This window comes from Acanthisitta chloris, unplaced genomic scaffold, assembly GCF_000695815.1.
Source record: "Acanthisitta chloris isolate BGI_N310 unplaced genomic scaffold, ASM69581v1 scaffold5187, whole genome shotgun sequence".
NCBI classification, from domain to species: domain Eukaryota; kingdom Metazoa; phylum Chordata; class Aves; order Passeriformes; family Acanthisittidae; genus Acanthisitta; species Acanthisitta chloris.
This window is the reverse complement of record NW_008680793.1, coordinates 1-51,090: the sequence shown is the minus strand read 5'-3', so window position 1 is coordinate 51,090 and position 51,090 is coordinate 1. Positions and strand designations below refer to the sequence as shown.

At 45.1% G+C, this 51,090-nt stretch overlaps 2 protein-coding genes across 2 annotated transcripts in view; one reads left to right on the top strand and one right to left on the bottom strand.

Moving 5' to 3' along the window:
• LOC103805185 (palmitoyltransferase ZDHHC3) overlaps window positions 1-9,424 on the top strand; it is a 13,524-nt gene extending 4,100 nt beyond the window's left edge. Inside the window, exons 3-6 of the mRNA XM_009077820.1 lie at window positions 2,202-2,298; window positions 4,014-4,095; window positions 5,842-5,972; window positions 8,651-9,424. Of these exons, the coding sequence (XP_009076068.1) occupies window positions 2,202-2,298; window positions 4,014-4,095; window positions 5,842-5,972; window positions 8,651-8,809 (469 nt within the window). The 3' untranslated portion in view covers window positions 8,810-9,424. The remainder of the gene's footprint in view (window positions 1-2,201; window positions 2,299-4,013; window positions 4,096-5,841; window positions 5,973-8,650) is intronic.
• Window positions 9,425-19,403: 9,979 nt separating this feature from the next.
• On the bottom strand, window positions 19,404-45,304 carry TGM4 (transglutaminase 4). The gene is made up of 14 exons (XM_009077822.1): window positions 45,289-45,304; window positions 28,776-28,955; window positions 28,536-28,642; window positions 28,087-28,216; window positions 27,318-27,436; window positions 25,872-25,979; window positions 25,138-25,312; window positions 24,472-24,610; window positions 24,111-24,214; window positions 23,120-23,371; window positions 22,123-22,467; window positions 20,648-20,817; window positions 20,031-20,167; window positions 19,404-19,545 (listed from the first exon to the last, which is right to left on the bottom strand). Exons 1-14 carry the CDS (start codon window positions 45,302-45,304, stop codon window positions 19,404-19,406), a joined length of 2,124 nt encoding a protein of 707 aa, XP_009076070.1.
• Window positions 45,305-51,090: the final 5,786 nt, after the last annotated feature.

The following is a 51,090-nucleotide window of genomic DNA, read 5'->3' as shown; positions in this document are numbered from 1 at the left end:
CAATGTGATCATGCCTATCACTTATTAATGCTACTGTAAAATCCCCTCTGACAGTTCTTCAATTATGAATGAAACTTCACATTTAAAATGCTGTCTTGCTGATGACTCACAGGGTAGGTAAATGAAAAAGACTCTGGCTAAACACAAAACCTCATCTCCATGGTCCTTTTGTCTATGCTTTAACATAAGTTTTTAGGCATTAAGATTAGGGAAATGATCCACTGAGCACTGATGCTGTTGAGAATCTTCAGTCAAACTTTTTTTTTTTTGTGGGTTAGGGAGAATTATTAGATTTTTCAAATATGAAGCTTGTGTATATGCATCAGCAGGAGATACTGCTAGCTGTATGCCAGAGGGACCAGGATGCTTTTTGATTGATATGCTATTTAGTGAGTCCCTCATGCCCAGCAAACGAGTCCTGCTAGCATCTGGAAGCTGGATGGTTGAGCAATCCTTACTTCTTATAGTTTTCAGTTACAATTTTTGTGTTTCCTTTTCTACCAGCTAGTTTCTTGTTCTGCCTGTCATCCAACTGATTTTGGTATGTGTACATGAAATAAAACCTCTCCTTTTAGCCTTAGCTAACCCTTTCACATCTGTGGCTTGGCTACTTCAGGTTGTCCCTCTGGGGAACTAGGACCTAAGAGCAGTTGAAGGGTTTGCTTGGGTACTCATCTGTTTCAGAGCCCAAGGGAAGTGTGTTTATATCTGCACACAGGCAGGCATTTTCCTCCTTTACACCACCTGCCCCACCTTTGCCCCCTCATTTTTTTTTTAAACGCAGTGATTGATACTTGCCATACGAAGTACATTATCTGACAGATAAATTGTTTTTACTGTGCCAGCAGATTTTAGTCCCCATGTAGCTCAAAAATAATTTCAAGCTGCTTATTCTAAGAAAAGAAGGCTTCTCCTGTTTGCACCTGGGGCTGGCAGGTAGTAGGGTACCTGGGCTTGCCTGGGAAGAATCATCTCCTGATCTGGCCCCATGCTGGGAGGAGAGGGCCTGCCTGCCTGGCCTTTCATTTAGATCCGGGCTATAGTGACCCATCTGTTCTTCAGGCATGACACATATCCTTGGGGATTACCCCACCATCAGGTAGAGTGTGTGAAAGGCCGTTCTGACAGAGAGCTTTTCTATTATTTATTCATACATGCTGATAAGAACATGCTTATGTTTTCGTTTGAGTTTCCCTTAAGCGTTTGGGTGTTGAAGTTTATTGTTTATATTTAAGGTCAAAATAGTTTTTGTTATAAGAAGAAGAATAAAATTAGCAGAGCACTCAGTCCTTTCTGTTTCAGTGCTGCCAGAATTGTTCTGTTTCCTTTCTGGTTCTATTGTTTGTTTGCTTTGGGGTTTTGTGGTTTTTTTCATATTTGATTTCTGTGCTTGTTTGTGCAATGTGGTATCAGGAGGCTGCCTATCGTCTCCTATCATATGAGAAAGCAGCAGAGAAAAAGACTTCCTTTATTATGTGAGTTGAAGCAGTTACTGACTAAGCAAAAGAATGATGTTCAGACAAAGTAATAATGTTTTAATTATTTGACTTCTAGCCACAATGTGCACACTGGCAAGAATTTGAATTTTGATTTTATTAGTCTGGTTCATGAAGTGCTTTAACATCTAACTGTACCTGGAACGTGTATTGTGGTACAGTACTCCTGAGTGACTGCCACAACTATTTTATACTAGTGTGGCTTACCTTGATGTCAAGAATCTTTGCTAATGCCTTATTTATGTTGCTTCTGTGCAAGTTCATGCTACAAGGAAATGTTGGTAAATAAACCTTAGTCTAATATTAGCAATTCTGAAAAATATCTTTGTTAACTACTCTTTTTTATATCTTTCTGGTTTCTGTTTGTTTGTAATCTGTGGACATTTTCACAGACCAAATATGTTAAAACTAAACAAAATCACAGATTTTTTCCATCTTCCCGAGTGTATAGCTCAAACCATATTTTTGGCAGAACCACTGATGTGTGTGACATTGATTTTTGCAATGGTCATTTGGTATTGTAGGGTTCATTTTGAACGGACTTAGTCAAGTAAGCAAACCACAAATATAAATATGGTGACAAGTGTTTTAGGTTCAGATTTCACCTCTGATTGGTTTCTTTAATTTCTTTGTGCCCCAAACCTCTGTGAAATCTCGTGTTCCTGGAATGAAAAGTGCTGTTAATAAAGACCTGTATTCTTTCAGTGTTTGCAAGAGGTGTATTCGGAAAATGGATCATCACTGCCCGTGGGTCAATAACTGTGTAGGAGAGAATAACCAGAAGTACTTTGTACTGTTTACAGTAAGTATTTTGCAAGTGATGCTTGAGGTTGTCCAGTGGGATGTGTGTGTAGTCTGCGATGCAGCTCCCAAGGCTGGCTTTCTCTTCTTTTCTGTTTTGGAGGAACTTCATGGGGAGCTGTTGCAGACTTCTGTTTCACTAGTTAGGGAACATACCCCCACACACACCCACACACCCACAGCAATGGGAAAAGGCATGACAGGAAGCATTTGCCAGGGTTTTGTAAGGATTGTGTTGATGGTTGTTCAGCATCTATTTTTTAATGCGAGTAGTTTATTGCAGCATTGAGCTCTTTGAGGCATGGGCCATCTTATTACACCATACTGTGGCTGGTTGGGTCCCAGGCCATATATAGAGTTCCTAAACATTAGAGTTGTATGAGTACCTGTGTGGGATCACATAATAAGAGCTGTTGCCACATCTTAAGCAAGGAGTGGGAAGTCTGCATCCCCTTTGGCAAGAATTATCCACCTTTTAATTGCAAGTGGTATATTTTTGTACTTGAAAACCAAGGAGGTGTTTGACTTTTTGTACTATATCTGTAGCATCATGAGTAAGAAAACAGGAGTGCAGACTTGAATACTGCATATTTCTGGAAGGGTTGAAATGTGTTCCATCAAAGCAAGCTGCAAATATCCCGTGGGAGTAGTGTGAACATTACAAGGCTGAGTTCCAGTGATGCTCTGTTTTATTAATAAATCTTTTGAGACATCTGTAGGTTTGAGGAAGAATGTTCTCATATTACCAAGTAACAAGGGGGAGATTTTCAGTTAAATGGGAAGGCTTAGTGTTCTGTGGTGTGGTTTGCTAGGATGTGGATTACAGAACAAAACAAATCCTGTTTCTTTTCTTTGAGCAAGGGTTTTTTCACCTTGAGGAGTGAGCTAGGTGGTTTAGTCCTATCAAAAGGATTTCAGTTGCTATTAAAGCTTGACATTACTTTCAAGCAGACTGTATTAAACACTTCATGTAGTTGAGAGAAAATCTCTCTACTTCTAGTGTTTGTTGACCCTTGTCAGAGCCTGTAGGTTCAGGAGAGTCATCTTTTTAGCCCTGTCTTAATAAATTGTAACATATATGTAGCATTGCATATAGTTTAGCACTTTTTGTTACAAAGCTAAGGCCTAGATTAAAACAAAAAGGATTAAGTACAAAGTGGCAAGGTGGAGAGAAACTTTCTGTGGCAGTGTCTGCCTCAGGGAAAAGTATTACAAAAATACCTAATTTCTGTGAAAACAGGTGAAGTGCATTTTCTGGTTAAAACAAATTAACTGTTGTTTCTCTGGGAAAGCATAGTGCTCTCAAGAGCAAGGATGTAAGCTGTGGCAACATGTTACCTTGATGTGAGTGTGTCACTGTTCTCTGAAAGTTGTGCAGTACTCAGTGGAGATGATGAGGACAGTAAGCTGCGTGGAAGGCCATGCTGAGGCACAGGAGGCTGAGTGTTGTATCCAGTGGCTTTGACTTCAGCAGTCTCCCTTGTGTTCACTCAGAGCTGTTAGTATGGCCAGAGTGAGTCTGAAATCTTGGCATTTGCCAGCTTCAGGGTGCTTGTTTGGGGGTGGTGGTGGGAGAGCTTGATGGTTTTTGGAGTTGTTTGTGGTTTGGTTTTATTTTGAAGTCTTAGCACTTTGCTTTATTTAAAGTGTTGGGAAGATTTTGCATTTTGGTCTTTAAACTCACCTGGTACCTCTATTACATCCTTTATTTTTCAGATGTATATAGCACTGATTTCCCTGCATGCTCTAATCATGGTGGGATTTCACTTCTTGTATTGCTTTGAGGAAGACTGGACAAGTGAGTACTAACAAAATTCCTCCTTAAAATACCAGATTGCCCTTTGAATAAGAACTTATAATGTAGTTCACTTGTTTCAGTAGAATGCTATCAGGGCTCTGCTATGCTGTCTCTATTTTTTTTTTTTTTTAATGGCCAATCCTAGAACTTCATATTTCTTTTTCACCTGCTGGGATCCTTGGCCTGAAAAGTCCTGTTTAAACTTACACCTGATACTACCTAGGAAAAAGCTGAGATGTAAAGACACCTAATGAGTGTGTGTGCAATAACCCACTGCTGATATGGGCACAGCGCTAATTTCCTGAATGCCAACACAAGATAAGAAGAATGCTTATGCTTTTTTTTTTAAAAGGGCAGCGTGAATCATTCTTTCAGACTGCCAGGAAAACATGCTAACCCAGATCCAAAAATCCACCCTCACAAGAACAAACAATTCCTTTCCACAAAAAAAAAAAAAAAAGCCAAACCAAAACCAGAACCCAAGCAGCTCAAAAAAACCCAAACAAAAAAACCCCCCGTGCTCACTCTGAAGCAGCCAGTGAATAAATTTTCACAAAGCCAGTCTACATATGTTTTTTAAAGCACAAGTGGATATAGGAAATCCTCCAAGTAATGCTTAGTCAAACAGCAAACTGTCAAAGAATGTGTGTGCTGATGTATGTGCTGCTCGTGGATATTTTTGGAGAAGGATTTAGGTATGGGGTCTTTTTGCCATGTCAGTTGTGTTATTCTCTATAATGTCTGGTTTTAATTCATAATACTGCAGAAGATACATATATGAACTGAATTTGACAAGGTTGCTCTGCAGTTCAAAACTTTGTGAAACAGCTCCCAGCTGTCACTGAACATCTGCATTTGACTACAGTGGCCTGGGCCATAGGGGGATGATACATCAACAGGTAGTTTCCTTTTTCCCCCTTTCTCAGAGCCTGTGGCTGTGGAGAAAGCATTTTCCCACCTGTTGCAGGTTTAGGTGGCAGAACAGAACCATTATGAGAGATGGCTATGTTGTTCCATAGCTGCCTTGGATTTGTGCAGATTGTGTTAGCCCCTGATTATAGTGTATCTGTTAAAGCTTAACATCTCATGGGAAACATACAGGCTTTTGGTGATAGTCTCGGATTTCAGAAAATTCCAGAGAGGTTCTGACATTTACAGCACTCAACACTATGAGTTTTGCCCTATAATGTTTTTCTTCCTTTCTTCTGCTCCTCTCTTGTATTGGATCTTTTTGTCTGCTCTTGCTTGAGTTTGCCCTATAGAGTGTGTGGAAAAATAAGAATTTGTCTTAATCTGACCATCTTTAGGTCAGGGCAGCTATGAAAGGAAGCGTAATCTGACTTCGTGTTGGTGATACACATCCTCATGTTCTGACTGCCAACTTGAGATTTCTAATGGACTGTGGAAAATCTGTTAAGATTAAAGTTTAAGAGAGAAGCTACAGATGAAACAGAGTAGAATGGTGTCCTAGCCAGTGTGCTTTGGAAACACCCAAGTGGAAGAGAAAGTTACATTCTTGAAGTGTTCCAGAGTTTGGGTATTTGTTTTTTGAACTTGTGGGAATGATCATTTTATGGTTGAATATGCTCAAGAGTGCCAGAGCTTCGCTGTGTACCTTTCTGGGAATGGTTGTCATATAATTTATTTGCTAGTTTGAGTATGGAGAACTCACGGCTTAGCAGGTGTTTTGCAGTTGCTGCGTTACTTGATGTCTACCCTTCCAACTCTGTTGTTTTGTGTTCACAGAGTGCAGTTCCTTCTCTCCACCAACAACAGTGATTCTTCTCATCCTCTTGTGTTTTGAGGCTCTCCTATTTCTCATCTTCACTTCAGTTATGTTTGGGACCCAAGTACACTCCATCTGCACTGATGAAACGGTGGGTGTCTCACTCTCTCTCCTTTACCCTGTCTCTCACCATTTGCATAAACAACAAAGGGCTGCAGGGTTTTACCTTACTGCACAGGGAGTTCATGTATGTGTACCCTCTGAGGAAAGATCCAGTGTAATGAACTGAACTAGCACAGTGCTGGATTGTGCTCTCTGAAGGTTACTGTGAGAAGTAGTGTACACCTATGTATTGTCTGGGATGCTGTGTTGACAGTACCTCCAGTACGGTAGGCATAGGTAACTGGGGTTACTCTGTGGAGAGTATTTGTCCCTGTGGATTTGAGAAGCTTTTTCCTTTAATGAAGTGCTTTTACATTGGTATTGTCTGAAATTCAGCTGTGTCTCCCCTGGTTGTCACTATTTACAGGTTTGTATGCTGGAAAGCCCAGATGAGTAGGTGAGGGAGGGATATATGTATACACATACACAGACTTAGCCTTAAATATTTTCCAGTTTTAGCTACTTTTTAAACAAAAAACTCTTGCCAGAGGGGAAAAAGAAAAGGGAATGGAGTGGGCTCATGGAAGCCTGCTGGGTATGGTCTGCTGCAAAGCCACCAAGTCATCCCCAATTCAAAGGTGGCATAGCAGAGTTTGCACAGCAGTGTTGCAGTCTCTCCTATATCCCTGCATTTGTCCACTTCTGTAAAGATGGAGCTGGTGACTCCTGGGGGTGTTCCCACATTTGTGAATACTTCCAGCCTTCACCAAGCATGCTCAGACCAGTGAATTAACTGGAGCAGTTGAAGAGAAGTGATAGTCTTTAAAGTATGACAACTCTTCTTTCTTCCCCTGCCTCCTTTAGGTTTCTTTCCCCTTGTTTGCCCATGGCCAGTTGAAGCTAGAATAGATAACTTTGCTGCTGTTGGAGAGCTGTGACTGGCATTTTATGCTGTAAGGGCCCATTGCTCCTGGGTTGTTTTTTGCAGTGTTTTTTTTAATGCTTGGCTTCTGCAAGAGGCTAATGTTCCACCTGTGGCTCTTCTGTGTTCAGAGAAAGACTTCATTGTTTTTTCTGATGGGGAGAGCCCAGGAAGAAGTACAGTGTTGTACAGATCCTGCTGAGCTTGAGTTTATCAATAAGTGTGTAAATTAGCAATGCTGCCTGTGAAATCATCATTTGGATTTCTATATTTTTGAAACCTGTCAAGAATTTTTAGAATCTGCTTCCTACAACCGGGCATAAGTCCTCAGATTTTCCCTTCCCCTCTGATTCTGGGGACTCAGATGTTAAAGGAACAATACCACCATCTAAAATAAAAAAAATGACATGTGGTCTGCCCCCTGTTGGGTTGTGGGTTTTCATTTTTGGGGTTTTTATTTTAGTACATACCAGTAAGGATTTTGCTTTGTGGAATGTCTCATTGTTGATTTGCTGGCATTGAGCTAGCTGTGTCTGGCAAGCAATCTATTTTAAGCAGAGGAATATTTCCAGGTGAGATTCTTCTTGGTCTGCTCTCTTGCCAGTGTTTTACTTCACATTTTAGAGACAAGGCTGTGTCTTACCCTTTGTTCACCTTTCTTTTCCAATCACTGGGAGACATCACTCTTCATGATGAGTATGTTATCCCACCAAGATGGTTCCTTTCTGCCCAAAGGGACCCAGAGCCCTGGGATTTTGCTGTTGTCTCTAGAGGTGACGTTTACCAGGAATCAGCACAACTCTTGCAGTTGAACTGTGTTGTGTGCTCCAGAGCTCCCAGAATCAGTAATTTGAGACACTCAGATGTATTGCAGTGCATTAATCCGTCGCACGGGACAGACATGTAGATCAGGAGAAACTTACCTTGCAAAAGATGTGTAGTTAAAGAACAGAGGGATCTGCCTCCTGCTGCTGCTGCTACCTGTGGAAGAGTAATGCTCTCCAATGACTTCACTTGTTCATTTTGCTTCTGTGGCAGCCAGGCATAGCTTTCCTGAAAGGCCAAACTCACTTTGTGGGTTTTAGATGCAATGTGGATTTTATGTCTTATTTTAAAAAATGTTTAACTAGTGACTGTTTCAGATGATTGCTTGATGGCTTATTTTTGTTCTGCCTCTAACCTGTACTAAACAATGCCAATGATTTCTGAAAATCAGTATCTCATTTAACCCTTTCTCCCTGCTGTCAGCCCATGCATGTTTTAGCAGTGTTTCTAATGACACATGAAGAGGCACCAGGTAGACTCAGCTACACTGAGCCATGGGCACTTCCTGAACTTGCTTGGTGAATCTGGGAGCATTACAGAGATTATCTTTGGGTTTGTGGGTTTTTTGATTCTCCCTTTTAATTTATTTTTTTTTTAAATTTTGTCTGCAAGCTTATAATGGTTTCCTCTAAAACTTTTCCATCTGGTTAGCACATAATGCGTTCAGCCATTAAAGCACATCCTTTTTGTTTGGTCTTAAGTGGTGAGTTTTTTTAATTGACATCAGAGGCAATTGGATGGCAGGTCTTAAAATGTTTCCGAAGTACCTAGGTCTCAACAAAATGCAAGTAATTTTATTTCCAATGAACACTTTTTAGCCTTAATATATTTTAATGTAAAAGAGTGAGAAGAAAAGGAAAGGCAGGATAGATGCATTTGTGTGTCCTTCGGATAAGGGGTAATGAGAGTAGAACCTTTCCCCGAATCCAGAACTACAAAATCTGAGTATTTGACTGAAAATGTGATATTTCTGTTTTCAGGGAATAGAACAGTTGAAAAAGGAAGAGAGAAGATGGGCTAAAAAAACAAAATGGATGAACATGAAAGCAGTATTTGGCCATCCGTTCTCTATAGCATGGCTTAGCCCATTCGCAACACCAGACCAAGGAAAAGCAGACCCGTACCAGTATGTGGTCTGAGGAATTCTTGACCAGCATTTCCACTAAAATAGAAACATATTACAGCACTACTGTTACAAATTTTCCATGAATGTTTAAAACAAAAAGCAAAACAAACTTTTTTTTATGTCTATTAAATGGCTGATAATTGCAGAGAAAAAAAAAAAGCCCTGTATTCCACCATTTTAGATAATTCTATATCTCTGGCTGAAACTGCTGCTGCTTTTCTTTTCTTTTTTTTCTTCTTTTCCTTTTTTCTTCTTTTTTTTTTTTTTGGTCACATTAACTTTACTGGCATTTGTTTCTCTCTGCTTTCTGTATGGCATAACTAATGTGAAGGGGATCCTCTCTGTTATGAGCCACCTCTTCTGAGTAGATTCTCATGCTGTCTCCTGACTGTGATGAGCTCTGTGGATGACATGTGAGTGCCAACAGCCCTACAGAGACACCTTTGGACTTCCTGAAGGAGCACATTGCTCTTTCCTAAGTGAACTTGAACGGGGAAGCAGATACTTCACGTACCAAAAGGTGCAAGACAAGAAGGCAGCGCAGCAACAGAGCCAGTTGACCTGGTGATCACATACAGTTAAACTACTTAAACGTTGCCAACACCAATTCCCACCCCACCCTCCTTTTCCTTTCCAGCCACAGAACTGATTCCATCTTTCTGGCATTATTTTGTCTGTTCCCTCCCTTGTGTGCAGGAAATTGTTGCCCTTTTAGGATAACTGTGGCAGATTTAGAAGACTCTTTGGATTATTAAATGCCTTACACTTGCAGGAAAGAAAGAAAGCTAATTTTCAAGTGTTTAGAATAGCAGAAACATGTTCTTTGTGTGTGTTTGTCTTGGTAAGTTGACTTGTTAGAGCAATGCCTGCTAAACAGTGTTAACGTGGAAAAACTGACCTGAATGCCCAGATTACTCTAAAGACTAATGTTGACAGGATGTGTAGGTGTGCCAGGGTGATTGATTCTATATTCTTAGCATTGCCCTGGTTTAGAGCTTTGTAAATCTTTTCTCATATTTATGCATACATGTGTATGTGTGTAAAGGCACACACATATATGTGTAAATGTTTTAAATTGGGAAATATGTATGGTAAGGAGCATGCATACTGTTATGAACTGTGTGGTGATGAAAGTGGGAGGGACAGAAGGCATTCCAAAAACGGGTAGAGCTAAACCATTCATAACTACAACTGACATCTTGTGTTCAGGCAGGAATTTTATTATGTTTTTGGTTCATGATTCCCATGGGCTCATCAAATGAATTGTAAACAAAGGAAATATACAAATCAGCTGTGTCCATGACTTCCAAGGAATTTTTTCTTTCCTTGGTTTAAAATAAAATGGTATTTTTTTGGAAACTGACCTGTTTAGACTGCTTCAAAGCCACGGGAAAAAGGAGGGAAATCAGGGAAGGAGAAATTTAGTGGATGTCTCATTTTGGAAGTAATGGGAATGCTGCATCTTTTCAGTCTGTCAATGCTTCCATATGGAAAACAAATGCAATAAAATTTTTCCAAAAACTTGTTTGCTGTTCTTACTTTCTTTCTTTGCTTCAAAATGTTGGGGAAAATCGGTGATGGTTTTCTGAACTTTCACTTCTGTATGCAAAAGGACAGGAGCATATAAAGGTTAATTAACTGAGCGTTCAACCTTTACGTTTCAAAGTGAGTTAATTGGTAATGTACTGATCTATTAGTCAGTGGTTTTATTTCACCACTTGGGAGAGGTTGTAACTCTGGTTTTAGTGTGCAATGGTGTTTCTCAGTAAACCCTCCCAGCTTAATAGTTAAGGGCTGGATCTTTGGCCAGGGTCAGTTCAGCCAATGAAATACATACAGGTGGTAACTGGAACTGGTAATGAATCCAGCCCTAAAGCTGCCTTGATACTAAACCAGATGTATTGAAGGGGGAGAGGCTTTAGTCACCTAGGCAATTAAGTAATGAATGCATCTCTGTACAGTTCCCTGCTTCAAAAATGATTTAGATTAGAAATTCCACATTCCAGTTTGGGTTTATATTAATTACCCTTATTAGTGATGCATTCTGGAGGAAGATTGGTGATGTTGTTCTGGTATTTTGACCATTGTGAAAAAATGTGTAATTACTGAGTTTTTCTTATTTCAGACAAGGGCAGATTGTTAAACAGCATTATATAGTTTTGATATTTTCAGTCAAACTGTTTTCATTTGAAATGAGGCATCATCACAGAAATGCCACCTGTCGTGGCTGTGCAGCAGTAACTGGGGCCCTCAGTTTTACTTGCACTGTACAACTTGGTGGTGCAGTTTGATGCAATTTGAATGCTACTGAATGTGGGTCAGTAGTAATATGAAAAGGGCAAACTCACTGATTTGCTGATGGAAAGTATTTTCTTGGGTAGAACTACCTGATTCCAGGTGCTGGTTTAGGTTTAGCATGGCCAAGAGAAACTGAAGAACAAACTCAATCAGAGTTTTTTGATTTTGGAAAGCTAAGTGGTGCACCAAGCAGAAATCAGTGCAAAAAACTGCTGTAAGGGAAGTCTGCCTTAGTCATGATTTCTCATGGCAATGCTTCCTGTGCCTTCTCCTTAACCATCAAACTGTCACAATGCTTGTCTTTTCTGTTCGCTCTGTCATATTTTACAAGTGCATTAAAAGACATTAATGCATTTCTTCTAACATGCAAGAGCTGCTCTGCAGATTGCTTCTGGGTCTGGCCTCATAGCCCACCATCCTCTGGCACTGGGCAGGAGCAGATGTGGAGGGCAGTAGTTGGAGAAATGGGGTATATTCTACAGCACTGCAGTGGTTGCAGGTCAACCTTGTCTAACCGTCCCCATGTTTGCAATGTTGTACCTCTTACTGAAATGAGTGTGTCCAGTATTTTATATTTCTCAGTGTATATCTTCTCTTTTCAGTATTGGTTCAAAATTATGTCACTTGGACTACTGAAAGATGCTGCTTTCTGAGCACTTTTTTTAGGAAAAGGCTCTTCACCCAGAGGGTGGTTGGGCACTGGAACGACTCCCCGGGGAAGTGGTCACAGCACCAAGCCTGACAGAGTTAAAGAAGCATTTGGACAATGCTCTCAGGCACATGGTGTGATTTTGGGGCTGTCCTGTGCAGGGCCAAGTATTAGCCTTTGATGATCCTAGTGGGTCCCTTCCAATTTGGAATATTCTGTGATTCACTTTTATTTCTTTTTTTAAAAATGAAATAGCTACATGATGAGAAAGAGAAAGAGGTGTTGGTTTATTTTGATGCACAAAATTCTCACTTTCTAAAATAATGGTGAGAGATTTAATGTAAATATATATTTTTTTTACAAAAAGTTTCATTAAACAGCAATGAAATGTCTTCAGCAGCTGTGCGTTACTTCCACACACTCCCCCCTTAAATTCTTTTTAAAGGCAAAACCTCATGCCCTACTGACTGTGGGACAGGCAGCCAAAATTAGATTAAAGAAACAATTATAAAACTTCTGCTCATTTTGAATACGTGCTGTGAGGGGATTAGTGAGGTCAGGCTGGGAGAGAGAAAGTATGTCCCTGCCTGCTTCCTAATTGGCATTAGCACAACCTCAGCCTGACCTTGCTTGTCGCCTTGGTTAGCTGATGCTGTTTGGAGCAGGTGAGCAATGGTTTTGGAGGGAAGAAAGGAGGAGTTGCTGCCCAGAATTGTTCAGAGTGTGTATTCCCAATCTGGATGGCAGCATGGATCAAAACAAATTACGCACATGACTGAGGGCAGGGTTAAAGCTTGTTCTGCCAGGGAAGGGTTTAAATGCTTGGTGTCTGTTTCTCCTCCTGCTCTGTGCTACTTGTTTTCCTTCTCTCTAGATACTCACACAGTAAGTGCTCCAGCCGTGGTGCCAGTTTGTTACTAACACATGGGAAACCTCTGCAGTTTGCTGAGGAATGGCCGACAAACAAAGGTGGTCTTCTGCTTTAAGCTGCCAAAGCCTCTGCCTCCTGCTTGCACAGCCGCTGGCTGCTGGAAATGGAGTATCCTGGAGGAAAAGCACATGGTAGTGCTAAAACGCTTTGCCAAGGCTCTGGCTCTGCTGTGCCTGAACACTGCTCCTCTCCCAGCTTGCCCAGCAGGGAGGTAAGGATGGGCCCTGGCTGCAGCAGCACCCAGTGTGGCATCCCAAGGGACTGTGAGGGATTTCCCCTGAAGCACTCAGAATGGTGCGTTTGCAAGCCTGGGAGCGGAGAGGGGACACAGGCCTGTGCTTAGCCTTGCAAGTCCTTCAGGGCTTGAATTTTTCCTGAAATTGCAGCCCTGAAGAATTCTGTTTTGGTATTGCATCATTCCTTTCTGCACATTCACTGCTGGGTTTCTCCTAAGTCAGCATGAGAAACGGGGCATGAATGAAGCTCAGAAAAGCTTTGCACGCAGTACTTGGGTTTATGGTGTGTGTTCTCCTGGGTCTGCTCGTGCTGACTCAATGTTATGGCAGAACTGAGCTGCTGCTGTCGTGGTATTTGGAAGGCTGTGAGTGCAGCTGTGGTGCTGCTGAGCTGCTGCGTGTAGTCATTCCCCTCCCCCCGCAAAGCTTTCGATGTTTTGTGTGCCGTTAAAGAAAATATGTAGAATTACAACATGACGAGCGTGTTGTTCATTCAGCTTTTCTAAAACTGTTCTGTCATATAGTTTTAACTGAATTTGCTCATTTTTTCCATTCCTTGAGTTTCCCAAAACTTGGATCCAGAATTCTTGCTTCTCTAAGAACCATTTCTGTGTGATCACTTGTATATCATCATTAGTGTTGTCATATGCAGCTGCAGATCTGACTCCTCTCTTACATGATACAAAAGCTGGGTCGAAAAATATTGTGCCCTGTTTCATATAGAGTAGCTTTTAGAAATAATTTATTCAGAAAATAAATGTCAGTTCTCTATTTCTACATGGAGAAGACTACCAGAAAAAAAAAGTCACTGCCAAATTTGATGGATCTGTTCTTTAAATGCAATCAAAATGTTTGCTTTACTAGAAGTGATGTTTTTGGAGAGAGAATTAACCAGAATATTGACTGACCCAGACTCCAGTCCCATTTTGAAGCCTCCACTTCTACCTGTACAGATTTTCTTACCTCCCAGCGGGTGTTCTTGCTTGCATTGTGATTTGTCTTTGACAATTTCATAAAGGAAATTGTGTTCTTAAATATTTGCTCTTAACTGGCACAGGGCAAGCTTCTAGTGCCAAGCCTAGGTGTGACAGTGGTAAATTCCTGATCACTGGGAAATGATAGATACAGGCAGTATTTTGCCTATATCTGAACTGTTGCAAAAATGGCCAAAGAAGGTGAAACTCTGAGTTCTATTTTGTTACGCCTTGGAGGTGTTCAAAAAGCCACATGGGAAGAGGTCCATATTTCCAAAAAGGCTGCCTTTTCAGAAGCTATCTCTGTACCATAAAAATCTATAGTAACTGATGCCAAAATGCACCAGCAAGATTCAGATTGTCCATGAATTTGATCTTGTTTGAGGGTTTTGTTGTTAAATTTGGAGATGAAATTCTCAGTCACGCAGAATTTTCTGTCTTCTTTGTTAACTCAAACTAGAGTAGCATCAACCTGGCTATAGATAGGCAGTTCTGCCCGTGCTACAGTGGCTGGTGCCCAAATACCTGCTATAAACATGAGACGACCCTAAATTCTTCTCTTCTTGCAGGGTATTGAGCGACTTAAAAATCAGAAGCCAACGTGGGAGAAGATCAGTGGCTGGGAAGGAATGAAACTGGCATTTGGTGGTGCCTTCTCCTTGGGTTGGTTCAACCCTTTCTCAAACCTGAACTGTGAGAGCCCAGCACCAGCTGAAGCAGTGACAGAAGCTCCTGCATCCGAGATAATGACCCAAGAAGAAATCGAGCAGTTTCTTGCTCGAGATGTTGCCATCCAAATGTTACATGAATAAGCAAAGCAACGTCCACAATACCAGGAGAAGCTTTCAGGTGTATTTTAAATAACTACTTGTGCTGGAGATTCAAGGAGTTGTTTTTTAACATACTTTTGGTGCATTAAAAAAATTCAGGAGTATTTGTCTGGAAGCCAGGTATGGCCCTAGCAGAAGCAATGCAAATCTCCAGAGAGAACTTTATAAATGACAGGGTTCATCAGCTCCTTTTCAGACCTGTGTCAACTGTTTTATTAAGTTTTTCTTACATGGCCTTTAAAGAGAGTTTATAATTGTCAGATAGATTGGTCCCAGATATGTGCCATCCTGAGGAGTCTGGTTAATCTTTTGTTATAGCCTTTTGGAGGGCTATATGTGCAATGGCCAGATTAACTCAGCTCTGAAGGTTTTTGTGAAAAAGGCATCCTCTTTAGCCAGTCTCATTCCATGGATGCTGCCTTTGGGTTATGAAAGTTTCTGGTGCTCAGGTAGAGGGGTGGGATACAGGGCTATGGATGCAGCAGATGGACGAGCTCACCCTGGGTGTAATTTCTTTGGGCTCTGAAATATCTCCAGAGGTAAATTGTTGCCCTCTGAACTCCTGGGACTGCCCAAGACTGGTGGTGCTTGTTGGAACTGATGGGCTTGTGGTGGTGCCAGGCTGGTAGGAGCATTTGCCTGTGGCCAGCACAGCTGAGCGTGGACAAATATTGGCCAGGTTGTCAAGCTGCTGGTGGGGGAAGCTTTTGCCCCAGGACTGTGGTTCATTTGCATGTAGGATGTGTGGAGCAGGAGCTGCCTGGCTGAACTCTGCAGCCCAGAAAGCAGGGAGCTGGTCTAGGCCAGGCACCAGGGCTACTTCTGCGGTCAGAGAAGAGAGGGAGATGTGAGCACCCTGCTGATGGAGGTACTGCCTCTCTCCATTTGACTTGTCTAATTTAGATGTCCCTGGGTTTTCTTTTCTTGGTAGCTAGAGAATGAACAGTACCTCTTAATCTTCCTGGGGTTTAACATTGTCCTAATAGTACATGACATTATGCAGCATTTCCTTACACTAATTTTGCAGCCAGCTCCTGGAGAACCTGTTGAAGGAACTGTTGGAGAACCTGTAGAAGGAGCATGCATCACTCAAAGAAGGCATCACTGCAAGTGGCATTAGTTGCAGCAAAGTCATGCAGAGGTGTTGTTAGTCGCTGCGTTCAGATGTGCTGCAAACAGCTGGCATGCTCCAGATGTCAGGGGAGGTTTAATTTAGACTGGTTTTCAATTGTTTGGGGTTTTTTTTTCTTCTGTCAGATCCCTTAGCTTAATTGTTGTTAAATTTGCAGGATATTAGAAATGTGCTAGTGGTTTTCCCCTCACAGAACATGCTTGACTTTATCTCCCCCTCCCCTCTAACATGGGCCAAAGATAACTGCTTCCTTTCAAGAGAAAGATTTTGGGGTGAAAATGTGGTTTATCTCCCCCTCCCCTCTAACATGGACCAAAGATAACTGCTTCCTCTCAAGAGAAAGATTTTTGGGTGAAAATGTGTTATGAAAGACTTATATGAAGTTTTTATTATTTATAGGAGTAGTATCAAATGGAATTCATGCAAGATTTTTTTTTTATTTGTTTTTCCCCTCAGAAAGCACCTTACTATGTATTAATGGTGTGACATTCAGGGCTACTGTGGAGGGATGAGATTCTCTCCTGGACTTGCCCTCTGCCACAGCAGTCCCTTTTTCTGGCAAAGGTAGGGAGAACAAATGGAGTGCCTTGACTGTTAGGAACACAGCTTGGCTAAAATGCAGGGGGGTATTTCCAAACAGCTGTCCCATCCCCTGTTACCTCTGGATATCTCTCCTCTTTGTCAATGAAAAGTAGATTTAGAAAAATCATTAGGAACTGTGTATTTATAGCCTTTTGGGTAAAGGGAAACACACTGCATTTGGAGGGAAATGAGGTATCACCTCATGTCATTTAGGCATGAGGTCTTGGATGTCTTTGCCCTGTGCAGCAGTGTGATATTGAGGGAAGAAGTGTTCCTATATAGGCACCAGCCTACATTTCTCTCTGTCAGCATCCCACAGGAAAGGGATGTCAGGGACATACACAGGTCTATAAGGGATTTCCTGTAGGGGGTAATGGGGATGTTTAAGGAGGAAGAATTTGAGTACCCTTTTTAGCTCATGTTCTCTAATGTTGGCTTGTGGCTCTGCCTCTGCATCCAGTTAACATCCTGCCTCTGGTGCCATGTCTGCAGTGGGAGCCGTGCTACAGGGAGAAACTACTTAATGGTTGAAAATCACTTTGTGGCAGGTGTATGGGGATGTCAGTGTGGGAGAGACCTTCATGTGCTGCATTTCAGAGATGCTTCTCAGGACATAGACCCCACTGACATGGCTTTGGGTAGGCATGGATGGAGGCAGTGTATTTCCTTTTCCACTCTCAAGCCTGATTCACCTCATCATGAGAACAAGTGTCCTTTGCTTCTGTTTCCCAAATTGTATTTTTCCTCAGGTGCTGGCATTTCTGGGTTTGGGGTTTTTTAATAGGTGAAACAGAAAAGCAGTGTGAAGAGGAGGGTGAGAGCTGGAGCAGACATCTCCCCTCCTCCAGTTAATGGTCCGAGTGAGACATAGGGACGTGTCCCTGTACCTTACACAGAACGAGGACCACCAGCCCAGACCCAGTTCTGGTGCACTCAACACCTGACAGGGTGACCTCCTATGTCCAGTTCTTCTGGTGTTTCTTGAGACTCCCTTGTCCTGCTCTTTGATCTCCCCCTACCTCAAAGTCCCAGTACCCCTTGGTTTCTCTCCTTTCTGTCTCAGTGTAGTGTGGCAACGGTTGGAAATCGCAAAAGTCTTCACAAGTTGGAAAAATCTGGTGTGGAAAAACCACAGCTGTAGTAGAAACTTCCTTTAATGATTACGTGGTAGCTTGAGACCAAACATGATTTTAATGAAATTGAAATCAAACCCACTGTTTTCCTTCCCTCCACGTACTTCTTGCCGGTTGTTAAATCATGCCTTCATCTTCAAGCCATGCTGCTATGCTCCTGGCTGGCTTGTGGGTCCCAGGGAAGGCTCTCCAGGAGAGCATGCTTGTGGTGCCCTAAATGTGGGGGGCTGGGGAGGATGCTCCCCCTTACACTGCTCAGTGGGACATGGTCCACTGAAGATCCCATCACTGCTCTCATGTGAGGTGTTAATACATGTTGGACAGGGTCATGGCAGAGGTGGAAGGTGTTCTTGTACTTTTTACCTGGTGTCTTCTACAACAGGTTTTCTATGCAAGTAAAGAATTTACATCTCTTGAAAAAATATGTATTTTTTTCTGTTCGTAACTCCTTTTTGTGCCTTTGGTTGCCATTGTACTTATTAAAGAACTATTGCTTCATCTGCCAAGGTCCACCTGCTCCTCCCTACTCCATGGACATGATGCACATGGACCCTGCACCTGCTCTATCTGGGGAGAGGAGCTCCTGCTCCCTGCTGTGCCAGCACAGGAGGTGGCCTTTCAGGGACTCAGTACTGCTGTGGGACACTGGAACACTGAGCAGAGGTGCAGCAGGGGGCAGGGAAGCCTGACCCCCTTCTGTGGCCCAGCAGTCACCTGCTCACTCCTCTGGGGGTTCCCCAAATCTTTGAAACACAAGAGAGTGGACAAAATCTTAAATTTTTTGCCTTTTTTTATCCTCCCTATTTTTTCGTCTCTTCCCTTTCATGGGCTGGCACATAACCAGATGTAGTCTCCATTTCTGTTTTCCACTCTACGGCCTTAATGCTTGAGCATTTGCCTTTTAAATAAACAAATAAATAACCCCCTTTACAACTGTGTGACTTGATTTCCTCTTCACTCACAGAAACACTGGAAACCCCAGTGCCAGACTGCTCCTGGCCATGCTGCAGTTATGCTATGGGGCAGAATGATCCCATGCTAAAGGTGGGCTCAGGAGTTGCTGAGATGTGCAGTGCAGTGGTGGGCTCCAGCTGTTGCACAGCTGTGGTCTTCTTTGATGTGACTATGGCTGGAAGAGCTCCAAGTGTACACTGCCATCAAGGTTCTACCTGTATTCTAACACTGTTCAGGGTGGAAAGGGTTGTACGTTTCTAGGGAAGCACTGGTAATGGTGCTGGAGATGGTACTTCTAAAAATGCCTGAAAACCCCTAAAAGAGGTGGGATAGGAAGAAGATGTATGAAAAATGGTGTTTGGAGAGACTGTGCCAAGTTTGCTCTTTTTATTGTCTAAAGACAAGAAAAGACACATGCCAGTACATTCTCCGGATGAATAGCTGGAAGGGAGAAGGAATCTCCCAGGAGGGACTTGCTTGAAATGTTCCTTAAGCTGTGCAGCAGCTTGTGGTGCAGAGGTTCCCTTGGTGTCCTCCCATGTAGGACCACAGCACTGCTGCCCCCACCCAGGCTCATACCCATTGCTGGCTGAAGCTGGCACCATCCCAAGCTCTGATACCTAGCCTGAGGTGGAATGTTCCCTTGTGGTTTTGGAGCCATCTTGATCGGGCAGTATCATACAACCCACTCACACAGTTAATTTTAAAAATTTTTATTGAATCACAGTTAACTGCAATCAATGCAACTGTGCCCTGTAAGTCAGTTTAATTCCCTTAGCTTAATGGCATTTTTGCTTTTTACTACAAAAGTACTATCCAGCAATCAAGGAGGCAAGAAGTTTATGAGCGATGAGACGCATTTAGCGAGGCTCTGCCAAGGCACCAATCCTACTCAGTGATCGTGATGGCCTTCTCTGTAGAGATCCCTTTGATCTGGTTTGAAATCAGCTTGGCTACCATTTTCTTCTCTCCTAGTCTTGTCGGAGTGCATATTATTTCAGACTTCATGATCCTGCCAGGCATGATATCCCTAAGAAGAAAGATAAAAAGTAGTCCCAGCATGAGTTGAGGTTCTTATTTGCTATTTTGACTATGTTTTTCACTTAAAGAAATGGCTGCTGTATGTTCCCCTTCTCCTATGGCCAACATGCAGCAAGTGGGGTCTTGCACAGTGGCACTGGCTGGTGGTCCCAGTAATCCTGAGGACCTTCCTCAGAGTTCCCCATACTGCCAAGGCACTACATCCAGCTCAGAAGGAAGCAGTTGTGTTCACACTGGCCTGGCAGCTTCATGGGATCACAGCAGGAGTGCAGGGGGAGCCCTGTCATGCTTGAATGCCCTGAGCCTGAGGTGTGGATCTTTCTGCTGTGTGGACTGTGCCCAAATGTGGCACAGTTTCGAACACAGCTGACAAAGATGGAAGATCTTACTCCAAATCCCCTAACTGCTTCTTCAACGGAAATTCAAATGAAAGAAATAGAACATGGTCATTTCTTACTGGGCTTATCTCCTTACCCCTGATCAAATGTTGTCATCTTAAATATGCCCAAGCCCTCCACCATCAGCTTGCAGTTTTCCAGGGTCACATTCAGCTTGTTCTTGAAGATGAAGGCACAGGTGAAGTCATTGTTCAGTTTGGCTGTTTCTGGCATCTGGCAGAGGAGGAATGAGAGAAACAAACCCAAAGTCAGGGGATCAGACGAGTAATAAAGATGCCAGAGCTGCTGTGAGTTTGCTCCTCACCACTAGCATATCCTTTCCACCCTCCCATGGCACCATGTGTTCTGCCCTGCCAGCTGTTTTCTCTCTGGTTTCTCAACTCGTTTGTCCTTCAGCAGGGAGAGCTGTGGGATTGGGGCTGGGACATGTACAAACTGTCCTCTTCCATCCCCTTCACTCCAGCAGCCCCTGCCTTCCCATTTTAGATGGGGCAATAAAATTTTCATTTCCTGGCTCCTTTCAACCTTCGAATAAAGGTTGAATAGCCAAGTAAAACGCCAAGGGCTGAGCATCCCAGGAGGCAGCTGTTTGGGAGATCCCTCTGGGAATGCTAACACCACCACGGTGTTACAGTGGGCAGGGCTTTAACCCTCATCCCCACCCCCCCGGTGTTGGGCTGGTTGCTCCCTCACCTGGATGGTGATGGGGGGGTACTCGAATCTCATTGACGTCTCCTTGGTGAGTTTGTCATTCGTTTCCTTGACCTCAGCAATGGCAGTGACAAGGATGAGCACTTCATCTTCCACTGAGGCCAACGTCTTCATGTACATGTCAGGTGCTATTTTCAGAGGGATCTGCATCTCTGCAGGAAAGAAAACACAACTCAATGCTTCATCACATGCCCAGGAATTGGGTGGCAAAGTTAGCTCTGGTGGCTGGTGTCCCATGGTGTGGGATGAGCTGTATTTCCTGAGACCATCCTGCTTTCTTTTCAGGGCCTAGTCCCTGTCAGGGGGAAGCCTTGGCAGGGTGAGTGGTACCTGGCACATGCAGCCTGTGGGAAGGGTGGCTGAGCCCACACCATCTCTATTGCCTAGATGAGCACTGGCTTGGGCTGACATCCAGCAGCTCGATAGCCCTCATCCCTGGCTGCCTTGGCACTCAAGAGGAGGCAGAGGAGCATGAGGTTGGGTACATCTAAGCCTGTGTCTCCTGGAGTTTCTCTGAGGCACTGCTTGCTAGAAAATTACTGGCTTTCCTTTCGCTTTGCCTGGACATCCTTCCAGTGGCTCAGAAAAGCCCCACAGCCAGCAGGGCTAGAGCCTGAGCATTGCTTTAGCTGCAAATCTTCCTGGCGTCTGGGAACAAAACCAAAAATGCCTGTTCTTTTCCCTAAATGTATGGAACTACCTTTGTATCCTACCCTGCTACATTTTGACAGCCACAGTGTAACTGTGGAAACAGTCAGCAATCACCAATAGAAAAGAAATTTTTTTTGCAAGATTGACTCATGCTTGTAATGAGCAAGGGCTGTAAATTATTCATTGCTCGTTAGTCTCTTGTGTAGCAAATTTCAGTTGCATTGCTGGAGATCAGAAATGGAACCCAGGTCACTCAAAAACACACAGTGCAGAACAGCAAAAAGTTCATGGGATAAGCCAGACAGGCAGTCACGAGGTTGAAATTTGCTTGGGTGAAGAATTCAGAAAATAACACTCACCAGCACCACCCCCACCAACACTAGACTGGCAAATACAAGGACAAAAAGAGGCTGAAATTTCCAGCCATACAAATCCTGTGAGGGACCTGATCCATACAGATGCACACAAAGCCTGCAGTGGCATCTTTAATGTTTATACAACGAGAACAGGAGGGAGATGCTCCAGCCACACCTTGTTCACACAGTGAAAACCTCTGTCTGCCCACACTGATGTATTTCTAAGCACCTCATTGAAGCTGCAGCAGGGACAGGGCCTTCATGTTTTGGCCCCAGATATGGAGGGATCCCAGTCTATAACTGAGATTCCCGAATGCAGTAACAAGGGAGGTAAGTAGCAGGCAGGCAGTTCCAGCTCTTTACAAAGTACAGAGCCATAGTGGAGCTGTTACAAACCCCAGACTGCCACAGTAAACAGTCCATAGAACACAACAAGTTTTCTGTGCTTACCAGCATTGCCTTCAAGCTTGATGGTCTGCTTGATAGTTCCAAGGTTGGCCTGAACTTTCCCAGTATAGTACTGCAGCTGGCAGGAGCCAACAAGATCAATGGTCCAGGTCCCAGGAGTAGAGGTCTTCACTGTGATGGCCAGTTCAAGGGGATTGCCAGGATGTAAAGCTTCTGTATTGGTTATCTCAATCTGGACCCCAGACTTGGTCACAGTCTCACGCAGGGTCACAGGTTTGGAGGCCATTCTATTTGCTTGCGGACCAAAAGCGTAGCTTGACCGAGGTCCAGCTATAGGGCGTATGAAGCTGTAAGCTCTTTCCATGGATTTCCTTTCCTCTTTGGAGCCTGGATGAAGAAAACAGATGGGTGATAGCTGTATTTCAGTCTCCTCACCCAGAGCCACCTTCGGTTTATTTATGCTTCTGCTGCTGAGCAGAGAGGATGTCAGGGCACCTCCAGCCTCTGTTCAGGAGACCTTCTTGGTTTATGCTACCATCAAATCTAACTTCAGCATTTTGGAGTGGAAGAATTTCCTGAAGGAGACACTTTCAGGGGATACTCTTAAATTTTTCAGCCTGATATTTTCCTGCTCCTCACCGGGAAGGGTTTAACAGTCTAGCACATGATTGGATTTGAGAACTGTGGGGAGAGAATGTGGGGAGTTTTTGTTTCTAATATGGTCTGGGGAATGGGAAAATAAAAAGAAAATGAATGAAGAAATAGAGCAAAGGTCAGTCTGATGACTAGGTTCATCACTCAGCCCATTTCTTCACTGCCTGCAAGCTTGCTCATCCCTAAAGAGCAGCCTATAGGTGTCACTGCGGGCATGAGGATGCCCAGGAGCAGCGCTGCCTTCCCCAGGTCTCCAAACCTTACACCAGGTTTGCCACCGCAGCTACTCCTGCAGGTTTCTCCTGGAGCAAATACTCATTGTGAGCAGACCTACATGGTCAGGGGTCTCCTCTTTGGCACTACATTAGAGGGTGGGGGCAGTCACCTTCAGGATACTTGTACTGCGAGGTGATGTCTTCCCTCTTGTTCTGTCCCACGGCTTTCGTGCTGATGTTCAGGCCAATGTCTTGGGTCTGTGAGCCAACCTTGATGTACTTGTCCTTGCCGTTCACCTTCTTGACAATCCAGAAGACTCTGTCAGCATTCACTTCCGCATACACGAACTTGCCATCGTAGGGCAAATACACATCTCCTTCTCGGACAGCCTTCAGCGGGCATGGACCACACTGGAAAGCACCTAGAAAGTGCATTCAATACCATATGATTTTACAAATATAAGCAGAGACTCCAGTTTTTGTTTGACGCTAAGACACATCCAGCCAGGAATCTGTGGCCATGGTAGCTGACACTTAGCAGTCTAACTCAGCAATGAACTCCAAAAGCTCTCATTTATCTCACAGCTGCTTAGGCTTTTTTATAGATGAACAAAGTCTTGTTAGAGGTTTCATGTGTTTCCCCTCACTCAAATAATTTTGAGATTAGAAAGTCATGGCTTGGTGATGGAGTCAACTGAGTCCAGACACCTGTGTTTGGTTGCCTGGCAATATCCCACTTTCTGCACTGCCTTGAGGACTAATGTTTTCTTTGCTACCTCCAAATTCCCTGAATCTGTGTAGGGAGGGTAGTCACCATTCTTGGCAGTCAGTCCTCTCATCTACCAGAACATGACTTCCATGACTTATTTGTGTTCGAACCTCTGAAATGACATTCATGTCCTTACAGCATTCTAACAAGGTTGGTCAGCCAAGAAGTGCTGTTCCTCCCATCCTAAGCTGAGATGGCAGGATATGGAGGACACCTGCTTTAGGGTGTTACTGCCCCAGTGCATGGAGGGTACATGGATATGGAGGACACCTGCTTTAGGGTGCATGGAGGGTACACGCTTTGCTGACTGCAGAGCATAGTTTTCACACAAAATGTCCCTGCCTCCCTTAGGATTTGGCTCCCTTAGAAGATCCTTTCTAGGCAAATCCTACCTTGACTTTGCTCCTGCGGGGTTGAATCAATTGCCTGCCAGCCATCAAACCCATCTGGCAGGTCTGTCCGCTTCATCCAGGCGTCATTCCACACATGGAAGTTCCTGCATGCGTTTGGGTTGAAAAGAAAAGGATTATGCTGTTACAGCCTGAAGAGTAAGGATCTCCTCCCTTAATCCTTAAGGAGGGGAAGATTTAATGGGTATTTGCACGCAACCCTGTGAAATCCCAGGCTTTCTCTCTCTTCTGGGCCACAGACCCGAAGCACTAGAGAAATTCTCAAAGGAACTTCTGGGGCTGGTAAACAGGGCACTACGAGGCAACACAGGGAATAGGAAGTGTTAGTCCCATTTGGCAGTACCAGACAGAGTCGAGGGACATCGAGTTCAGCTTTTCTCCTGCTTCATTCAGGTAAACGTCAACTCTCAGGTTCTCCTCTGTATCATGTGCCGCGTTGAAGGTACTCACGCAGCGGGTTGGGACTCCCAGGCAGCGCATGACTGCAGCACAGACAGACAGAACACAGAGTCACAAAATCACTCAGGTTGGTGGGTGCTTCTGGGGATCGTCTCATCTGACCCCTCTGCCCACCCAGGAGATCCTCTAGAGGAGATGCCCAGGACTGTGTCCAGAGGTCTTTTCAATATCTCCAAGAATGGAGACCCCACAACCTCTCTGGGCAACCTGTGCCAGTGCTTGGTCACCCTGACAGCAAAAAAAAATATTTTCCCATGTTCAGTCAGAATCTCCCATGTTTCAGATTGTGCCTATCACCTTCAGTCCTGTCACTGGGCAACACTGATAAAAGTTTGTCTCTGCCCTACTCCCTTTCATCAGGTATTTATGCATAAGGATCAGACCCCCAGAGCCTTTTCTTCTCCAGGCTGAGCAGTCCTGGCTCCCTTACACAACAGACCCTGGTCCTTACACAACAGACCCTGCCACCTGCACTGCACAGAGGCACAGTAATGTGGCTTCCTGGCACAGTAATTAGGTTGTCAGAGAAGGGAGACAGTTCACTGTTTACCTGTAGTGAGGACTCCTGCGAAGACCCAGCATTGGCCATAACGGACAGGCTTCTTTGTTTTGTAATACTGCTGCAAAATTGTGACACTCCCGATCCAATCCATAGGAGAGGTCCCACTGCTGTAATTCCCTGACCAGTTCCCCACCAGGACACCACTGTCATCGTTGAAATTAACCTATGGCCACACACACATGCAAAGGAGAAAAATACAGGGAATGAGGCTGAATGAGGCTTAGGCTCCTGGGTCTTTTCCCACACTGTGGCTTCTCAGGTGCAGCACAGCCCTGTGGCACTCAGCAAGGTTGGTGCTGTCTGGGGCCTCCCCTGGTTGGAAACCCCCCACCTGGATAACTAGAGGGAGGTGGCACTGCTGCTTGGGGAAATCAAAATGAGCTCTGCATCTTGTATCTTAAACCCCAGGGCTCCAAGAAGAATCCCACCACAAAGAGCAGTTACTTCCCCCAAAACACAACCCTTGTGTTGGCCCTGCCAATATAGCTGATGAGGAAGGACAACCACTGGGGCAGCGGCAAGTTCTGGAGATGGGGAGATGCTGTATTTTGTTTGCTTATTCCCTCCACCCAAAATGCCTCTGGTTCTTTTCTTGCAGTTTCCCAAAGGAATCTATTTCAGATGCATCCTGAAATGGTGTTTGTGGTCCCAGAGAAAGAAGAGCAAGCAAGAATGAGGAGGAAGAGGTGGAGAGGCAAAGCACTTCACCAAGAGAGGCATACCAAAGCAGACATGGCTCTGGACACATATGCAGGATCCCTTCTATTGGTCAGACTGAGTTTGCTTTTGTCCAGCAGATACATGCAGGCATCCAAGACAAATTCCTCAAACTGTTTGGGAAAGAAAATTGAGATAATTTTATATGCTACTCTAAAGTGGAATCTGCAAGTACTTGGAGGAAACTGTCTGATTAATTCTCTTTGTAAACTTCCTCTATGGTATTGAATTTTCAAGCTTCACAAAGCTGTTCTCTCCAAAGAAGGACTAAAATTAAACCCCACCTTGGAAGACAAAAGCCTGTCTCACGTGTCTTGTCAACACAACTGGAACCTGATCCAGCAATATTTACTCCTGTGAGTAGCACTAAGTCACCACCGTCATCTCCCCACAACCCTGCAAATTACTCACAAGAGTAATGAAAATTTAAGATGACTACAGATATTCAGTCTATTGACATAGGTACAAAATGAACCTTGGAAAAACAAAAGGTACATAAATGCAGATTATTACAGCAAAGATTCCCAATTAGCTATTGCTGATAATGCTCCCTGAGGTCTAATTCACAGAGGTATCAAACATCCGATTCAATGGAGCTTGGCAGAATATCAATATCAATTCTCATTGCTTAACAGCAGAATAAATATTAGGCAAGGAACAGCCCTAAGGATGATGCCCTTTGACCCTTTTTGTGTAAAGGCATCAGTGCGAGCACCTTTGCTGGGCTCTCTATATCACACAGCTTGAAATTGCAGACACATATAACAAAAGAAAACAATTAAAAAAAAAAGACAAAAGAAAAACACCCAGATTCTATGATGCTCTGTTTGGGTGCCTGTGTGCTTTCTACAGGGTGCAAATAAATCTGCTCTGGCATCCACCTCTTGTCTCTAGCCGCAGTCCGTTTGACACTCTGCTCCTCTGGAGTTATCTCAGGGGTGGCGTGGAGGAACACCCTTCCTGAGACTGTGGCTGATTGTGGCCTGCACCCAGCAGTTCACCTCGCTGGGATAACCTCTGCCAGTACTTTTACCCTTTTTATTCCCGGTCATGATGCAACAGGTAAATAACTAGACTCTTTTTTCCCTGTCAGCCCTGTCCACAGCTCATGTGCTGGCTACCAACAGCCACAGTTGCATGAGAGTGGGAATTCCCCTATGGGAATTTTTTCAACCAGAAATACTCTGTCCCCAGTTTCCACACCTTTTTCCAGGGGTCACATGATTTGATTATAAATGTGTCACTAAGCCCCATTCTCCAGCTGTGGGTGGGGAAAGCAGGTAAGCACATATATTACTCTAAGCAGGTGAGCCCTCCCAGTGAAGCTGGCATGATCATTCCAGCACTTTGAGCTACTCATGGGCTTAAACTGTGTACAGATCTGATTCACTGAAACAAATGCCAATGGGATGAATAAGGGTAACAAGGCCAATAAGACAGCTGTGTCTTACCTGCCCATAATTCCAGGGTCTATCATATATGCTGTATGCAGACCCAACATAGATGTAGCCTGTGTCGTTGAGCACATACTCCTTTCTCTGGGCCTCATTGTCCAAGAAGACAGCATCATCTGGAGAAAAAAAACCCTCAGATGTTAGGTGGTTTGCACACACACTACATCAAGTTTTCCATGGAAAACTAAACTGGCGGAACCAATGTCTGTAACATTCACACCAAATTATGACCATGTATCACTGACATGTTTTTGTTCCTATCATGGAAGAATTTCCTGTAAGACTAACCTTTATTTTCTACCTGCAGGACTATTGCTACATGATCACACTTTTATTATAACAAAAAGTTTATTTCTGAACAGTATAGTGGATTAGGTAGACAGCAGAGAGAACTGGGGAACAGATGCCAACCAACAACATATGCTTTTTTTGTCTGGTTTTGTTTTTTTGTCTTGGATTTTAAGCCAATCCAGTCCTCCTAGTTAACCTTTGTGCTGGCTCAGGGAAACAGGGGTGACACAGAGGTGCAAAGAGAGGTAGCAGAGAGATGCCTCTCTATGTCCTGGCACTGGAGAATGCTCAGTGAGGAGCTGGCTCTTTGCTATGGCCCAGCTTCCCACTGGCTCCATGAGGATACTGCTTGCAGTGTTTTAAGGGGACAAAGCAATGTATGTAGGAAAGAGATGAGGGAAAATATGAGGAAATGTTCTGCCAGGGATAATCCCTGGCAGCAGTAATTATCACCCCCAGTTGCAGGACCACTCACCTTCACACCAGGGATTGAACAAAAGGTAGATTACACCATCTTCAGGCTTGTAAGTGTTAGTCCCAGTCTTCACATTCAGTTGGTATTTTCCCACGGGAGCATTGGGTGAGCTGGTGACAGACAGTAGGCACTGAGGGGGCAACAAGGAGAGATGGCATGAGGGACCTTCATCACGGCCACAGGCATGGCATAAACATGATGCTGCAGGACTGGCATGAGCCACAGAGCTGGTGGCCATGGAGGTCCATGCAGCGAGAGAGGGGAAGGCAGTGGGATGGGGCGAATCCTGCCTGTGCATGTGGGGAGCAGTTAATTAAGCAGGGTACGGCTGCTACCCACCTAAAATTATAGAGCTAAGGGAAAGCAGGACAGGGGTATGAGGATGATTTGCCCTGTAGCTTTAAATGGGCTTGGCACTGGGCATTAAGCCCCTTGTCTGCAGGCTTTACCTCTTTGCCAGCCCTCTTGAGCATGGAGATTTTCCATCCACTGACATTCTGGTCCCTCTCTGGTTTCAGTGACATCAGGGTCCCCCTGATTTTTGTTGGATTTTCACCTGGAAGCAAACCCAAGACAATATGTGGGAGGGTTGCACTGATCTGCAATGACTGTGCAGTGCCAGGAACAGGCAGCTGGATGCTGCCGGGGCTCTCTGGCTTTCCCCAACAGACACAGAGGGTCCTGCTTACCGATGCCAAAGCGCAGTGCCAGCTTGTCGCCAGCCTTCAGCTCCCTGCTGAGGCTGACCTGCACCTGGAAGGGCTGTCCACGCCGCACCACCAGGCCCTTGATGTTGTACCCATCTGTGTGGTGCTGACGGGTGTTCTGGCTCTTGAGAAAGTCGATCCCAGTGACCTTCAGATCAGTGCCTGGAAAGACATTAGCAGAAAAGGAAAATGGAAAAAAAATGAGATTGATGGTAAATTAGTCAGTAGAAACAGTTTTCTTCTTAATGCAGCCCTGTGGGTCACCAAGATGTCTGGAGTGTCCAGTGATCTAGCACACAGAATCACATTGAGTATTGTCATAACTAATGAATGGTAAAACAGTTTTTAATACATATGTGTATACATCTGTATAAAATATAGTATAGTGTCATGTCACATAGTATAATGTTATAAGGTAATATAAAATATAAAATAAAAGGGAGAGTGTCAGCAGCATGAGGATTTCTGACCTCACCAGCATCCAGGCATCCAGCTGGCATTCCAGCACTTCCACACACCTGCAGCTGCCTGCCACATGCCCTTGGGGCTGTCTCCTCAGCAGCCAAAAGACAACAAATGGGATCTCACACCTTTGGCATTCCATGTCTGCTGGTCCACTGCCTACCCCTGCATGCTGCCAGCTGGTCAGGGGCCAGCAGCCATGAGCCAGCTCCACAGCATGCCCCAGGCCAGGAATATTGCATGCCTGCAAGTTTTGTGGTAATACTGAGAATCTTCCGAAAAAGTCTTGCTTCTTCCTCAAAGTGCAGTGGGGTCAGTGCATCTGCATCCCATCACTGCATCTGCTGCAGGGCAGCTCCACCCCCCGAGCATCTTGCACAGGAGCCTTCCAAAGGTCTTGACCACCACAGCACCCCCATGGGCAATGCCCATGATCCTGTCATGTCCCTCTCTTCCTTGTCCCTATCCGCTCAGCTGCTTTGCTGGTGGCACCATGTCAAAGACAAGGCTGTGACTGCAACTCCTGTTTCCTGCAGGTCTGTGCCATGCCAAACACATGGAGCATCAGTATTAAAAATGATTTTTTGTTAGTGCAGATATCAAAACAAGTAGTTGTAGTAGCAGTAGTAGTTGCAGCAGCAGTAGTAGTAGTAGTAGTAGCACAGACAGGTGAAGAAAGCCCTGATTGCCAAGGCACCATCAGAGGTTATGCCCCCAAGTGGCTTCCAGTTGGCACAGGGCAGCCTAAAAATTAAACCTCTCTGTTGGGACTTATGTCTTAGTGTAATTTCCCTCTGGTTAAAGACTAGCTTTATATTAGCATTGAACACATTTTTCATGATTATCAAATAATAATTAACAACAGCTTTTATTCTCCTTACAAAACAGCACACACAGTCAAGCTGGGAGTATACTGAATGTGCCAAATTCAGCTCCCCTCAACTGCTGAGATCCCTAGGGTCTCTGGGATGCCAAGGGCATGAGAAATGGGGCTCTTCAGCACACTGAAGCTGATTCTTTGTATTTCCCCCTCAAAAAATAGTACCAAATAATATCACAACAGTCACTGCTCAACCTCTTATGGAAATCTGTACATGTGAAACCTCACAAGACTTGGTTTATTTTTCCAAGGACTTGGTTTCTTCTACAGTCCCAGGAACCAAAGGAAGGTCAGAAGCCAGCTGTGCTGTAGAGATGCTGCCTGCCTGGGGGATGCTAAATGCAGGAAGCAGAGCACTATAAATTACAGTATAGTATCATATAGTAATGTATAAGATAATGTATTTAATATAATAGAACAAAAATTATTTAAAATATATTAATATTCTTTACTGTGAGGGTGGTGAGTCACTGGCATAGGCTGCCCAGAGAAGCTGTGGATCCCCTATCCCTGCAGTGTTCAAGGCCAGGTTGGATGAGGCTCTGTGCAACCTGATCTAGTGAAAGGTGTCCCTGCTCATGACAGGGGATTGGAACTAGATGATCTTTAAGGTCCAATCCACCTCAAGCCATTCTATGACTGTACTGTAATATAAAATAAGATAAATAGTATAAAACAATATTAGAAAACATGAATACCCAGAGGTCAACCTCAGACATGCTGGGCAGCAAGGGAGGGAGGTGGAGTCGTGCCGGAGCAGCCCAGGGTTGAGTAGTCAGCGGGCAAGGCCGGAGCTTGTCCCTGCTCCAGGTGGCTTGCTGCAGCATGCTTACCACAGAGCACCAGCCCCTTTCATGCCACTTGGTGTGACTTCAGCAGAGATTTGGACTCCAGCAAGAATCCCTTCCAAGTGCCTTGCTCCTATTCATTCCCAACACTGCAGCTTATTTTACAAGGCATAACATTTAAAATCACTGTCTCCCCAGCTGCCCTTTACCCCTGCAGCTCTGGACAGGTGCAGGGCTGGGAAAAGCCTCAGCACTTCATTTCCCAGTGGCTCATAACTCAGGGCTGTGGTGTAGGAGTGGAGCTCTGCGAGACACAACCCGGTGATATGCTTGAGCAAAGAGAAAGCCCTCAGTGATGATGGGGATTTGGGGGTCACTGCACTAGGCTTTGGCAGGCTGCCCAGGTGTGACAGGGAAAGCCAGAGCATGCTGGAATGTGGCTGAGCTGTATTTCTTTGGGAGCGCCTTACCTGTCATGTTCCTGCCCATTAAATATCCTCAAAGGATAAATTCCGTGTGAACAGTAGGGAGTAGCAATATCTCAAAAGCACTTCTCTCATGAGTGATTCAGATGAAGATACGGGAGAGTAAAAAAATTCAAAAGGGCTTATAGTAACTTAGAAATTAGCAAATCAAAGGAATAATTGTTGAAGGGATTAATTGCCTTGACAGATTGACACCGTACCAGGCAACCATGTTAATTTAAGTATCAACAAAAGCCATCACTAACATTGAAGAGGCTGAACTCTGCCGGTAGCTGCTGTGGCATCAGAGATGCCACATACAGGGCTGGACCCAGGGCAGGTTGAAATCAGTGTCATGTTTCCCACTGCAACCTGTGCCAGGTAGCAACTGCAGCCTTGAGTAAACTGAACTGACGACCCATGGATCCCCACCAGATTACCACCTCTTTGTATTTCTTCTTAGTAACTACATAAACCATATTTATCTTAATTGCATAACAGTTATCAGTGACAGAGCAAGTGGATTTAAAATTGACCAGTACCTTTTGTTAACCGATTTAATTTTCGAGTGATTTTGTTTGCTTACTGCATGCCAGTTGCCAACCTCAGGCTGATGTTTTGCGTAACAGGGTGTGTGTGTGTTTATGTCAAAAAATTTCACCTGGAATTAGCTGCTTAACCTCCTTCAGAAGGATGAAGAGGAAGTGTGCCTTCCTCAGCATTAGGAAATCTCCAAACACTAAAGCTGGTCAACCTTCTTCCTTACGGAAACCCTGGTGCCAAGGATGAGAAGACACCAGAAAATGGCCCTGGTGATGGCTGAGAGCTATGGAGGGATGTGGGAGTGATAGCACAGGATGGCTGTGGGAAAGAGCCCTGAATAGTCCATCCTTCCAGCATTTCTTAACTGAGGGACTGCATTTCCATCCCCTGTTTCTGGACCTCACCAATATTGCACAGAGAAAATCCACGGACAACAGCTGCCTTGGAATAGGGCCTGACAGCGCAGAGCATGGTGCCAAAGTCCTGTCTCTACTCAGCACTGCCCATCAATCCTGCTGTGTTTGTTCCTCCACAAACACACCCGTGATACCCTGTGATCCAACTGGCACAGTGTCCTGCACCAAGCAATGCCTCTGAGCGAGCCAGTGGCACACCCATCACCACATCCGAGGGGGCTCGGCCGCAGTCTGCCTGCCCTGGGCAACCCTCACCCGCTGCTTTCGGCTTCCTGCTGTGTCCTGCCCCCGGCACGGTGCCGGGCACCCACACACCCTGAGTCCGGCTGCCTGCAGGCACCTCAGCTTGCCAACAAGGAAATTAATGATTTATAGCCAAGCTGAGAATGCTGAGAATGTGCCTGCTCACGGGACAGAGGCTCGAGCTGCAAGAGGCAGACTTGGCTGTGCTCGCTCCTGGGGCAGACCAGAAGCAAACACAAAACTCGAATGCTATCAGACTTTTTTTCCTTTTTCTTTTACCAGACCAGAAGCAAACACAAAACTCGAACGCCATCAGACTTTTTTTCCTTTTTCTTTTATAGAAGGAATGTCAAGGCAGTATTTTTTATCCCCTAGTTCCATGATCTGTCACTTATGGAGCCACTTCCTATGCTAATCCGCTAGCCCCATTGCATTGCTACCTGTCTGGAGAGATGTTCAGAGCTTCAAGAGCACATGGATCACCCAGAACAAAAATGCAGACATGAGGACTTGGCACTGGTAAGGATCTGGGGCCTTGTTTTCCCTGAGGATGATGAGGTGATGTGGTTTAAAAAAGACATGATATGGATCAGAGCTTTTATACTATGCCTGGCTTCAGTGGGAAGGAGGGCTGCTCATAAGGACAGGAGGGAAGTGAGATGAGAACTGTAGTTTTTTGAGAGAGAACAAAATTTGGATACCTACATTTACTCCTGATCATTGCCCAGCCTCCAGGAAAACATTCTCTTACATCCCAGAGATGTGAGATCACATCCCAAAGATGCTGCTTTCCAAGACTTCCTAGAAAATTACAGCTCATCCACACTCAAAAGTACAGAGGTGTGAAATGGAGGGGCTCAGAGCAGTGCCAGGATACCCTTCCCCTCCTGAAGGCTGTGGAGACCTTCTCCTGACTCTGCTGCAGGCACCACCCATCCCGTGTGCACAGCTGCTCAGCTACATCCCAAACCCCAGGGGTTGAGCATTCTGCATCTGGGCTGGCCTTCAGCAGCTCATACAGGAGTGACCCAGGCACCTTTCTAGGTAGGATCTCCTGGCAACAGGGCAGGCAGGACAGCCATGGGACATAGCTCAAGCCCAAATAAATCGTCTTTATGGTTATTTTGAAACTTCTGTCAGATGGGATCAGCCAACACTAAAGAGCAATAATCTACATGATTAATTAGCCTGAAAGAAAGAAATTCTTTTCACTGTGACATGGAACCAATTTAAAAGACCTGCATTTCTTTCCCATTATCACTTCCAGAACCAGATGTCTACAGATTGATGAAAAATGATGAAAAATCAGTTGCATTTTTTAGTTGGTTTACTGATCTGTCAAAACCAGAATTTGCACAGCCAGAGCAGCGGTAGCACCAAAACTCCTTCCCCGAGGTGTCACCCACAGCAGTCAGAGGGCTGAGAACGCCTCACCTCCTCTGGAACTGCCATCCTCCCAACAGGAGACCTGCCAAACCACACATCTAACATAGCATATCAAGCATTAAAAACTTACCAGCCTTACTGCTCATGGTTCTTGTTGGTGTTTCTACCCGAGGTGCCTGTGATGCCAGCAGCTTCCAAGCTCCTGAGTAGTCTCTGCCACTTGCCTCTGAGTGTGGAGAGGTTAGACAGGCTGCCCTTTTTATCTGTCTTGCTCTGAGGTGTCACCAGGTCCATTGCCAAGGGGTGGTGTTTAGAGAAAGGAAGTTCCCAAGGGGAAAAAAAAAAGACTACAACTCCCTCTGCACATAGTCAGACCCTGAAAAACAGCGAAACTTAAATCCCGACTCACATGGAGGGTGAATTTGCACAATCAGATGACAAGTGGACAGACCCTTCACTGACAAACAGTAAAATCATGGGCTAGATGAGTAACAAGAATTCACCTATGCCCTAATATACAGGTTACCAGGACTGCAACTCCAGGGCTAACTTTATAAGGAAGCCCACAAACATTTAATCCTTAGGAAAACAGAGTTCCTTATTAGGACCAGTCTAACTTTCTTTGAAGTTAATGTGATTTTTGTCATCACATTTGGGACAGAAGCACTTGAGGCTGTGGGCTAAAATCCAGCACTTACACATGTGGGTTGGAAAGCACAAGGATCCTGGCACTGGCGCCCTCCCCATGGGGTGAGGCAGATGTCAAGGGAGATAGGCAGTGGGAGCACTGAGTGGGAAAGAGGAGAAACAGGCCATGTCCAGGAGGAGAAAGAAATGTGGTGGAACAGGAACTGTTTGCTGGCTGCTCCTTGCTGACAGCTAGTCTATGCCCTAGAGGTGGTTGGACCCCACATGTCCCACGGACACGCTGGTCCTTGGGGCAATCAAAGATGGAGAAATGAGTCTGCTTCACAGAGGGGAGAGCTGGTGGCATACAGGCCAACAGCAACATGGACACAGTGGCCAGAAGGAGATACAAACACCCAGAAATGTAGAGACGGCTCAGCTGTGGGAGCAGCTTCAGCCCACTGATGCCTCCCTTCATGGCAGCAGCCCATGGTCCATCAAGGCAGGATTCCACCTGCAAGGCTGCCACATCTAAATGTGGGATCTCCCTAACCATGATGCCCCTATGGAAGCCTTCAAAGGCACCGACTTTTCCCCATCAATTCAGGTAACTAGGTATTTACTTTAGGAGGACTGTTTCATTTGGTGCTGAAATGTCGGTATAAGCTAGGAGCTGAGTTAGCAGATGCCACCCTTTGGGCATGTCACTGCTTGCTGGCAGGTGTATGTTGGGTGTCCTTACTTGAGAGCATGACTAGCGCATCACAGGGCACTGAGGGTTCAGTACACATCTATAATCTCGCCGGACATCTGCAAGAACATCTGAACCACCAATGTTCTTAGTAGATGGAGCATCACTCACCATTCAGCACCAGACAATGTGCTGGCAACTACATATTTTACAATTGAGAAAAACATTGCAACCCTGATTTACCTTTCAGCATTGCTTTTATGCTGCATTTCCTTCCTCCTGGAGGGTGAAAGACATTTTTGTTTAAAAGCAGTATGGGATGAAGTAAAGTATATGTGGAATGTGAGTACAATAACATAAGCAATAATGCATGTAATCCGAACATTTATGATGTATCTTTCTGGTTTCCACTCGATTGTGGCAACAGAGTAATCCACTTCATTTGAAGTCACTGACAGTAGCTTCTTAATCCAAGTTCAACCTGTTTTATACATCATTCTATGCTTAGAGCCATCTTAAGTTGTGTTGAGACTAGTCCTGCAGCAAAAGCTACAGATTTTTGCAAACAGGAACAGGTTGTTGTTGGTAACACATTGCTCCAGAAAAAATTTTGTTAGGTGCGTGCTGGAGGATGAGTAGGGGAGGCAGGGCATGTATTCACCAGGGACAGTCACACTTTTAGTCCTATGGGGTTTTGCAAACGGCTGATTTCAACAGTGTGCATGTTCTGAGCCTCACTTTGAACCTCAGCGTTCAAGGAAAGATTGCAGAAGTTACGTGGGTGTGGGATCTGCCCTGCCATGAACCTACTCCATCTTGGAAGGTGGGTGACTTTTTTGGGGTTGTTTTGGTGGTTCTGGCTTTGGGGTTTTGGGGGATTTTATTTTTTTCTGGGATTTTTTGTTTTGTTTTGTCAGCAGACTAACGTCTACCATGTGGTTCTCCTTTTGCTTTGTGCAACTGCTGTTCTTGCCTGCTCCCATTTATCTCTTTCTATGCACTAGTAGTATCTCAATTCAACAAAACTAAACTTGGCACATGGTACAACACTCCTACATGACCTTCTGCCTCTGCCTTGTACAAGCTTGCCCTGGAAAGGCCATTGAACTCTTAATACTCTCCAAAACAGTTGTTGGCAAGGTCTGAGAAAATGAATTTCAATTTAAACTACAGGAATGTTTTTAAAAGACATGGTTTCAACTTCTTTCATGTTGTCACCGTGTGATCTTTGTCTTCTTACAGGCAAAACTCCTTTAGTCTTTGCTGGTTAGAGCAAAGCCCTTTTTAATTTTATTTTTTTCCCCCAAACAGTTGTAACAGTAAATCTCTGTCTCATTAAAGTGTATTCTTCTAATTAACTGAAGCAGGAGATTTTTTTTCCCCCAGGCAATTTCCCTACTACCAGTAACTTTGGGGACTCACTTCCCAGCTTGCAAAATCAGACAACAGAGGTGATCAGCCTTATCTGCATTTACCTGTTGCAAGGTCACCTTATTACCTGGCATAAGAAGGTAACAAAATGCAAGCAAATAAAACAGAACTCCCAAGTGACTGCTCCCCTATTTATAAACTTGCCCTTTGTCTCAGGTTTTGTTGATTTTGTGTATCAAAAATGACAAAACAAACCAAACTTCCAGACCATGACCACAGGTATTGATGCCAAGTAGGAAAGATAAAATGCAACCTAATCCTTAGATTTACATTTTTATTCATTTGCAACCCCATATCCAGTTATGGAGAAAGTGGCTTTTATAATAGCTATGTATGGACCTACATTTATTATGAACACCTGAGGCTTCAAGTTGCTTGTGTTTGGTCTTTTTTTTTCCTATGTCCAATCAGAGTAAGACTCAAAACAAGAACCAGATTAAAGCACCACAGGTTTCCTTTTCAGCGCTCTGGAAAGGTGAACTCATCCTCCCAGCCCCCCCACAGAGTTGCTCTGAGGTGTCAGAAGGTGAATGGTACATCTACCAAGGTACACGCAGACATGGACTGTGTCTAGGTCCTGACAGGCACCATGGTGAGATGATGTCTTCCACTGAACACAGCAGGACTGCTTCCACATGTACCACCTAGTGCGTGTTGAATCCTTCCTGAATCGTAGCCTAGGGAACAATAAGTAATTAGAAGTCTTGGGGGGATAGAAAAAAGCACAGATGGAGAACAGCTGAGGATCTGGTCCATCTCTTTTGAGCTGGACCTGATTTGAGGTGCTAGGTTGGTCCTTCCCTCATCATTTCACTAAGATTGTATCTCAGTCTTTAGGAATGTCCTAGTAGGGAGATGCATCACATCCAGGTAATGATCTTGACATGCCAGTGCTGCTGTTTCTCTGGAAGGAGCATTGATTTGATCACTTCACACTCACATACACCAATCACGGGTCATGACAGTGACCTGTGCCCCAGGGCATCCCAGCAGGCAGATACTCTTCTAATCTTACATGAGCCAACTTGTAGCAGGCATTTGGACGTCAGGGGTTGATGTAAGATGGCCAAGCCCAGATCTTAACTGATTTCAAGTCATCTGGGCCCAGCTCCCTAGTAATGACTTTCTCACAGGCAAATACCAGAGAAGTGATTGATGCCGATATAATTATTACGGAAATTCCATTATTTCACAGAACCATAAAAACATAGAATCTCCTGAGCTGGAAGGGACCAACAAGGGCCATCGACGTCCAACTCCTTCCTTATCACTGAACATTGAAAGAGGGTTTTTGGATCTAGAGTTAAGGATATAGGTGACTGGCTTTGGCCATTTACCTACAGAAGGAATGAAAAACATATCACTCTGTACCCAACCCAGCACCACCCAAGGACTCTGCTCCTGAAGAAGATCAGAGACCATAACGACATATATATCAAACGTAGGCTTACAGCTACTCTGGCAAAATGCTCTTGTGTAGTGTTTTCCATGCTCTGATAGAGACATCCTGTAGGCATCACAGAAAATTGAGGGTTTTGGTCTTTGAAAAAATATAGAGCTGCTTTAAGAGCAAACCAAAATGCTATGATGTCAAAATATGTTTTTAATGGCAATTTTTCAAGATCTCTTCCCTAGCTGAGAGGCAAAAGATAAAACTGCAATATCAGTCTAGATACATGAAGCAATGATGTGCCACAGTTGAACTTTGAATGAATATCAGTGCTATGACTGCTTGACCCTCCACTCTGGTACAACTGTCATGCTAGAAACACCGGAGTACGCATGCTCTAGAGCTGAGACGTTATGTATTAGTCTAAAATGACTCAGGATAAGGTACTTCTGCTTCCCAGCAAAACACTTCTGAATTTTGTGCAAGAAATTACCAAGAAAACCTCCCTCATGTCAACTTTTTCCAGACAGCAGCTTTTTAAAAATAGTATTGCCTGCTTTTTGAACCTGAGGAGGCAATCAGCCTCTGCGGCTTCCTGAGGGCAGGAGTTCCTGGGCCAAATGATACACTGCAGGAAGAGGAAGCTCCTCTGGCTCTGAAGCTGCTGGTTGCTGGCTTCCCTTGCTGCCCCCATCCTTGTGGCAGAGGAGACATCGACAGCTATCCCAGCTTACTTTCTCCATGTAACTCATTGTCTTCTCAGCCCCTATTACAAATCACCACCACCTCTTTTCCACTCTGAACTGCCCTAGCCTGCTAACTCTCTCCTCCCACCTTTGTCCCACTCCATCAGGAACCTGAGATGGGGAGAAGGACCCCCCTCACCATTCCATCCTGTAACCTGCAGTGTGTGTTTGGAAAGGGTCCAACGGGGTGGGTGCAGTTACTCCAGGGCTGTATCCACCCTACTGCCACTGACCCATGAACTTGCTTGCATGTATGACCACACTGAGTGATTGCAGTGTGAACACATATCTACAGCCTACACCTAAAGCAAACAATATGAAAAGGTACGAGGAAAAATAAAGCAAAAGAGGGATGCAAAAAATAAATGGTAAGGGCAAGGAAATCAACAGCACAAATATTGAATCAGGGATAAAATAGTTTATCCATGTATTAAAAACAGCTCCAGCGAACAAGGAAAATACTGACAGAATACCTTCCCACCTACAGGATATGTGTTTGGTTGCAAATATCTAAGTGAGAAAACAGAAACTTGCATGCCAGTGTCTTCGAGTAACATTTCTTTTTGCTGGGGTGGTGTATCAGCTTCTCCCATCTGTCTGTGTGGGTGTGTGTGTCTATATACATCTAGATGTACACGATCTACAGCCTACAGGTCACATTATGCCCACACTGCATTCCCACCAGTCAGCACTGCGAACGAAATCATCATGTGGTGGGGAGAACCTTCCTAGGCCAAGATTTGCAGGAAGGAGCTGATCCAGTGCAGCGCTGGGGATCTGGCTCATGCGTAATGTGCCGGAACAGGCTGAACTCATGACAGATGTAAAGGTTTTGGCCCACCCTGGGACATGTGGCTGTCATGTATGGTAGTGTCGTTAGTATAGCGGCTCTGACTGAGGGCAGGGATCTGTGGCTGCCCTGAAAAGCATCCAAGCTGACATACTCCCATCCACCCCTCAGCACAGCATCCAGGGTGTTGTCCTTCACAGCAGCACATGATGCTCTCATCTTGGCAGGCATTTGGAGTAGCTCCATGCCTACCAGGGTTTTCTAGGAAGCATTTTCATGCAGCACTGTGTCCTGGCAGAATCACGCTTGTGAGTTGTGCAACTCTGGAGTATCCTGGAGGGAACATGCCATTTAAAATACCTCCTCTCTGGATGAGCAAACAGTTGACCGGCAATGGAAAATGTGGCATTTGTAATGCCTCATCCTTCCCTGGGGCACTGCTCCTTTCTCCCTAAGTGTTGCCTTGTCTTACTGAAAGCAATTAGGATTGAAGCCCTGGCAGATGTTTACACGTTTCACAGGTCACAGTGCCAAGCAGAGCTGTCCAACCTTATCTCTTCCTGCAAAAAGAGAGATGCTCTGCTTGTGTCAGGGGAGGACCCGAGCTGCCCACGTGGCCAAGTCCCAGCCCCAGCTCCCACAGGCAGGATGAAGCCATGACTTGTACTGACCTCTGAGCCAAGTGAGACTGAGCAACACATTCAAAATGTATGTCTTTTCCAAAAAGCGCTGGTTTCATCTGCCACGCCCCACTTACTACCACTCTTTCCAGCCCTTCCCTCTCATTTCTGTTGTCATGGATTTATCCCCCAGGGTGCAGTGGAGCCTCTGCATCGTGCAAGACCAGCACAGGGCTGAGCAGGGTGTGCATCATCCCCCCCTGCAAAACAGGAGCAGAAGGCCCCACCCAGGCACTCCCCAGGCTTTAACCCAGAACCAGCAACCCCTCAGGACTTCAAGGGCATGCAGGGAGCTGCCATTTCTATGTTGCCTCTGTAACACCTTTCCAAGCACGTCAGCCACTAAGATGATCAGCCTGAGCCTCCCTGTCTCCAACCAGCCTACATCCCTCAGCCTCTCCTTATAGGCCCCTGCTGTCTTGGTATCTTGAGCCACATCAGTTTCCCAACACCCCTCTTGAACTGGAGGGTCCAGTGCTGGAAACAACACTCCAAGTAAGGCCATTTATTATGTCAGCACCACCAGGCTGCCCCTGCTCAACCTCCAGTGCTTCCTCTTCGCCTTGCCCATGGCCCAGGACCCCATTTCAGATTTTACAAGCAAGTCATTGACCTTTGTTTTTTGGTCTTAAAAGTATCTAGAAAGAGACTTCCCTTAGAAAGGGCACTGAAACTCCCAGCCGAGCAACCATGTACTGCCTGAAGCTAGAAGGTGTTGTCTTACAGTCTAAAATACTTTGTTCCTTCATCAGAACCACATTTTCAGGAATGTGGTCTTCTTCAACCCTTTGCGTTAAAAAATCACATGGTGCATGCAACACTCCATAACTAGACTTTTAGGGGCAAACCTTTTGTTCTCCTGAGAAGGCTTTTACCACTGACATGAGCTGACCCCAGATTTTTCTCTGAGACCAAGTGGGCTGCAGGCACCATGACACGTACCGTGGATGAGTGCCCACCCTGCGTAATTCCCCTCTGCAATTCTCAGACACCCAAAACGAAGGTTTGCTGCTGTTGCTCTTCTGCAGAAGGTGAGCAGAGCATTTGGCATCCTGAACATGTCAGGATTAGTACCAGTTTATTCCTAACTTCATGTCTTTTCTTTGCCAGATAAGGTCAAAGCCATGGCACCATTCTTGTAGTGTGTTGCATCACTATGACTTCCTTCTTTGAAAATACCCCACTGCTTGCAAGTTCGTGGAATTATGTGTTGCAATCAACATTTACAGTCTCTGAAGGGTCAACAGAGGGCACTGAATCCAGTTCCCTGAAAATTTTAAATATACTAAACTTGGTAGAACAATCTACCAATTTATCACATCTACTTCTACACTACTTATCACTTGGGCAAACATACCAACCTTCAAGTTTTTCCAATATATGCTCTGACTGAGATGCTGTACAAACCTTCCAAGTTTCAGTGACTCCTTGTTAATGGCAATAGGGATATTTTTAATTTTTAAGGTGCACTTCCTTATCTAATCAGTCAAATTATGCTTTAAGATTCAGCTGAAACTATAACTTCATTTGGCTTTCTTCCTTGTAAAGGTATACCCAGGTATTATTTACCTTAGAATACAATAGCCTTGGACATTGTTTATACAACACATTTCTCAAACGCTTCCCACCATTAATTCAAGAACACTTATTTCAATCTCTATGGGCGTCATTGTGAGCCTTCCTGTTAACCATGCACCTGCTTCTTCTACTGTTTAAAGCGTGACACGGTACAGACTTGCAGAAGAAAAGATGAACAAGATACTGAAAAATCAGGATTGTGTTTATGAATGAGAAGGTGAAGGGACGACTCATTACAGCCAGCACTTGGGAGGTAAGAGAATCACAGAACAGTTAAGCTCATCTATCTGTCTTTGCCATGGGCAGGGACACTTCCCACTAGACCAGGCTGCTCAAAACCCCATCCAACCTGACTGTGAACATTGCCAGGGATGGGGCATCTGCAACTTCCCTGGGCAACCTGTTTCAGTGCATCACCGCCCTCACAGAAAAAAACTTTTTTCATGTATCTAAGCTAAGTTTCCCCTCCTTCAGTCTGAACCCATTACTCCTTGTCCTATCACTACAGTTCCCAATAAAGAGGAGTCCCTCTCTGGCTCCCTTGCAGGCCCCCTCCAGACACTGTAAGGCTCCGGTACAGTCTCCATGCAACCTTCTCTTCTCCAGGCTGAACAGCTCCAACTTTCTCAGCCTGTCTTCATAGTGGAGATGCTCTAGTCCCCTGATAACTTCGTGGCCTCCTCTGGACTTGCTCCAACAGTTCCATGTCCTTCTTATGTTAGGGAAACCAGAACTGTATGCACAGCTCCAGGAGGGATCTCACAAGAGCAGAGTAGAGGGGGAGAATCACCTCCTCCTTCAACCTGATGGCCACACTCCTTTTGATGCAGCCCAGCATGTGGTTGGCTTTCTGGGCTGCAAGCACATACTGCCAGCTCAAGTCAAGTTTTTTGTCAACCATCATCCCTAAGTCCTTCTCCACAGGGCTGCTCTCAAGCTTCTCTGCCCAACTTGTAAGTGTGCCTGGGATCAAATCCACGTCTCTCCAATTTAGAGACGAGGATGTCGTGCAGGACAGTGTCTAATGCTTTGCACAAGTCCAGGTAGATACTGCCAGTTGCTTTGCCCCTGTCCACCAATGCTGCAGATTCACCACTGCAAAAAAATAAAAGTATTTTTGTGAGATGTGTAAGCAAACATGTATTTTGCAGAAATGTGCCCAAGACTCTCTTCTAAAGATGCCTCACCTCAAGTGTGCAAAAACTCCATGTAAACACATTACTGTAATTCCCACATATGTGTGACTCACCTTCTGCCCTGGTAAACCAAGGTCTTTATAGCTGGCCATGACCTTCAGCCACCCTACAAGGTCCACCACATCTGATCTACTGACTCATGAAACACAGCTCACTCTTTAGTCTCACATTGCTTTTTGGTGTGTGTGTGGTCTAAAATATCTGCAAATAATAAAATTCAGCCACTGAGCTTTGGACGTTGTTTTATTTTGGAAATGCTGGCACCGCTTTTTGAGATGATCACACATGAACCGTTTACCAGAAGGACGCCTCTTTGCCATGCAGTGATTACAACCCTCCTTGCACCCCTGGCCCCACCAGCAGACATGGGCCAAACCCTGTGTACACAGATCATGAGGATTCGCCATAAAACGCACCCTGCTTGGCAATCTTTCCTTCCCATGGGAACTGGAGGAAAATTCCCTTCCACTCCCACCTTCAAGCATTTATGACAGAACTTACAGCCCTACTTTACGTTTATCTGCCTTAAAGACGAACATCATGAAGTAAAACACTGGTCACACCTTCTGCACATGAGCAAACACCTCCTAAACCTTGACCTCCAGCAATTATGGTAATAAAAGAAGTATCAGTTTTGAGATAATCCATGTTAAAAACTTTCAAAAAAGGTTTGTTAGGAGGAGGGGAAACAGCCAAAATAACCAGAGCATGTTGCCCTTCTACTGCTGGCCACCTTCGGGCTTACAGCCGGTTTAGAGTTAACAAGGGCAAATAAATCAGGCTTGCAGCCTTCATTAATTTTGCATCATGTACAAAGATTGAAGGAGACGTGATGCACTTAGAAATGCATAGTTCCTGATTGTCATGTCTGGAGAGCTATGAGGGATGCGGGGCCACTGTATCAAGTCCCAGCTTCCCAGGCAGCTGGCTGACTGCTGCTACCCAAGAGTTCCCCAGGTGCAAAGACCCATGTAGGTAAGGAGGAAAGGCACTCAGAGCACTCTGCTCTCTTCCCCACCACATAAGCAGCTCCTCTCTTTGAGGGGAATACTAAAGAGAAAACTGAGGGGAAAGGCAAAGGTTTTGTCCCTCTTGGGACATGGCTGACAGATGTGGGGAGCTAAGATGGACTCCTGAAGCAGGGGGTTTAGAGCCAACAGCTCTTGGCCTCTTCTGGGGACACTGACTTTTCTTCTTTCTGATACAATGATGAAAAAGGCATGAACCCAACTCCAGTGGCACTTCCATCCATGTCTATTTTACGCTCCTGCCTGACATGGCACAGATCTGCCAGTCATGATAGACCCGACAGGTTCTGATATGAGGCTCACAGAAATGTGTCCTTAGGTTTTCTGCACATGCCAAAACCATGACTCACTTTCTGTCGTTGCAAGAAGACAGAGACAACCTGGCAAGCCCAGAGTAAACAAGTAATATCACCAGCATGATGCATAGATTTATAGCATCATTGTATTTCTCAATTAGGATTCCAACTAAAGAATTTCCAAGGGAAAAATCAAGATGTGGGCAGGGAAATTAAACAGATACCTTACAAATGATGATTCGTAACACATTCACTGTGTTGACACCTAAACATGGAGTAATCACTGATGCAAAATTTAGCAGGTATGTGGATACCAATGATCTGGTTGATCACATCACATGAATGAGAATCAGCATGATGCAGATGTGTAAGAAAAACATTGAGAAACTCCATTTTCTAAACGTTAAAGCAATTGTCAACTTAAGTGGGGATGAGGGATGTGTTGAACATGGACACTCCTAGTGAAAACAGCTGACTGTTCACATGCTGCCTGCTGCATTGTGCCAGAATTACAGTTTGACCTACACACCGCAGGAATGGTGATCAAAACCCCATCTTGTTTAAGGATTGAGCACCAGCCTTACAGTGAGTAACATGTCAGGAATGGGTAAGTGAAAATTAAAGGTGTCAGATACAAATGGCAAGTTAAAAGGTCTATGTGACTGATAGAGGAAGCTGTAGGAATTATGGAAAGGCTCCACAGCCTTCCTGGCAGAGGCAGGCATGAAGTCATTTCAAGAGACAGACAGGAAAGTCAGGAACAACAGAACAGAAATATCAGCTGCCTTCAGCATCTAATTCTGACTGCTCTTCTATTTTGAGATACGTTCCTTTATGGGAAAGTACCGATACACACGTACCTTCCACAGCCACCATGTTTACTTTCAGCATTCCCCAAACTGGGAAAGCTCCACAGCTGCAGGGTGTGAAGAGGAGGAGCAGCTGATAAGTCTCCTGCCCTGATTTTCACAATACTGACTCAGAGTGGACCAGCTCCCTCCGAGGCTGTCACTGCCACCACACCACTGCCAACCTGTCAGGAAAGATGCAACCAATGTGACTTTGCAAGTCATCAGATCAGCAGGTGAGCAGAGGTTAGCAGGTCTATGGCCAACGTGTTCAAAGGCCAATGGGGACTGGGAATGCCATCATGACTGGCATGGCACTGTGGCCCCTCCAGCAGCCATCAGTCTTCCTTCTTCTCCGCTGGGAGCTCCACCAGCTGGGGTGCAGCTGTGTGCAGCAGCATGAGCCCACAGAGTGTCATGGCAAGGCCGACCCACCACAGGGGGGTCCACGTCTCCTCGAAGAGCAGTTTGCCCAGGATGGCCTGAAGGAAAAGACAAACACAAAGCTTTACTGGGCTGAGCTGCCCCAAAGCCTCCTGTGCTGCCAGAGATGCAAGGACTTCTACACGGAGAGACAGCCCTGGAAAAAACCTGCTTGAGGAAACTCCTGCTGGGATGACCAACAGAAATGGCTGCTGCAGGTGATGTCAAAGTTGACCAACTCTATCATCCAACCTGGAAGCACAGCTGTATTGTGGTTCCAAAGCAGGATTTTGGCAGATGCGCATGTGCTTTGCTACCTTCCCGGCACTTCTTGGGAGCCAAATCTCCCTTTGACTGGCCAACTCCAGTTGACTAAGAAAGGGCCTCACTGACTTGGATGTTGGACACCACCACGAGCTGGCTGCCAGCTGGAGCACAGAAACAAGGTGGATTGCTGCCAAGAGTGAAAATCAAGCAGAAAAAACCTGTGTGTCAAAGATGCTCTTGCTGTCACTAGAAGTGATGCATCTTCACACCCAGCTAGGGTGGCTCTGGCTTGTCACAGGTGCGGTGTTACAAAGGAAAAGCAAAACAAAGGAAAGCTTCTGGCTCTCACTGGCAATTAAAAAAGTTCAGTGAACTGTTCAGCTGCTGCAAGGCATTGTGCTGGGCAGCAGCGTCCTTCCTCCTGCACCACCCAGAAGAGTTCTGCCACCTCTGCTGTGAACTATCAGACCAGCTGAGGCCTGATACAATCATTTCACACCTGTAACTCTCTCTCTGTGCCCAGCGATACTGGTTGTGCTGGGAGATGAGCTATGACCAGTTGCATCCAGTGTGAGTGCTCTCACATGACTGTGCTTCTCAGGCTTCAGTGCCTGGGAAAGGAAACTACTCACCGAAGAGATGAAGTTGGAGGCTGTTGTCGTCACAGAGGCAGCAGCTGAGGAGGAGGAGAGTCGCAGGGCTTTTGCAAAGACTGTCCACATCACTGCATTGCATGCAAACACCAAGCCAACACAGCTGATGCGAAGCAGCACTGGCAGCTGTAGGACAAAACAGAAAATCACATGTATTTTCACCCACCACTCATTCAGCCTTACTAATTCATGGGCACTTTGGAGCCAAACGCAGGTGCAGGCTTTTGAAGCTGAATTACAGCTGCTATTACATGGAATGAATGAATTAAATTGCAGAAGGAAACTGAAGTGAGGAAACAGTCCTGGATAGGGTGTAAGCCTGGCATGCCCTGCTGTGAGTCCAGCCTCAGACTAGAGGCTGCGAAGTACCAGGGTAATGTGCAGCAGTTGCCATGCCAGAAGCCAAACTCCAGAAAGCTCTCCAGCCCATGACATGGTGCACATGCAATGCAGGAAAATGCCCTTCATTTATCACCTGAAGTATGGAAAAGGATCAAATTCAGCCGTGACAAACACCAAAGATGTATGTGCTGGTGCACTGTGTGGTCCAGGACCTAAGTGTTGTGAATTTGGGCTGAGGCCAGGTGATCTCCAGGCACTGGCCCTCACCAGCTCCCAGGACCTGGCCTGACTTACTGCTGCAGTGAAGGCAGAGTTCTCTGTGAGGAAATGGATAGCTGAGGGGCTTCATGCCTTATTCTATATGCTCGTAGGTGAACAGATTTACTGAGAGGTCTGTACTCTAGCATTTAGCAGCAACAAAACCACCTCTGAATTCAAGGGCCTTCAAGGCCAACTAGGTCCTCAAGAATAATCTCCCTCCCTAGAAAACTTGACAAGACACTTAACATCTTTTGTCTGAAAAAAGGGCACAATAGTGCCTAAAAAGCTTTCACCATTCACAGTCTCCCCCAAGTGCCCCCAATAGTTTAGGCTGCTGAGTCCATCCATCTCTCTAGCCTGCAGGTACCATGTAGTTGACGTGAAGACACCAAGGGAGATTCCAGGCAGATAACTCTCACAAACACAGTGGCAAGGGAAAGCAAAGATTTGTCTAAGCCCATAGCAATCATAGCTTGACAGCCTGCCACCTTTCAGTCCACGGTGGAATATATCTTGAAGCAGACAGAAATGTAGGTGTGAAGCAACCACCAATGAACACAGCTGAGAGGTGGCACCTGTCCCATGGGAATGGCTGCACTGCAGTCCCCTGCCAGCTGCCCAAATCAATGGAGGCCACCAACTCTGTTCTGCCCCCGTTCAGGGGAAGAAATTATTAATTGCAAGCAGAGATGGAGGCCACAGTGATTTCTGAAGCAAGTAATGGAGCAAGTACAAAGCTAAAAGGAACAGACTGCAAAGCAAACCCCTGTCTGATGGCTGGCACAAGCTCTCTGAGGCTAACCCCATTCCAGTGAAGGATGGTGCAGGTGTGTGGCCTCATTTTGCCCAACTTGAGGCAAAAGTCTCCAACTTGACCAGGACAACAGTAAGTGATCCAAAATGATTCCCACCAGTGAAGCACTTCGCTTTCCCACTGCTGCCCTGGTAAACCCTGTGGGGATGGAGAAGAGGGACAACCATACCCAGCTACTACTGCTCCTCTGAAGAAGAAAACTTCTGCCATGTCATGGCTCACCACAGAATGGGGTTTGCCTCCCAATTTCACCCTCTGCCTGTATGACCAGGCAGTTTTGCCTTCCTCAAGGCAGTTATGTACATCCACACACCTCTACTGGGTAGGCAGATTTGGGAGTAAAGAGAATAGAGGGAAAAACAATTCTGGGTTTCACCTAAATTCAGTATATTTCTGCATCAGAAAGATGCGATGCTCCTGGGAGGAAAAAAAAGCCTTAAAAAAAAAGGGACCTTGTTAACTGTCTTCAACCATCTGCCCAAGGGTGCAGAATGGATAGAGGCCAAGCTCCTCTCTAAAGTATGTTGGGATATGACTACAGGCAAAAAGTAAAGTTTGGAACAAGTGAAATTTTGATCTGATACAAAGAAAAGCAAGTGACCAAGCACTGGAACAGTGGCCATGGAATCTCCAGCCCTGGAGGTATTTAAAACTTAACTGGAGAAGGTCACATGTAACCTATTGCAAAGCAGGGGTTGGACCTGAGACCTCCAAAGGACTTGCCTGACTTGAATTAGCCTGTGAGACTGTCAGTGGTGAAGCAAAGCTGGTTCCCACCATCGCAGCAACTATACTATCTCCAAAAGTGACAATGAATTGACAGATTCTTCTGATCTTATTCTACTGCAGAGCTAGGGAAACCAGCTGTGCTGTGCTCTGCAGGTGGATCATGCCAAAAGGAAGCCTTCTCAGGGAAAGGTCAAGTCCCTCTGCAACCTGGGCAGTGAAGTGGTCATCACAATGGCACGAAGAGATAGGAACATCCCCACATGTTCCCCACAAGGAAGGAGGGAGATATAAATTCCTTCCCTGCTAAAGGCTCAGCTGAGCCACCCCAGTGAGTCAAGGATTACTGTTCTGATTGCTTTTCTAAGTGTAGATTAATTTCAGTGTACATTTCAGATAATCCAGAATCACTCCTGAAGTGGCTGAAGTAATTTTAGATGAAGACTGGCAGGGGAGCAGGTAAAGCAAAGTAAACCTTTTGTTCAAGTGAAATGACCCCTCCTGGTCCAGGTCGCTCTCAGGCTGGGCCATCACAACACATCCTTCTGGCCATGAAATTCAGCTTTGTGCTGTCGCTGAGTATCCTGCTGCCCTACATCACAAGCTCTTAGGAGTGTCAATACGCTTTTAACGCTTGCTGCCGCATTCCATGCTGCACAGGTGATGGCTGCTCTTACGCTTATTGTGAGAGTTCTGTAGCTCTTCCTCAAAACTCCTTGAATTTCTGTCACCTTGTGGCTGCTCTGTAGAAATGTCTTTGCAGCAAGTGTGCAGGATTCAAAGGAAGCCCTCTGAAACACTGAAGCATCTACAGTCCTGTGCAATTTAAGCTACTAGGAAGATTACGGCATTTACTTAAAACTTGGTTAGTTTTACAGCTAAACTGATTAATTCAGTTCATAATTACCAACTAGAATGGACATGAAAGAAGTAACTGAAAGAACCAATTTTCCCAGAAAAAAAGAAACACAATCACAGAATCACAGCGTGGCTGACATTGAAAGGAACCTCTGGAGTTTATCTGGTCCAACCCCATCACTCCACTCCTACAGCAGGTTGCCCAGGTCCATGTCCAGACAGTGTTTGATTATCTCCAAAGATGGAGACTTGACCACATCCCTGGGCAACCTGTGCCAGTACCTGGTTACCTTCACAGTGAAAAAGTGCTTCTGGATGTTCAGAGGGAACCGCCTGTTCCAGACCATGCCCATCGCCCCTGGTCCTGGCACTAGGCATCACTGGAAAGAACCTGGCTCTGTTCTCCCTTCAGGTATTTCTACACATTGATGAAATGCCTCTGAGCCTTCTCTTCTCCAGGATGAACAGTCCCAGCTCTCTCCTCACAAAAATGATGTTCTGGTCCCTTCCTTATCTTTACAGCCCTTTGCTGGACTCTCTCCAGTACCTCCATCTCTTTTTTTGCACCAGAGAGCCCAGAACTGGACCCAAAACTCCAGATGTGGCCTCACTGGGGCTAAGTAGAGAGGAAGGGTCATCTCACCTGCTGGCAACACTTCACATCAATGACATGACGCAACACTTTGTCATAGCACTTTTAAAAAAAGCAAACACCAAAACCCCCCAAACAAAAGGGCAATATTTCTATAAATTTCAACAGAGAAAAATACTCAGAAAAGACGTCAGCATTTTCAGTAATTCATGTTCTGCTTTTCTGTCAGTGCAGAGCACAATTTGCCTTGAGGTTTTTGGTGGTGGAGGGGGCAGGGGTGATGGAAGAGTATCATGATTTATTTTTCTTTCCGATATATCAGAAAGGATCAACAGCATGGGCAAGTACTGAATGTTTGCCTTTATAACCCTTCTCTAAGAATCACACAGGTCAATTTTCTTTTTTCCTTGGGCAAGGCTGAATTTTTCCAGATATGGTTTCTCCTTTGGATTTCAAATCCAAACGTACATTTGCCATATGAGTAACAGCCCCTGCTCTATACCTAAATGAAACTCCTCAATGTGTTTATACAATACGTGTACGCTGCCTACCTCACCATGCGCCCACTCATGCACAACCACAAGGCTGTGCGTGAGTCCATCACCACCTCTGCCGTGCCTGAGCTCACTCCTGGAGGAAAGGGCATTACTTCTGAGGTGAAAGGTCAGCAGTCCCATGTAACCTCGAGCACAAAGAGGTTCGGGAAACGCAACCGAGATAAAGGCCATCACCTACTAACACCCAAAGCTCAGCTGAGCAGCACAGTGAAAACCAACTGCTCCACCTCCCTGCTCTGGCCTGGAAGGAGCAGAGACAGAATAAGAGTGACTAGGGCAATGTTATCAGCAAAAGGGCAGGCTCAGAACAAGCGTTCGACA

What these genes read in the sequence shown, in the direction of transcription:
- TGM4 (XM_009077822.1), bottom strand. An exon ending in TCAAGAGGGCTGGCAAAGAG is followed by an intron (nt 28,217 to 28,535) that starts GTAAAGCCTGCA and finishes TTGCCCCCTCAG; the next exon opens with TGCCTACTGTCTGTCACCAG. An exon ending in CCAGAGCCATGTCTGCTTTG is followed by an intron (nt 25,313 to 25,871) that starts GTATGCCTCTCT and finishes GTGTGGCCATAG; the next exon opens with GTTAATTTCAACGATGACAG.